This window comes from Lepisosteus platostomus, chromosome 5, assembly GCF_059453375.1.
Source record: "Lepisosteus platostomus isolate fLepPlt1 chromosome 5, fLepPlt1.hap1, whole genome shotgun sequence".
Lineage (NCBI taxonomy): Eukaryota > Metazoa > Chordata > Actinopteri > Semionotiformes > Lepisosteidae > Lepisosteus > Lepisosteus platostomus.
In genome coordinates, this window is record NC_142615.1 from 60,512,584 (window position 1) to 60,574,008 (window position 61,425).

Here is a 61,425-nt window from a genome sequence, read left to right on the forward strand (position 1 = left end):
TGAACTTTACATTTGCTTGTGCTAGTTTTCCACATGAAAAAAAAAGAGATTTCCCTAATTACATGATTTCACTTTTTTTCTTATCAACGAGTAGAAATAAATAAATAAATTACATATAATTCAATATAAAAGCCACAGGCGAGTTGGCTGGGGGTCTAAGGCGTTGCGTTCAGGTCACAGTTTCCCCTCGGGTTTTTTGTTCGAATCCCACTTCTGAAAAAAAGGTTTTCTCGTTTTTCTCTGTGAAAAGACAATCAAGTTCTTAACAAATTTCATATATTAGACTTCCGCAATACGTTCTGGCTTTAACAGGAAACTGTGCGCTTCCACAGAAAGAGTAACAAGAGGAGACGTTTCCATGTTACTTGTAGACTTAGATAAAGGAACGTGGCGGTGAATGAAAGAGGCACAGACGGGATTCGGACCCGCGATCTTCGGTTTACGAGACCGACGCCTTACCACTTGGCCACCGTGCCGTCGCTGTGAGCGGGGTCAGCTTACTATATGTTGAATCAACCCTAGTAATTTTACTGTTGTAATAGAGGAACAAGAGGCGCAGTCGGTAGAGCTTGCGACCCTTAAGTTCAAAATCGTTGATTCATGGGTTGTTTGTGTCCTTTCTGATCCCTCTAATCTTTAAGTAGGACAGTGCAAGCAGGACGTGATAGGGTACAGTGACTCCCAATGTCATATGAGCTTTGTGTAATTTAGCTTTCTTAACGCTATGGGGCTCGATTCAAATATCGCTGTGAAAGGTTTTTTCTAGATTGAGGGTGATCTGCTCCCGAGTAATTATAAACACCTGAGCGTTTACTGTTTACTGTTGTGTTACTGTAATAAAGGAAGACCGCACTTTATCAAAATACTGCTGCTTCCTAATTTTACATAATGGTATTTAGACCGGGGAGAGTGACTGCATTCCAAGAGGCTAAAAGTTGATTTCACAAAGCCCCCATTTAATAAAATACATTAGAAACCGCAAGGAAAACAGTATGTTTTAATAAGTCTTCTCCTGGTTTTATATTATTATAGTCTTTCACATTTGAATGCATACCTTACCGAAAATCTTACCTAGATTACAGGCAACACAAACAGTTCTTAATGCACAAAGTCTATTTATAGTTGACTTTCTGCTAATCACATCTAATAGTTCATGAATCTTCCTGCCCATCATGTGTCTGCTAAGCAGTTTCTCCATTTTCCTCCTCCTGTCATTGTCAGCAAGCACATCAAGATGGGAAAATGTAACAGGGAAAAAGAGTAGCTGGTAGGAGTGGGATTTGAACCAAAACCTCGATCTAGAGACAAGAATACCCATGAGAGCTAGAAAAACAGAAGTCCTTAATCAGGGTGCGTTAGAACACTCAACCATCCTGACAAGCAACTGGTAGGAGTGGGATTTGAACCCACACCTCGATCTGGAGACAAGAATACCCGTGAGTGCTAGAAAAACACAAGTCTTTGATCATGGTGCTTTGGTGGTGGTGGAGGGGAGTCCCCATTACCTGTAAAGCGCTTTGAATGGTGCTTTAGAACACTCAACCATCCTGACAAGTGATGGATGAATGGAGGTGTATTGAATACACCAGTAGTTCACCAACCTGAGTTGCTTTGCTGGAGAAGTGCCATGTTACATGTTGTAAACGTCAAACGTACAAACGTGTTGTACTTTCCAACCTTTGAGTAATATTTTCCAGAGCTAGGGCGCAGTTGTCTTCACAATCTGGATTATCTCAAAAGCAATGATGTCTGTGTAAAACAGATTTTATTTTCGGGAACCGACGTTGTATTGCATATTTCTAATTGATTTGTTTTCATTATTGTAATGTATAGTGGAGCATAAAAAAACATCTGCAAAAATCTCTATTACGCGTCTTTGGCATTTCAAATAGTAGCGAGAGCGAGGATCAAACCCCCCTCTTGGCGATAGTTGCCTCACGCTCTGAACAACCAAGTCCTGCTTATTCCCGCTGTGGGTCGTGGATGGTGTGTTTTGGTATTTACTCGAAATTACGGAGGATACATGGGACTGCATTTACCTGATAACATACCATGATCTCTAGTACCTAATGAGCTTTGATAATTCAGCTTGCTTATCGCTTTGGGCTCAATTCAAAAGTTGCAGTGAAAGCAGGAGCTGAGCAGGATTCTGTTTAAATGGAGCCAGATCTGTTCACAAGCGGGGAAACACTTCAGCGTTTACTAATTGAAGACCACAATCCGCTAAAACACCCCTGTTTCTTAGACTAAAAGAAGCTAAAAGCATTTTTGAACATGGGTTATATTGTAAATACTGTTATTAAAAAGCTTATTCGCATACTGTCGGTTATTTAGACGGTGCAAAACAGGCTGCCCTTATAAAACTTTCTGTGCCCGTTTTGACCAAGGAGAAAGTATTTTCTGATGGAGCGCTATGCGAAAAGATTTAATTAGCTTTACCCCTGCCAATGATTCAGCATGAAGAAGTAAAAGTTTCAAAGGGAAAAGCAGCTCGCTAACACAGCCAATATTAAATGTACTTGCCGGCACACTATCACGTGCATTGGCTCAGAAGTGATCTCGGCAATGTTCCCAAAGTAAAGCTGAAAGTGCCAAAGAGCATTTCTGTTGAGAAAACTGCCTTGATGTTAAGCTTAGAAAGCCTGTCTTTTAGATGTTCTATCTCTAAACACCTTGTGCAGCCTCCCAACAGACTAACAAATATTTTTTTTGAGAAATGGGCACACACCCGGAAGACAATAACGTTTATCTACATTCGAGTATGTGAATAACAATTTAACAGAAAAAAGTTTGTAAATGAGATTTTGCAAAAATTCAATAAATCGTCTATAAACAGTAAGAAATTATTAAGAAAGTAAGATATTGTTTTATTTTATAAACTTTAAGACAATGAAGAGAGTTTACAGGTCATCCTTCGCTTTTGCTCTTTCAACTTAAGCGTTCAGGATCCAAGCCCATGTGCGGATGGTTGTATTTCTTAAAGTAACTTGTAATCATCAAAAGTTGTTGTGTAGTCCTTCAGTTCTTTCTCGAGTTGTACCATGGATATTTTATACGATCAATACTTTTCATGATCATTTGCATTTTCCGTTTCAAACGGAAAAAGTTCAAAGTGTCCTTATAACTGTGCTCCACATCTACACGAGAGCGCTTGTAAGAGTACAGGACATGCAATGAGGAGTTTGTGCAGCTTTCAGCTTAGTGCGGAGTCCAGAGGAAGGACTCACTCGCTGAATGATCTCTCAAGAAATTCAAAGGGTGTTTTCTGCAAAAGCCATGACAAGTGTGAAGAACAGAACGAAATGTTTTGGAGTTACATTTAAAACAGGAGAGAACACTGTAGCACTTCGAGTGTGTCTAAATTTAATTGTGTAAACCTAGCTGTCTATAAACACAGACAAGGAGTTCTCACACAACAGAAGATTGCGATGTGAGCACAGTAATATGAAACACTTGGAGATGCCAGGGATTGAACACAGGACCTCATACATGCAAAGCATGCACTCTACCATTGAGCTACATCCCCAACAGAACAGCTTGTGGAACTGACTTAGAGATGTGCAGATGCTCACTGACCACAATCCACCACTCACGAAGAATGTCTGCAGTTTCCCACTTTCGCGTTTCCTCTAATACAGAGTAAATTCATGGGAATGAAGAAATAAGGAAGGAAAAATAGTCACATCTAAGCTTCCAGAGACCAGTTAAAAATGAATCAGTTATTTTTATATCCAGTCACATGGACGACGGCCCAGTGGGCAAAAGACGTATAATATACGTCTATTAAACGCATACCTTAGACGTCTAAATGTGGTCCGCAATTCGTCTAGAATGAAATTCTAATATATGTCTATTGCTATACGTCTATGATAAGGTGTTCATTATACATAAATGGTTGGAGTTCTATTATACGGATAAATTTAGAGCACTATTATACATATATGATTGGAGTTCAGGATAACTTTAGAGGACTATTATACGTATATGGTTAGAGGTCTATTATACGGATAACTTTAGAGGTCTATTATACGTATATGGTTAGAAGTCTATTATACGGATAATTTTAGAGGACTATTATACGTATATGGGTAGAGGCCTATTATACATTACAATACAGATTTTAAAATGTACAACTTCTATATTTCCAAGAAAAAAAATATTACAATGAAAGTTAAGACGATTTTTGTCCACCATTTGCAAACCCTGTCTAATTGTCCTAACAGTTAGAACCAGACACCTATTATTTTCAGTGTCCAGATCTCCTGGCCCCCTGCCTTGCATATGCATTCTTCAAGTAACACATTGTGTGTTCCTTTATTTCTTTAAAGGTAGGGTGGGACTTCAGCACCGCAGCTAGGAGAAAATTATATAATATTACTACCCAAATAAATGATGATTAATATCTTCTTTAGTATAATCTCAAAAATGAACCATTAAGGTTAACTAAGCTCAAAGCTATAATAAACGTATAAAATTTGGCTTGCATCATAGCAGTTGAGCAATAAAGTCTGTCCTAATTAAAGAGTACCCAAAGTTTGAAAGTACAACATAGAATAAGAATAATTAGAGAAACGGCAAAACGATTTTGTGTCATCTTCCCCTTCACACTATTTTTATGTGCCATTTTTTGCTTATTAACGTACTATTTTAATCAAAATAATATTAAGTAAGATCTGTATGTATTCAGATAGTATTATTATTATTATTTATACTTACTCGTCAAAAGAGGATTGCTGAGATATTTGCGGATTTCTTCTACGATTGAAAAACGTGTCCAAAATGGTGACCAACGAATACTAGCAATGCATTGTGGTATATAACCGGAAAATATACCACAACGTATGCGTTTATTAATGTTGTCGATATTATGGTTGAAATTTAACATTGATAATACATCGCAGCTATGTGCCCCCTACTATGAGCTGATGTGCAATTTTAACGCATGCAGTTAGTAAGGAAACGGTCACTGTTGTAAGGTATTATATATAATGACATTATGGAATAGGATGGGGACAGGCCTGGTGTCACGGGGGGAGGGAGGAGTGTCGCCCCTTCAGTTTTGGGCAAAAGGATTTACTTAACTTGTAATAAAAAAATAGTTGTACTTTGTCAATGGCCAAACATTAATTTATTTACACGTGTAAAATAAATATAGTACATATAGTAATAAATATAGAAAATACAGTAATAAATATAGTAAATTAATTAATTACTACGTAAATAATTTACTTCGTACACTGTGCAGATGGCTGTATACTCCTAGTTGCAGCACCCACGATATATACAGTAAAAAGCCTCAGGCACTGTGTTAGATGTGTTTTCGACGTTATATATGCGTTTATTAATGTTGTCGATTTTACGGTTGCAATTAGATGTTGATAATACGTCGCAGCGACGTATACACAGATGCAGCCATTCAAAATGGGTGGGGTATTTCGTGGTATACCCCGGTGGGCGTGTCACATTAAAACGCAGTATCATGCAGTATCACGCAGTGTATCGCGTCATTTGAGGTCATGCTGGAACCTCTCATGTACAGCATTTGAGCTTGGACAAAAGTTGGACAAAAGTACACAACCTACCTTTATCAGAAATATTTATGCATCAAAGCCTTTACCGAAGATATTACTAATAGTATTAATAATGAATGACTTTGGACAAGCTGTAAACTCAAAGTATTATGCTGGTCCACATTCTTTCTAACCGTCATTTTAAACGAAAATACTTTTAGTTTTTTCTTTGACAAACACCACAGCATTTCGTGGATAATTTCTTAAGCACATTTGTACAAGCACTTGGAATCTGTCCAAGCCCTACTTTGTCAGGCATTTTCTTTTACTGCAACGGACATAAAAACTCCCTTGCTTTTAACAGAGCGTTTCATAATTTCTAACTACGAAAATTATTTAAACTGCAACACTTATCATTCAACCAGGGCTCAAAATATCACAAGGATCCTCAAGAGCACATCAAAGACTGTATTAAAAGATACTTGTATCAGATACATGAGAATCCAGGCTTTTTTTCTCAACACTTTCTTTTCCGTATACCAGATATTATGGAACTACTTCAGAAGGCTGTCAGCCAGTCAGATTCCAGGAATCAATACTTTAAAGAAAATTCGATTTCTCCCTAAACATTTTAAGCATCGAAGTCTTTAACTAACATGTGAAATAGTGGCAGTTTTAAGCTTTTCTGCTAATATAATATGGAATTGCGTATCTAAAGAAATTAATAACGATATGATTATATTTGTGTACTGCGACAGGGCTGTGTAGGGCTGTTTCGCCTCACAATCAGACAAATGCAACATAAATTGGGCTGTGTAGTCTTCTAAGTATCTTAATAAACTTTCAGCATAGCTTTCTCCCCGTTTAGATTTATTTTTCTTGGGATCTTGGGATCAAACGTGGAAAGATTAGATTGTTTTTATTTTTTAAATACATTTTAGAAAAGTGTAATCTATACTAAAAAGCTGTACACCACCTGCTATAAAGATACATATTGTAATACTTTCGGTCTCAGATAGGACGGACACAAGAACTCAGACTTGCAGAGTTAAAGCAAGTTAAAGCCTTGATTTTATATATCACCTTTAAAAGTGGCATCACCAAGCAATACAGATTACAAAGTAAATACCCAACACTGATTGCACCCATCTGTCATGTTAATAAAGACCTTTAAATTGAATTTAGTTTTATTACTTGTTTTTCAGGAAGTAAAAAAAAAACACTTGAATTACTTATCCAGTCTCTCGAACTAAAATTATTTTTCAATCAATGCAACTAACATCGGCCAACGTGTTTTTTTTAATCCAACATTGACAGCCACATCTTAAATCTTGTCAGTCAGCTCTTTTTTCTCTATCTGAATTGTGGCGATTCAAACAACCTGGGATAACAAGTGGTCTCAAAGTCACCGAGCTCACAGAGCTTCAACAACAGATGACAATTTCCTTAGTCCTTCCTTAGTCTTCCTGAAATTGTCAGATTATGAGTGAACAAAAGCATTTTATTAAAAACACGTTTGTGTTTGTTTGGGAGCTATATTATGTATTTTTCATATGTAAGAAATAATGATGTGTTCCTGCTTACACATTGCACGACTTTAAAAGCTAGAAAAACAGGTTTCGATTCACATTATCTGGCGAGCCTTGTTTTGTCAAAGGAAAATTCTATTCTACTCTGAGAATGTAGGGGGAGGAAGAATGTCCCTTGTCTTTTTACTTACTCCAATACACCAATGCATTAGCATGTTAAAGCGATTTCATTGAGGAGCCTAGCTTTCTTAACTAGTAAGTACTGTACTTACTGGGTTTTGAAGGGGGGGAGGTGTCTTTTGCTGGAAATCTCGCCCCCTTCTACTTTGAAAATACCTGTGAAACAGGTTTAATTCGTCACAGCCAGCACTCCCGCAGAGAGGGGGGTTGTACTTGCAGTGCATCGGTATAGATGGGAAAGCCAGAGCCGAGTCAAGTCTAGCCATGTGTGAGTCTAGTCTCACAGAGCTTCAACAGCAGATGACAACTTGTGAGTTTGATTAAGAATGAATAAAAACATTTCATTAATAACGCGTTTGCGTTTGTCTGGGTGCTGAAAAAGTAAAAAACAATTACTTTTTGACAATGAAGAACTGTGTGTGTGTCTCTCTCTCTGCTGGCGTTTGTAATCGTTTTTATTTTTAAATACATTTTAGCAAAGTAATGTACCATAAAAGTATTGTGAGACATATTTGGGTTAACATGTTCAGTGTTCAGTGTGTGGTAATTTGTTTGGTGCAAGTGAAGTTTTATTTAAAATCTGACCCAGGGAAAAGTGTGGTGTGGACGGCTGAGGAGAGAATGCAGGCTCGCGCTGTGTCCGTTATTCTTTTTGTCTTTTTGAGCCAGTGAAAGCTCTGTTGTCCTTCACATGAATGCCTGAATCATTGAACCGAACCCAGGATTTTACAGTATTTTTTTCTTTAAAATACCAATAACAGCAACATACAGTTTACATAATATGTTGATGTTCCAAAATTAATATAGTTTATGACCTTTATGACCTTTGTTATGCTCTTCGTTAATGTCTAAGCCGGAACACATCATTATATCTCATTTTGTATTTCTTTAAAAAAAAAATCGTTTGCCCAGCCTAACAGTAATGTTGTTATTGTTTTTATCCTGTAAAGCGCTTTGAGGAGCCACCTTTAAAGGCGCCATATACAATAAAGTTCATTATTATTACTATTGTTAATTTGCTGGACAGAGAGGTGAACATTATTACGCAGAAGACAAAGATAGCGATTTACGTTGCATTGTGCATTGTGCTGCTATAATACAGTTTTAAATAATTAAAAGTCTAAACACTATCAGCTTTATTTATGGGTTTTAAATAAAGGCGATTTAAACGCGATTTAAATCAATATAAATGTTTATATTGCAATGCATAGGTGACTATTCATTGTTATTAAAATGACTTAAATTCGATCATGTTGTGATATTTAGAAATATAAATTTGTTTGGTGCGAGTGAAGTTTTATTTAATCTCTCACCCAGGGAAATGTTTTATTTTTTCAAAGAAATGTGATATATAGTATATTCGACGAATCACTGCCCACTGGGTGTGCGGACCTTTTCTTATTTACCTTGTGCAATCGTGTTTCATAAAATGTAATTGTATTATAGCATGAACCCCTGGCGATTTTCTTGATACGTTATATGTGCTCTTGTTTGTATTGTATGTATTTTTGTTGTACAAATAAAAAGTAAAAAGCACAATTTTCCGGATGCAGCTACTGTAAAAAAAATGAGATCAAGGGTGCTGTACGCAGAGGTCTGAAGCCTGCTCCACAGAAAAACTTTATGTTAAAGAAGTCGAGATCTCGCCATGAGAGGGGAAGCATCTCAGAAAAAGCAGGTGCAGTCAGTTCCACAGTCATAACGCCACTAAGTTGGACGAAAAGAGCAAGAGCCACCCGGCTTCCTCCAGGCAAGTAATGAGACAAAGAGACAAGGCACAGCGGGTAGTGTGGCTGAGCAGTCTAAGGTGCTGGCTTAAGGCTCCAGGTTCTTTGGGGGCATGGGTTCAACATTTGTCTTTCATCTTTCGCAAGCTGTATAAATTTCTTTAAAAACAAGTTGTTGCAGAAAGGAAACGAACACTTGCATTCACGTAAATTAAAAGGCATGGGATTTGCCTATAACGATAAACTCTGTACAGTAAGACATGAAGAAAGGCACCGCTGGGAATCGGACCCAGGATCTCCTGTTTACTAGACAGGTGCTTTAGCCAGCTAAGCCAATTAAGCTAAATCTGTTCCACAGATGTGCAGTGTGCCTTTCCTCTTGTCGTATTCAAGAGTACTGACTGCGTGAGCTCCTCACTGTGTGTCCTGTACTCTACTGTGAATTCATTTAGATCATCTACGTGGAGTACAGTGACAAGATCGCCTTGAATATTTTCACTGAGTAAGTCATTGAAGAAAACAGAAGATGTCAGAGTGGCCTCATCAACAATCCACTCAGGCAGCGCTCCTCTGTAAAGTGCCGTTCGTTCACATCGATTGACTTTTTTTTTGCCTTCATTCGTGCAAGTAGTACAGGCAGACGCCCCTATTCTGCCGTGACCCAGATTCGAACCGAGGTTGTTGTGACCACAACGCAAAGTACTGACCACTATACGATCATGGCAAGTTACCAAAACACACGCTGGGGGTGGAAAAGGCTGTGCTCTCTCGTGTGACAGGAGTCACCTGCTCCTGCTTTCCAAAAGATCAGCACCATGTACGAAAGAGCCGCATTAAAACCACTCAAACGTGCAAAATGTGCGAGAAGAGGGGGCTCTTGTTTCCACCTGAAGACTTCTCGCATGTGAGACGAACTGATCATTGCTGCAGCTCAGAAACCTGCAGGAGGTGGGAGGGGTACTCTCGTAGAAAGTGCTGACCTTCGGCAAGAGGATTTATACTCTCCAAGATGATATTTGCACTTTCTGGAGAGGAGATTTTCTCCACTTCAGTAGCCCGATTTTGTCGATTGCGTGGAGAGGGCTGTAGAATGTGGCACCGCCTTTCCTGCTCTGTCCATGAAAAGCGTGCTGGTCTCTGGAGAATGAGCAAGGTCCATCAGCGCACTCCAATAAAGGCACTGGAAGCTGCTGAATCGCATTGGCGAAGCTCAACACTGGGCCACTGGGCACAGCTTCCCACCGTTTCCGTAGTGTTGTGGTTATCACGTTTGCCTCACATGCGACAGGTCCCTGGTTCAAAACCAAGCAGAAACAAACCGGCTCCTTTTGTCGCCATGCATACTGTTTGGGGATTCGCCTAGCGCTGTGATTGAACAGACCCACTCACCTCTTAGTGTGCACAGTGCATGTCGCAGCGCTTCCTGCTTTCACTTCAATGCACGTCCTGATGTACCCCGGTCTCTCGCGTGACAGGTGGGGATAATCACCACTATACTAACGAGGAAGACATCGCTCTCTTCGACCCCCGGCATCATTTCCCGACCCACCATGCTGGAAGCCGACGCGTGCTGTGATTCCTTTATGGAGCAGAAATGAAAACCGAGGAGCCGAGAGATCATTTCAGCATTTCGCATGTGAATGGAAAACACAAACGACCAACTTGGAATGACTTGCTTTTGACGCTTTTCAAAGCATTCTTTGTGCATCAAACAGACCCACTCACCTCTTAATGTGGAGGGATCTGCACAGTGCATGTTTCCTGCTTTCACTTCAATGCGCGTCCTGATATTGATTTTTTTTCGTGTGCCGTGCGGAGGCTCTGAAAGCGAGAGCAATGAAAAGGTGCACGGCGCTGTGAAAGAAACGGAGGTAAAGACGTCTCTATACATGGATGACGTCACCCTCCTCCTCTCTGACAATGCCTCAATTAGCAGAGCACTGCAGTGTTGTGATCAGTTCTCTTTGGCTTCCTCTGCAAAAATTAACAAATCTAAGAGTGAAATTTTTTATCAGAACTGGAGGGAGCCAAAAGAAGGACATGATCTCAGGCTGCAAGAGAAGAGAATTAAGGTCCTGGGGGTGTATTTTGGAGAAGAGATAGGAACAGTAAATTGGCAGAACAAATTGCCAATCTTAAACAAAAAACTGATGCAATGGAAGGACCGAGACCTCACCATGACAGGGAAGGTGCTGAACATCAAAGCCGAGCTCTTGCCTGTCTTGAATTTTCTGGCTTCTACCTTCCCAATCCAACACCGTGTTGCGGCGGCGCTGAGGAGATTGATGTTTCAATTTCTATGGGGTGGGAAGCAGGAAAGACTCAGAAGGGAAATAATGTACAGGCCGCTACCCTCAGGGGGGAAGTCTGTCCCAGATATTGCTTCGAAGCTACGAAGCAGAAAATCTGTGGGAAATAGAGAGCATAGGTCAATATCTCAAGAAACTGTGAAAAACATTATCATGTTTAAGTAAAGAATGTGATTTGAACCAGAAAAAAAGAAATTGTTGCTATTTAACTGGTACCGTGTCAAAATGTAATGAGATGTGATCATATATACTGTTTTAAGTATGTATATTAATGTAAAGCTTTCTAATTTGTGATGTCCTGTATTTTTTTTGTGAAAAGAAAATAAAGTTCATAAAAATCGAAATCGGTTCACCCAGGGCGAGGCTCGGCCATTGCACTCCGGCTGTGCTGACCCCTGCGAATTCCCCAAATGTGGGAATCTTGACTGCATAATCACTGGTAGTGGGGGACTGCGTTCGCGCTCTCCCCTGATGTGCTTGGTCCAATATCGGATACCGAAGAGTTACGACACCATGAGCTGCGATACGATCCCAGTTCGAAGGGAGTCGATTCCACTGCTGGTTCTCGGTTTCTTTTAGTTAGAGGTCCGGAGAAGCATTTCAAGCTCGTTGCACTACTCCTTCCGGACATTCATTCCCTTTTCAAAGTCAGTCGTTTTGCTGTAGTCTGCGTTCTTTAGGCTGATTATCGAGGTTAGCCTTAATTTGGTCATGGGGGCCTCGGTACTGTATGCTAATTCTCAAGACAGTTTCACCCGTTTTCTGATTGCTAGGTTCTGTACCAGTGCAGACATGTCAAACAGTGAATGGCTGTACCTCTATTGTATCCCTGCTCAATTAATGAAATCAGTAATAAATGAATATATGTATAGTTATACGAAAAACAAGTGGTTTATTGACTCATCTTCATTTGCAGATTTAGAGGCAGATTCGATATTCGTTTTACAAATGGGTTTTTTTTTATATGGGTCACACTCATGCCATAGCAACAAAACATCTCTAGAAATGAGGCTATAGATCACCTTTCCATCCTCCAGGTTTTCTTCCCAAAGCCTAAGGCACCAACGGTGACCCCTGCTGGCCGAGAGAGCAAAAGCTTGCAGTACCTGGTATTCCCAGGCAGTCTCCCATGCAAGCACTAACCAGGCCTGACCCTACTTAGCTTCAGAGATCAGACGCATTCAGGGTGGTGTGGCCGCAGGCGAAAGTAATAGTACCTGACTCGCTACTTGAAGCTGTGTGTGGCTGGGGTTCCGTGCCCCCCGAGCTTGACTGAAGTATCGTTCGTGTGCAACTCTTTGGAAAGGAGCTGCTTTCCAAATTGCATTGCGTACCTGGATGTTGGCGAATGTGATCCCTTGTGTTGGCTTGTCCCGCACTGGAGGAGAACAAACAAACTGCTCGGAGGAGCACAAGGCAAGTCTTCACAAGACAAAAACCTCCAGTGCACACATGTCAAACAGTGAATGGCTGTACCTCTATTGTATCCGTGCTCAATTTGGGTGGGCAAAATGAGAAAACGAGGGCGCCGTTTCCTACACATCTGCAGTCACCAATGCACATTCGCAGCATTTCCCAGGACGCAATTTGGCCTCATTTGCATAACACCAGACCGGCAGATCGCTACGCAAGCTCGCGTCGTGCGCCTGCCATACACCGAACAAACACCGGAGCCTTTTCAGCAATTTCCAAAAAACGGGCCTGCTCGCCTGCCCACAAGGCTCCATCTCTTACCCGCTCTCCAGAGCCTGCTGTCTTCTGTGCTGTTCTCTCGGCACCGCTGCAGCGCACACAACTCCTGTAGCGCGGGGAGAAAGTTTCCACGCTCCGCCACAGGGAAGGCTCGCTCTGTGCGCACACGTCCTTTCAATGCCAGTTCAACAAGTGCTCCGCATTAGCAGCGTCGGGGCTCCGGCGTGTCGCACCTCACCTCGCACAGCCCCCTCCTTGAATGTCTCGCGCTGGGCATGCCCCGCTCTTCTCCACCTCATCTTATCGCGTGTGACCACCGACAATGGCCACAATGCCGGGGAATGGCACCTGTAAAGTTTTAATTGGGGCACAGGAACAGCCCGTCTCGTCTCGGGGGCCGGCTTCAAAGACAATACAGCAAACACAGCGGGGCGGGGGAAGTAGACGACACGACACATGCAGGTACATTCAGCTCCGGTGGGAACGAGTCATTTGTCGGTCTTTTAGTGTTCCCCTTTACCAATCAGTCGGGGTCTCCTCCTAATCCCCGTCTCATATGTAACAATCAATGACGAGGCCCCCCTGTCCCGCGATATTGTATTTGTCTCCTGGCCGCTGGCTGGCGCCGTGAGATTTAGTACTCGCGCAAGAGACCGGGGGCAGAGCGCCCCCCACAAAGTGTGCGCTCCAGGTTCCCTCTCGGGGCTCTGCAACACAGCGGAAAGGCAGCGAGAAGGAGCCTCTTGCTCTGACGCCGCAAGCCACAAGAGGGCGGAGGCGCCGCGCGCCCGGCCGACGTGTTGGACTGGTGTGCTTTATGTGCTGAAATAAACACGCGACAGCCCAGAAATGTTTTCAGAGTGCTGTGCACTGGAGGTTTTTGTCTTGTGAAGACTTGCCTTGTGCTCCTCCGAGCAGTTTGTTTGTTCTCCTCCAGTGCGGGACAAGCCAACACAAGGGAGCACATTCGCCAACATCCAGGTATGCAATGCGATTTGGAAAGAGGCTCCTTTCCAAAGAGTTGCACACGAAGGATCCTTCAGTCCCGCTCGGGGGGCACGGAGCCCCAGCCACACACAGCTTCAAGTAGCGAGTCAGGCGGCATGGCTTTCGCTTGCGGCTACACCACCCTGAACGTGCCTGATCTTGTCTGATTTTGTAAGCTAAGCAGGGTTGGGCCTGGTTAGTACTTGGGTGGGAGACTTTCTGGGATTACCAGGTGCTGCAAGCTTTTGCTCTCTCGGCCAGCAGGGGTCGACGTTGGTACCGTAGGCTTTGGGAGGAAAACCTGGAGGATGGAAAGGTGATCTATACAGATGCAGCCATTCAAAATGGGTGAGGTATTTCGCGGCATACCGCGACACGCCCACTGGGGCATCACGCATAACTATCCGGCGTCGCCTTGTAAAACCGCCAGGGGGAGCTTAACCTCATGTACAGCATTTGAGCCTTTAATTTTGAACTGTGTATTACAGCATGTTAATCATCAGTCATTAAAATGTTGGTATATTTTATGAAAGCAAGATTGCTCAGTTGGACAAAAGTACACAACCTACCTTTATCAGAAATATTTATGCATCAAAGCCTTTACTGAAGATATTACTAATAGTATTAATAATGGATGACTTTGGACAAGCTGTATACTCAAAGTATAATTTCTTTAGCACATTTGTACAAGCACTTGGAATCTGTCCAAGCCATACTTTGTCAGGCATTTTGTTTTACTTCAACGGGCATAAAAACTTCCTTGCTTTTAACAGGGTGTTTCATAATTTCTAACTACGAAAATGATTTAAAATGCGACACCTATCATGAAAAGAAAAAAATACACACCAGTATTCCATTTCTCCCTAAACATTGTAAGCTTCGAAGTCTTTAACTAACGTGATACCGGAGTCAACAAGCATACTTTTAGAATTTGATTAAAAGGGAATATAATATGGAATCGCGTATCTCAAGAATTTAATAACGGTATGATTATATCCGTGTACTGCGGCAGGGCTGTGTAGGGCTGTTTCGCCTGCCTGTGTATGTGAGCTGTCTTGTAGCCTACTGGTCTAGGTGCGTGACTACCAACTGGTAGGTTGTGTGTTCAAATCCAGCTGGTGCTGGACCTTTCAGTTTTATTTATTTATTTTTTAATCGCGTAACATAAACATATTACCGTATGCAAACTGTACTGTATACAATATGTATATGTATATTTAATGTCTTAACTGTGCCCGTTTAAGTATTGAATATTCATATCTAATTTTACCACTGAAGGGAAATCTTAACATAAACATACAGTATATAGCTGGTCTCGGTACTTTAAAGAAAAAAATACACACCAGTATTCCATTTCTCCCTAAACATTGTAAGCTTCGAAGTCTTTAACTAACGTGATACCGGAGTCAACAAGCATACTTTTAGAATTTGATTAAAAGGGAATATAATATGGAATCGCGTATCTCAAGAATTTAATAACGGTATGATTATATCCGTGTACTGCGGCAGGGCTGTGTAGGGCTGTTTCGCCTGGCTGTGTATGTGAGCTGTCTTGTAGCCTACTGGTCTAGGTGCGTGACTACCAACTGGTAGGTTGTGTGTTCAAATCCAGCTGGTGCTGGACCTTTCAGTTTTATTTATTTATTTTTTAATCGCGTAACATAAACATATTACCGTATGCAAACTGTACTGTATACAATATGTATATGTATATTTAATGTCTTAACTGTGCCCGTTTAAGTATTGAATATTCATATCTAATTTTACCACTGAAGGGAAATCTTAACATAAACATACAGTATATAGCTGGTCTCGGTACTTTAAAGAAAAAAATACACACCAGTATTCCATTTCTCCCTAAACATTGTAAGCTTCGAATGAAACCACTAAATAAAGACATAAATATAGAAATCTTAAGATTTGTTTTATTTAATGTTGGTAGCAGGATGAACTGTCAGAGTGTATAGTTTGTCGCAAAGTTGCTACAAGATGTTAACAGTGAAAAAGGTATTTAGAAATGAGTTATTTCAAGATGAAAAAGAAAACATACATGAAACATGGTTTCATTACGACCAGAATCGGGCTTGAGATATTTTTAACTTGATTTACAGTATTTGAGAGGTATGTCTTAACACCGATACTACAGTGCTTAAGTACTGCTCACGTATATGTTTCTAGGTTTATATTATGCATTTCATACGGTCAAATTACTTTTGAGCAACTAATAAGAAGCGCGAAACGGTATGCGTTTTAGTTTCGTTTTGTGCTGGGACCCGTGGATTGATTAGAGATATCAAGTACATACAAGTCATTTTTTAAATGTTGTAGTTCGTCTTGAAAAAATGTTACGAGTACATCATCTATCAACAATTACACAGGTTCTGTTTCCATATTGCGGATTTTGGTTACGTAATATTATTTTCTAGATTTCACATTGTGAATATATGATTTGGGCAAACAGACCCGCAAAGAAGTACATTATGGGTTGTTGTTTTTTTTTTGCAGTTTTATCTAGAACAAGCGATGCTTAAACCTTTGTCTGATTCTTGTGAAACTATCCACACGACAGTTACAGTACCTAGGAGTTGACTTCAGTGATGTCACTGATGGGATGTTTCTAAAAATCCATCCTCTGTAAAACGTCTTCTCTAGTTGTCCTGCATATGTATTCGCTAATGAAGCTGTGTGTTCTGAGCCTGGATCTCTACATTTCTGTATGAACCAGCTTAAAGGGCTAAAGACAGCTTGTGTTTAAATTGAGTGTAAGGCAATTTATGCTTCTAAAGTCATGGTCAGCATTTATTATTGTACTGTGCTGTAAACTTGTTCTGTGCCAAGTCACATTATTTTATAGCGTTTTTATAGCATTATCAAATCCGGTGGCGCTGTGTGTTAGTTTCCTGACTCCCATGTCACATGGTCTGTGATTGAAACCTGTGAAACCGGTTTAATTCGTCACAGCCAGCACTCCGGCAGAGAGGGGGTTGTACTCGTAAAGTAGAAGCAGGCGAGATTTCCAGCGAAAGACACCTCCCCCCCCCACCCTCATACGATTCAATTTGTATTACAGCATTGTAATTACACATTGTAATTGTATTACACATTGTACACATGCTTAAAAGAGAAGAGAGAAAACGCAAGCCTTCTTCAGGTGTGAGGGTCTTCTGCTCAGAATGAAACGCTAAAATGTAATGTAGGCTCTGAATGGGTTCAGTTATGATTTGGGCTTGATTAAGGTCGCTGCCTTTCATCTAAAACCCTACTTGAATCCTTCTAAACTAAAAATCAGTGTTAGTGAGTTCTAAATAAAGAGGTATCCAGGTAACAGTGAAACGGGCGGACAGTCTGGGGAGATCGCCCGTTTTCCACGTAAATAGTTCCCTGGTTCCGCACCCCTTGGTGTTTCTCTCTCTCTCTCTCGGGTCACCTGATCATTAGCTCGAAAGATTTCAGTGCTTTGTGTATATTCTAATGGTAGTGGGGGCAGGGTGTGTGGGAACAGGTTTTTGTTGAAATTGCATTGGAGATCTATGTTCTTCACACCTGAAACATTTTCTCTGAAAGCATTTTCTTCGCAGTTTAACCGATCTTGTTACAGCATGTTACAGTTTACTATTATTAACCATATTCATTTAAAGTGCTTAATGCCATTTTTTGACCATGCACGAATATTCTTAAGTCCATATCTTCACAAGGGAATCAGTGCGAATTGCAATACTAATTAAATTAAAACTACTAACTACTAACTAATACTAGCTAATTAAAACAAACCAGAAACGTGTTGTTCTGTCTAATGACATTACATTAATTTTGTTACGTTATACATTTTAGAAACGTTTCATCCATACAAACACCACAAAACTATTTTCGATTGTATTTCTGAATAGTATGTTACACTTAGTTCACTGTTTTAAAAACATCTAATTAAGAAAGTTAGGTGTTAGCATAAACTATTAGCAATCAATAATATTAAATTTAGCACTGTAATAAGCTGTTGCACTTTCCCCCGCATCTTGTAAAAATATATTTTCATTGTTCAAATATACATTAAGTCTGACTATCATATAATAAGTTAAATACAAAACTAAAGAAAAAATAGGGTTAAATATAATTCAAAATATTTTGCTAACAATGTTAACTGTTTATGAATAATAAAATGTATTAACTAAGGAGTAGGATGGCACAGTTGTTAGTATGTTTTTTGTTTTGTTTCTTTTTCATAAATACAACAGTAGTACCTGATGTCTCAGTGGCTTTCAAAATTAAATTATGCATGCAAACCTGTGAACTAAAAAGATAACTAAGATATCCATCCATTTATAATGGTGGCAAAGTGGTTAGCATTGCTATCTTGCAGCACTGGGGTCCTAGGTTCAATTCCTGCCATCCTGTGTGTGTGGGGTTTACATGTTCTCTCTGGGTTACATGGTTTTTCTCCATATGTGTGATATGACTCCCTCTCGCACTCCAAAACAGACTGGTAAGTTAATTGGTTTATGGGAAAATTGGCCCTGGTGTGTGTGTGTTTGTGTCTGTCTGTCCTGTGATGGACTGGCGCTATGTCCAGGGTGTATTCTGCCTTGTGTCCGTTGCTTACTGGGATAGGCTCCAAATCCTCTGTACTGGATAAAGAGATTAGAAATGGATGGAAGTAAAGGCACTGTGTGGATGGAACTATACACAGTGTTAGAAACCCACTATGAAATGGCAGCATCTCACTGAGAATAAAATATCTCATAGTGCTGGCTTAAGGAAACAGCCTTTCCACTTCTCTTGCACATCAGTATCCATACCTAGTTCTTCTTCTTCTTCTTCTTCTTCTTTTTCACAGCCTTAGTCCCAGACTGTCCTGGGGTCAGCTGCTTTGGTTGCTCTTCTCCATTTGTCTCTGTCGAGCACATCTTCCTCACTCACTTCACATACCTCCATATCTTTTCTCACACAATCTATCCATCTCTTTCTAGGCCTGCCTCTTCCTCTGTTACCTTCCACCTCAAATTCCATTACCCTCTTTGTTACTTCCTCAACGTCCCTCCTCATGATATGTCCATACCACCGTAACCTCGCCTCTCGCATCTTCTCAACCACATCCACCACCCTACATCGTCTACGGATTTCTTCATTTCTGATCTTATCCGTCATTGAAATCTGCAGAATCCATCTCAACATCCTCATTTCAGTTCTTCTCATCAAGTTCTCTTCCCTCTTTCCAACTGCCAAGCATTCAGCTCCATATAGTAGTACAGGTCTAATCACAGTCTTGTACATTTTGCACTTTAATTTTCTGGGAATTTTCCTGTCACAGATTATTCCAGTTATTTCTCTCCACTTGTTCCATCCAGCTTTCACTCTTTGTTTTACTGCCTCCAGTGTTTCTCCTCCCTTTACCAGTTTTAATCCAAGGTATTTAAAGTCATCAACTTGTTTCAGTTTTCCTCCATGTGTCTCCTCAACATTGGTCATAGTATCTCCTCTTCTCTCCATTACCATTATTTCAGATTTTTCTGCATTCATTTTCAGTCCACCCTTTTCCAGACTCCTCTGCCATTTGAACACTTTCTCCTGTAGTTCTACTTCTGAGTCTGCCATCAGTGCCACATCATCAGCAAAGATGAGTTCCCAAGGCACTTCTGTTCTTACCTCCTCTGTCAGTGTGTCAATAATGTTTATGAAAAGGAAAGGACTTAGTGCTGATCCTTGGTGTACTCCAACTGTGATTTCAAACTCTTTTGTCTCTCCCTGTTGTGTTATCATCTTCGTAGTTGCATCTCTATAGGTTGCTTGAACTAACTTCACCATGCTTTCTGGTGCTCCTTTCTTCCTCAAGCACCAATACACTACCTCTCTGGGCACACGGTCATATGCCTTCTCCAAGTCCAGAAAGGCCACATACAGCTTTTTCCCTTTCTCTAGTGTCTTCTCCTGTAACTGTCTCATCACAAAAATGGCATCTGTTGTGCTTTTCCCCGCTGAGAATCCAAATTGTGAGTTGTGGATCCTGATTATCTTCCTGAGTCTCTTGTCCAGAATTTTTTCCAGGATTTTCAATCCATGTTCCAGAAGTTTTATTCCTCTATAGTTTTTACACTCCATTGGGTCTCCTTTCTCCTTGTTTTTTGTCCATTCTTCTGGAATTCTCTCTTCCTTTGCAATATTGTTTAGCAATCTCGTCAGTCACTGAATCCCCTCTTCATCGAGGTTCTTAAAGTGTTCTGCTGCTATTCCTGATGGTCCAGTTGCTTTGCCCACTTTCATCTCTTTGATAGCTTCTGTCACTTCCTTTACTGAAATTTCTTGGATTGGTCCACACACTACGTCTGCCTCCACTAGGTTCTCCCTCTCATTTTCTACATTTAACAGATTTTTGAAGTACTCCAGCCATCTTTGCTTGATCTGTTCTTCTTTAATCAAGACTCTGCCTTCTCCATCCTTGAGTACCGCCACCCGGATAATATCTTTTTTCTGTCTCGCTCTATGTTTAGCAATCTTGTAGATTTGGTCCTCTCCTTCCTTTGTTTCAAGTTTCTCATACCATTCTTTCCAGGCTCTTTCCTTTGCTCTTGCTACACTTCTTTTTGCTACCTTCTTTAGTCTCTTATATTCTTGTAATTCTCCAGTGCCATCTTTCAGTGCCTTGTATGCTTTTTTCTTTTCCTTCAGTGTTTCCTGAACTTCCATATCCCACCACCACTCTTCATTTTCCCTCGGTCTGCCTCCTCTTGTCTTTCCACAAACCCTGGTAGCAGCCTCTTCTAGGATGTGGCTCATCTCAGTCCACTCTTCTTCAACTGAAGGCTCCTCTGTTTCCTCTGTGTTGTTTTTCATTTCTTTCACCAGCCTGTTGAAATCTACTTTGTTTTCTCTCAGTTTCCACACTTTTGTTCGTGCTGGGTGTTTCCTCTGCCTTATTCTTCGCTCCTTCAATATTGTGATGTCCATCACCAGTAGCCTGTGTTGTCTGGTAACAGCCTCATAGGGCAGGACTTTAGCATCTTGGACTTTCGCTCTATCAATTCTTCTCACTAATATGTAATCTATTTGGGTATCATGGCCTCCACTCCTGTATGTCACCTTTTGCTCATAATTCTTCGTGAACCCTGTGTTCACTGCAAACAATTCAAGAGCTTGGAGTGTTTCTAGTAGCCTTCCTCCTTCTTCATTTCTCTCTCCTAGCCCTCTCTGACCATGTTCATCTGGATAATCTGGGCATTTCTCTCCTAAATGTGCATTGAAGTCTCCTCCAATTACCACCATTTCATTTCCTGGGATTCTGCTAACCACTTCTTCGAGATCTTCCAAAAAGCTATCCTTTTCCTCCTGTGGTCTTCCTACCTGTGGTGCATATACAGAGATGATATTCCATAACCCACTCTCAAAAGCCACCTGTACATTGATAATCCTGTCTGAGTGTCTAACCACCCTCACTATCTTGTCTGCTAGGTCTTTGCACACTATCACACCCACTCCATTCATTTTGGTACTCTTTCCAGCATATAGAATCTTGTATCCCTCTCCTAGGTGTCTTGAGCTGTTTCCTTTCCACTTGGTTTCTTGCACACACAAGATCTCCACTTTTCTCCTTGCCATGGTTTCAACCAATTCTCTCCCTCTCCCTGTCATGGTGCCAACATTCCAACTCCCCACTCTCATTGACTTAACATTCCTTCCAGGCCCCTTCACCTTGTTTCTTTTCTGTAGCCCCCACTCTACAGTTTTCTCCACAGTAGCATAATTTCCATTAGTACCCTGTTGGGACACAGCACTAATGGCGGACGTTGTTAACCCGGGCCCCGGCCGATCCGGTATGTGCTTTGTGTTCTTTGCAACCATGGTTTTGGCAAGATGGTTTTACGTCGGATGCCCTTCCTGACACAACCCTTTTAGTCGCCTCTTACGACAGGCAGGGATACCCAGGAGGTATTCTGATCCCCCTCCCGAGGGATAATTTTTGACACGTGTTGAACAGTTGCATTTCCTACAAATATTAAAATAGCTATGGTTTAGCTGAGAAATCCAATCGACCTATGCGAAAACAATGTTTACATCGTAGAAGAAACCCGTCCCTGGGTGGACTTGAACCACCGACTTTTCAGTTAACAGCCGAACGTGCTAACCAATTGCACCACAGAAACTTGCGGGTGGAGTCTTTCCTCGAATAAAAAAAAATATATATCTTACCGTTTATTTTGCCAGCTGGTAATATTTCTTTTGCACTGATAAACAAGAACTGAATTTCATGTTTCGCAAGCTGTGTGAATTTCATCAAAAACAAGTTTTCCAGAAAGGAAATGAACACATGCATTTAACGAAATCAAGCCCTTTGTGAGTGCCCAAAATGGTACGTTCTGTACTACAAGAGAGGAAGAAAGACACGGCTGGGATTTGAACCGCAGTTCTTTTGTGTAATGAAGAGGCACTTTAACCAACTAAGCTACGGTGACAGGGTTTCCACCACCTTTTACAGCCACTTGGACACACCACTCTGAGACATCTGCGTTCAGAAAGCGCTGAACCTGCTCTCAGAGCAATTTGCCTCTTTTACATACAGTAGCAGCCCCGACACTAAGAAACGAAGAGAACTGGCTTTTATCTGGCATTTTTCATGTCCAATGCGTTTGACATCTCCCAAGGGCGACAGAGTTCTTTTGCAACACTATTTCTTTTTCTTTTTTATTTCTGTATAAAAAAACGAGAAATCGTGCAAGGGAAAAATGTCTTTTTTTCATAAAGAAAACGTGCACCAGGAAATGTTGTGTTGAGAAGAGGTGATTTAACATGATACGTGACCTAATTTATCGGAGTAAATGCTCAGCCAGCAAGGTCTGGAGAAGTTGGAGAGTCTGGTGGATGTGATAATTATACGGTGTTGTGGAAAAAAACAGTCTTTCTTTGAATTCTCAATCAATCGGAATTTCAGTGCGAAACATAAACCTTTGTCAACTCATAAAAAATCAGAAGACATGTTTCTCAGTTTGAAATTTTAGACGGGGCGGTATATTACTAGTAGCGACGCTGAGCACACTATGGGGGATTTCCGGTTATGTGAAATACCAGCAGTTTAATAAATAACGCATCTGATTTTGGATCATAAGATTGTAGGTTCGACTTCTACCTGGCTCGTGTAAATTTTATTCAAGCTCCTCAGTAATAGATGTCTATTATGTAATGAACCGCACCTGAAAGCAAACATTGGGTCTGTTTCCTTTGTTTTTCAGCATGAAATAGCAAATCGTTACAAAAAGTACCTGCTAATGTCCAATAGCGTTTTTTTTTTTCAAATTACATTTTCAGGCTTCAGACACTTTTTAATAAAACAAAAGTGTCCGGAAACTCCTAACTTTCAGGTTTGCTTGAACCTGTATTCAAATAAGTTATTTGAAACTTCCGGGATTCCATTCTCTGATGTAGCTGTCTCTAAAGACGGATGTGATGTTTCGCAGATGTGAACTGTGCCTTCTCTCTTGTGTTTAAGGGTATTCGCTGTGTGAGATCCTAACTGTATGTCCAGTAGGGCTCTATTTTGTTTAGATTATCTATGTGGTGTACAGATAGAACTCAACTACATGGTGTGAATTCCGTGTTTAGAACGAGCAGAACCTGAAAAACGAAAAGCAGACCTCAATGTAATTTGAACATGCAGCCTTCTGATCTGGAGTCAGATATGCTACCTTTGCGCCACGGCTATCAGCACCTTTGAATTTCCCAAAGGAGACAAATCAACTTCACAAAAAAAAATCTCCTGTGAAGAGCGCCGCTCTTCCGAAGAGAGTCTCTTCATCCCAGACCACATTTTATTCTTCCTGCACAGCTCTTGTGCAGGTGTTGTTCTCAATTACAGATCCAGGAACACTGATTTTTTTTCCCTATTTTTTTAACTTAAGTACCCCATGGTGCAACGGTAGCACGTCTGACTCTAAATCCCCAAGTTCATTTTCAAAGTATATCGGAGTCAACTGATACTGATCAGGTTCTGCTGCTACTGAACCCACAGTCTTCACCTTAAAGTTCAATTCCCCAAGCCTTTTGACCTTATATGTCCATCCCTTCTCGTCAAAACTCGTATTTTCACAGAGTACCCTTCAGAAATCGCAGTATAGAATGAAAAAACTCCAGTAGATCTCGGCCGCTGTTGGTGATTTTCCTTTAAAAATAAATGAATCTCTGGAAATTTTACGGAGTATCACTTTCACTGAGACCGAGAAGTGTTAAGCTGTACATGAGTCTTTGTGGTTCGGTTGTTTATCAAAAGGGTTTTGGTTTGAGCCCTCCCAGGGACACTATGAGCCTTTTAATGTACACACCCGTCTCACTTTATCTCCACGGCCGGTCTTGTACCGCAATCAAATACAGAGCCCGCAGGGGGCAGTAAGCTCGCATATATAGCTCACTGTGTATATAATGAAGAAGTAGAGGTTAGTTTCTCATCTGCGCGTTACAGAGCCTTACGGAACTCGTACTGTACCAACAGCTAGGGTTTGATCCCTGCACGGGCTATTAGTTGAAAAGCCATTGTAAATGACGTGTAAGAGATTTATAGATACTGTAGATCAGTGGTTCTCAAACTGTGGTACGCGTACCGGCAGTGGTACGTGGAGTGCCACCAGGTGGTACGCCAAATGACCCTGGAACTGTGTAGTGTGCACTGAAAAATCGGGAAGGGTTTTCATATTCTGTATTTTAATACGTGTCAAATACGCAGCCTACGTACTACGATACAGTACGCGCTAATACTTCAGTGGACACAAGAGATACTCTGTAATTCTATACCACTCTATAGGAATGCGTGCTACGGATGCAAGTGACTAATTGTATTTAAAAAAAGCTACTGCATCTCCAGCAAATAGGGAGAACAAAGAATGTGAGTTATTTTGGAACTATGCCAATGTTCTAAACACAGCATAGAAATACGTGCTACGAACACCGGTAATCTTGTGAGCACACGAAAGCGTGATAACAGAAAAATATTTAAGAACTGTTCGAATTTGAGAAAAATACACCGAGCGTCTCTGTGTTTCGCTCCCATGCGCATGAAATAAAAACTTTAAATAAATACAGAAATAAAAACAGAAACGCGGAAAAATGCAAGCTTGCGGATTGCTAAAGCAGGTAAGCTACACTATTTTTGAAGAACCTTATTTACTGTTGGCAAAAGAGCTGACAAGTATTATGTGTGGAGAAAAAGCTGCTAAACAGCTCGACCTGCTGCCCCCCTCCCCCTGAAAGACACAGTCATTCATAGAATTATTGAAATGAAGGATTATATCAAAAGTACACTGATAGAGCGCGTTAAGATGAGCAGATGTTTTTCACTGCAATTAGATGAGTCTGTAGTCGATTTGGCCAATTTGCTCGTTTGCGTTAGATACGAGTTTGAGGGTATGTCCCATGAAGACTTTCTGTTCTGTAAACCGCTACCAACAGGAACTAAAGGAGAGCACATATTTCAGCTTCTGAATGAATTTATCGAAGAGAATGGCCTCGACTTGATAAAATGCGTCTGAGTTTGTACAGACAGTGCTAGAGCAATGACAAGCCGACATAACGGTGCAGTTGCACGAATTAGAGAGGTTGCTCCAGAAATTAATGTACGCATTACAACATCCACCGCGAGACCTTTGCCGTCAAGAAAATGCCTGACGATTTAATATCTGTTAGACTCTGTTGTGAATTGTATCAAGGCTCGAAAAATTAATTCACATCTCCTTTGCTCAACTAAATAGGCTCACCCCTCTCACTGAAATGGTGCTTTTTTATTAGTTGTTGTTAATGTTTTTTTTCTGTAAAATACTTTGAGAAGCCACCTTTAAAGGCGCTATATCAAATAAAGTTCATTATTATAATTTTTATTATATGTATGTGTGAGTATGTGCACGTACACTCATGTTGGTCATTGAGAATTTCTGGGGTTCCTATGAGATGATGACTTGTAGGTGGTACTTGGATGCTTTGGTTGGATTAGGGGTGGTACTTGGTCCAAAAAGTTTGAGAACCACTGCTGTAGATACTTTATTGATCCCATGAGGGAAATTAATAAAGCTTATCCAGCTGGCTTTTATGTTTCACACTAAATTGCGATCTTGAAACCAAAATAATTAGAAATATGGAACACAACCGTTGTTCTCCAAGAAGGAAAGCTGTTTAACGCTGACGTCACTCCTTTTTATTTAACCCAGATTGTGAAGACAACTCCACCCTATCAAAGGTAAATGTTGCACAAAAGTTGGAAAGCACACTCTGAATCCATCTGTACTGTATATTTGATTTCCGCGATCCGTTCAAGGCTGCTTGGTGCTTTCGCAAGCAAGTCATTTCAGGGAAGAAACTCAGTTTAGAGAACTACTGGTGCATTTTCACTCATTGAATTTGATCTTTGTACTCTCTTTTCATTCTCAGCTATAATATTTCAAAATTACAGTTCGGATTTGTTGGAAAACTTCACAGGCATTATTAAGTTAGGACTGTACAATTGTATTTTAATATCTTGGTATATTAACCTTCATTTTAATATGGATTTAACCATAAATGTTGTACTTTTGTTGTACATTTTAACTGAGGACGCACGACGACTATTATATCTTGTGATACAGATGCAGCCATTCAAAATGAGCGGTAAAAACTCGCGGTACAGTAACCAACCCGCAGGGCACCGTAGGGCACCACAGGGCAAGTGATTGGCTGGCCAAAATGACCGACAGGGGCACTCGTGGTGCATTGGTTGGTAGTGAAAAGATTTAATCATTTAATGTCTTTACTGTGCACATTTCAATCTGCTTAGTTTTGAATATTTATATGGAATTTTACCACTAAAGGGAAATTTTAGTAGCTGAGCATAAACAGAAGAGGAGCATAACGCATCTGAAGGTCATAAACAATATTAATTTAGGAACATAAACATTACTGTATGTACATAAACTGTACTGTGTATGGCTGCTCTTGATAGTTTAAAGAAAAAATACACACCAGTCTTCCATTTCTCCCTAAACATCTTAAGCATGAAAGTTTTATGAAACGGTACCCAAATATGTGATTGCTATATAGAATGAATTTTAATTTTTAAAAATTATTTAACACGAAAATTAAGCTGTTTACATCTTCCGCCTGAGAACAGTCACCCGTTGCTACCCAACGCAGAAACACAGCCACTAACTAGCAAAGAGAGGACATTAGCTAGCCAATATAATAAAGAAATAAATGATTATTTTGTTTATTTCTTTTGCACATTTATTTGAACATTTCCATCGATTGTACAAGCACTTGGAAACTGTCCAATCCCTAGTTCATCAAGCATTTACCGGTCTGGCGCCTGTCTGTGTCTTCTAGGATATAATGCCAGCGAACTCTTGTTTTTATGTCCACTATAACTACGCTGGGCAAATGTTCTGAGGTCAAATTCTTCCAGCACGGGGGTACCTTTAAAGCGGAGACGACGGCACCGACATTTTTTGGCATTTTAGTTATGGAGGTGAGAAGACACCCCCCCCCCCCCCCCTCTCTGGGTGTCTGATTTGCCGCCATCTTTAACTGTTCGGTGTCCAAATCGGAGTAGCTACGCGTACGAAATAAAGTTAATCCCAACTACAAAACATATATTTTTGTGGTAAGAGGGTGCAAAACATCAGTATTTACTGCTATTAATTACTGTACGATTTATAGTTGAAATCTGAGCCTAGATATAAAGTTAGATATAAAGTTAAAATCTCGACAAAGCAATGTAGGAAATACAGAGAAAATAAATCCTTTCTGACATCTAAAATCAGTTTGGATCAAGGTCTCTAAAACGATCAAGAAAAAGAGGATTTTCGGAGGACAATTACACTGTGTTTATATAGAATAAGTGATTTATGAGCAATCTAATTTCTTGTTCGTTTAAAACAGTGAAATGTCAGCTGCAAAAGATCGCACCAGAAACAGCACTCTCTCTGCCTGTCATAGACGTTCAGGAAAGGCTGAATGAAGTCATGTCAAGTACAATAATTCGGTGATCAATAATAACAGTTGTAGAACAGTATATAAGGAGGATAAGGATTTTGAAGTTGACTCGAAATATGATAGGTAACCAGTGCAAGGACTTGAAAACAGGTGTAATGCATCCCTGATAGGATTCTTGCTGTCATATTCTGAACATATTGAAGATTGCTCAGTGTGGATTTAATTTCCCCAGTGAACAGGATGTGCATTTATTAATTCTAGAAAAAAAGCCTTTCTTGATTTCTCTAGTTCTTAGTTTCTCTAGTTCCCTTTAAAATAAACTATTATTCCACAATGCAGAGTATTACATGGCCAGTATTTACACATGATATTTGTGATTTAAAGAAATTAACACAAGCAGCTTTTGGAGATTTAAGTGTTGGCTGAGTTATTGCCGGATAAAAGACTAGAGATGTTGGCAAGAAGAAGATAATTTGGGGAAAGCTGAGGAATACACTTATAACAAGAACACTTCCTAATGGGGTTAGGCATACTTTTAATGAAGATGATGAAGTTAACAGACTATATGTTTACATAGATACTGAAATAAGGATTGTATTTTAGATAATGTGTAGTTGCTGGCATTGAACTGTGTGTTGGATGTACATGAATTGAAGGAATGGGCAAACATAGCTGATGCGGATCCACAGAGCCAGCATTTTAAGATGTTTATAATTAGAGGCAATTTGTTTAAATAACTAGGTATGGATACTGATGTGCAAGAGAGGTGGAAAGGCTGTTTCCTTAAACCAGCACTATAAAATATTTTATTCTCAGTGAGATGCTGCCATTTCATAGTGGGTTTCTAACACTGTGTATAGTTCCATCCACACAGTGCCTTTACTTCCATTTCTAATCTCTTTATCCAGTACAGAGGATTTGGAGCCTATCCCAGTAAGCAACGGACACAAGGCAGAATACACCCTGGACATAGCGCCAGTCCATCACAGGACAGACAGACACAAACACACACACTCCAGGGCCAGTTATCCCATAAACCAATTAACTTACCAGTATGTTTTGGAGTGCGAGAGGGAGTCATATCACACATATGGAGAAAAACCATGTAACCCAGAGAGAACATGCAAACCCCACACACACAGGATGGCAGGAACTGAACCTAGGACCCCAGTGCTGCAAGATAGCAATGCTAACCACTTTGCCACCATTATAAATGGATGGATATCTTAGTTATCTTTCTAATTCACAGGTTTGCATGCATAATTTAATTTTGAAAGCCACTGAGACATCAGGTACTACTGTTGTATTTATGAAAAAGAAACAAAACAAAAAACATACTAACAACTGTGCCATCCTACTCCTTAGTTAATACATTTTATTATTCATAAACAGTTAACATTGTTAGCAAAATATTTTGAATTATATTTAACCCTATTTTTTCTTTAGTTTTGTATTTAACTTATTATATGATAGTCAGACTTAATGTATATTTGAACAATGAAAATATATTTTTACAAGATTTTACATTAAGCACTTAAAATTTATATGGTTAACAATAGTAAACTGTAACATGCTGTAACAAGATCGGTTAAACTGCGAAGAAAATGTTTTCAGAGAAAATGTTTCAGGTGTGAAGAACATAGATCTCCAATGCAATTTCAACCAAACCTGTTCCCACACACCCTGCCCCCACTACCATTAGAATATACACAAGGCACTGAAATCTTTCGAGCTAATGATCAGGTGACCCAAGAGAGAGCGAGAGAAACACCAAGGGGTGCGGAACCAGGGAACTATTTACATGGAAAACGGGCGATCTCCCCAGACTGTCCGCCCGTTTCACTGTTACCTGGATACCTCTTTATTTAGAACTCACTAACACTGATTTTTAGTTTAGAAGGATTCAAGTAGGGTTTTAGATGAAAGGCAGCGACCTTAATCAAGCCCAAATCATAATTGAACCCATTCAGAGCATACATTACATTTTAGCGTTTCATTCTGAGCAGAAGACCCTCACACCTGAAGAAGGGGGAGGTGTCTTTCGCTGGAAATCTCGCCTGCTTCTACTTTACGAGTACAACTCCCTCTCTGCCGGAGTGCTGGCTGTGACGAATTAAACCGGTTTCACAGGTTTCAATCACAGACCATGTGACATGGGAGTCAGGAAACTAACACACAGCGCCACCGGATTTGATAATGCTATAAAAACGCTATAAAATAATGCGACTAGGCACAGAACAAGTTTACAGCACAGTACAATAATAAATGCTGACCATGACTTTAGAAGCATAAATTGCCTTACACTCAATTTAAACACGAGCTGTCTTTAGCCCTCTAAGCTGGTTCATACAGAAATGTAGAGATCCAGGCTCAGAACACACAGCTTCATTAGCGAATACATATGCAGGACAACTAGAGAAGACGTTTTACAGAGGATGGATTTTTAGAAACATCCCATCAGTGGCATCACTGAAGTCAACTCCTAGGTTCTGTAACTGTCGTGTGGATAGTTTCACAAGAATCAGACAAAAGTTTAAGCATCGCTTGTTCTAGAGAAAACTGCAAAAAAAAAACAACAACCCATAATGTACTTCTTTGCGGGTCTGTTTGCCCAAATCATATATTCACAATGTGAAATCTAGAAAATAATATTACGTAACCAAAATCCGCAATATGGAAACAGAACCTGTGTAATTGTTGATAGATGATGTACTCGTAACATTTTTTCAAGACGAACTACAACATTTAAAAAATGACTTGTATGTACTTGATATCTCTAATCAATCCACGGGTCCCAGCACAAAACGAAACTAAAACGCATACCGTTTCGCGCTTCTTATTAGTTGCTCAAAAGTAATTTGACCGTATGAAATGCATAATATAAACCTAGAAACATATACGTGAGCAGTACTTAAGCACTGTAGTATCAGTGTTAAGACATACCTCTCAAATACTGTAAATCAAGTTAAAAATATCTCAAGACCGATTCTGGTCATAATGAAACCATGTTTCGTGTATGTTTTCTTTAAAGTACTGAGACCAACCATATACTGTATGTTTATGTTCCAAAATTAATATCGTTTATGGCCTTCACACGCGTTGCAGTATGCTCCTATTCTTTTTATGCTCAGCTACTAAGATTTCCCTTCAGTGGTAAAATTAGATATGAATATTCAATACTTAAACGGGCACAGTTAAGACATTAAATATACATATACATACTGTATACAGTACAGTTTGCATACGGTAATATGTTTATGTTCCTAAATCAATCTCTTTTATGAGCATGTGAAAGGCATGGTGAATCACTGTACTTTGCATGATTGGAAACAAATGCGTGATTGCGAAATGCTGTGGTGTTACTTTTACAAAGACGGTCAATGAAAAAAAGAATGTTGACCAGGGCAATACTTTGAGTTTACACTTACAGCTTGTCCAAGGTCATTCATTATTAGTACTATTAGTAATATCTTCGTTAAAGACTTTGATGGCCACAGCTCAAACATGAGAGGTTGAGCTTTATTAGCTCCACCTTGCGGAAATTCCGGATACTATTATTTTGCTTGTCGTATTATAGGAGAATTTACGGTAACTCGCGGTATTTACCGGTAGCTTGCGGTAGATACCGCAAAATAATGCGGTATCGCCCACGCATTTTGAATGGCTGCATCTGTACATGCAAGACATCTGTAAACGAAGATGTAATTACAGTCAAATTGGCAATTAACAGAAAACCACAATTGTATAATATTATTTCTCTATGTAGATGATCAGTTGAAGGATTTGAAGAAACAGCAGCGATAGCAGGTGATTTTGGTTTTGAACCCATCTTTACACCTCAATAATCCATTTGTCCTCGAAAAAAGAAAAGACAGGCATGTTTTGAGTCTCATAATGATCATCTTCTCGATCCAAAGAAACGTATAAATTTGATTCCTTCCGTAGTATTTTGGATTTTCTTACGAAGATCTCACGAAGTATTGCCAGGATCTATATTTAGCGTTCGGTAGCGATAACACTGCTGATATTGATTGAGTAGAAATCTATGATGTATTGACAACTTTATCTGAAGCGAGAAGTCCTAGAACGCTGCCTATGAAGTGTTGGGATTCATACCAAGATATACTTTTTGTTTTCAACCCAAAATGCTGCTATTGCATTACACATTATATGAACATTACCAGTTTTGTTAGCTTCTCTGCATGATTTTTCAAAACTGAAACTAATTACAAAATTATTTAAGATCAACCATGACAAAAAATTATAAATCAGGACTAATATTAATATCAACTGATGTTACTACAGAAAAAAATATTTAACTGAAATATTAATAAGACTATGCAAGCCTAAAAAGTAGAACAATTAAATTTATATAACTTTTTTTTTTGAGAAATGGGCTCACACACCGGAAGACACTAACGTTTCTCTTCGTTAGAGTATGTGAATAACAGTTTAACCCAAAATGTTTGGAGTCCAGAGGGAGGACTTGCTCGCTGAATGATCTCTCAAGAAATCCCTGGTGAGATTCAACAGGTGTTTTCTTCAACAGCCACTAAAAGTCTGATGACCTTCTCTGGATTTCCTGAATATGACGTTCAATTAGTTCAAATCATTTGGTAGTTAACAGAACGAAATGCTTTGGAGGTACATTTAAAACAGCAGAGCAAGACTGTAGCACTTCATGTGTGACTGAATTTAATTGTGTAAACCTGGCTCTCTATGAACAGGAGCAAAGAGTTTTCACTCAACAGAAGATTGCGATGAGAGCACAATAACATAAGACATCTGGAGATGCCAGGGAGTGAACTCAGGACTTCATACATGAAAAGCATGCACTTTACCACTAAGCTACATCCCCTACGGCACAGATGTGTGATCGGGTAACACATCTCCTGAAACTTTCATTCGAGGTAGGAAGCGTGCTCTTAAACACCAAAACACTCAAAAAGGAAGAAGCAGATCTCTGTACACAAGACGGTAGTGCGATATTAGAATTTCTGAGTTCTTCACGGATTCAAGCTCCTTCTCAGAGGTCTTTGCTCCCCAAATAACTTTGCATCTGAGGAAGAGCACCACGGAAAAAACCGTGAACAAAAACTCAACAAGAGAGCGCGTTGGTTGCTCTTGCTCTTAATGCAAGGAGCTGTTTTTTTTTTCCTCGCAATAAGCATTATTAACCAAAAACAGCAGCACAGGTAGGTCGCATTTGTGATTATGTCACTTCTCTGCTTCAGCAAGGTCAATAAAAGACTCTGAAAGTAGTAAAGCAAAACTGAACTCAAAATCATATTAGGAATTCTGAGTGATATCTCCATACAGGTAATCCAATAAGAACGTTGAAATATTTGAATATCATCTCTCTGTATATTACGCTGCTTTTTACCCAGAGTAAAACTATTGGATTGAAAGAATGCTAACCGCTGGGTTAAAATGTATAGTTGTTATTTGGAGAAATCTGTAAACTCGCGATCTTATATGTTTTAAAAGACAGCACAGGAAAAAACACACACACACAGGTACTAATACACGAGGATACATTTATTAATACATAGAATATGCATATAAACCTAACAGATCTTATCGAGAGGGTTATCAGAATACAAAAGGTATATATTCAGTCAGTTACAAAGAGTTACATATATCAAGAGGACATACGTTCAGTATATCATTAATTTAGACCGTTTCGTAAATGCACTTGGTTATAACTTCTACATTGGATACTCAAAACAAGTACATAACTCTTAGGAATTAAATTGATATTAACTGGTTGGAATAACAATTGAATTCTCGAGTTGTAATGCATTGAAGTTGAATACTCATCCAATCTCTGGGGATTCAGATCTCCTGCGGGCACAAAGAAAATGTTGCAGGCTGTTGCTGTCCAATCCGCGCTCTCTGGCTAGGTGCCAGACTGTGCTGTGCAGCTTGCGACGGTGCGCTGCTGATGCTCACTGACCGGCTAGTTAGTGTTGGCTTTAACTAGCAAAGTTTGTGCACAGGAGAAAAGATGACTGTGGATCCCAGCAAGTCAGGAAAAGGACCGGTTTGTTCCTGATGAAGAGCTAGTTCTGAATAGTGATTCAGCTGTCCACAGTTCTGACCTGTTCACGAGGCCTGCTGCTGGTGCTAACCTCGGGTGGATCCTCTGGTTACTCTCTGCCAACCTCCGCTCTAGACTCTTAGAACAAAGGAAAGTTCTGGCACTCGGACACACTAGCCGTTCGGTTGGTGTCCAGGCTGAGTCTCAGGATGGTCAGGAGGCGCGCTGCGAGAATGTCCTGCCCTTGGGAGCCTTCTGCTCCTGGGCCGTCCTGCCCTGGAATTCTCCTTTGAATTCCCTTTAGAAAAGTCCACAGAACCCTCTCCAGAATCTTCCTGAATCTCTCAGGCTCTCTGTGTTGCCTGTTTTTACCTGGAGGAACTTCAGCTCATTGATTGGCTGAAAGTTCCATGGGCATCAGAGTCCCACGTGGGTTACTCGGCCCTACCAGTCCCTGATTGGTTGATCAAGGTGAGATATGAGTCACATACTCCTGACACTTAGGAATGCAGTCCAGATGTCCATCTGGCACTCCCTAGACAGATAGGCGCCAATGGATGACCATTGATCATGATAGCCAGGCTTAGCTAAGTGTATCCCCATTTGGGAGCTGTCCTAGGAAACCTTATCAAAGGAAACCTTAAATCAGCCTGCATGAATAGTTTCTCTGTGGCTGCACCACAGAGATGAACAGAGCGATGAGGCCTAATTTGGGAAAGCTCAGAAACACTTAATTCTGCCTTATTAATAAGCCTCGCCGCTACACCGAGCTAATTGATAAAGCCCACCCAGTGGATACTCTAGCAGAGCGTCAAAGAACATTCACCTCTGTATCCAAAGAAACCACAGGAACAACATCAGGAAGCACAATCAATTGCCCTTATAAATCTTTCCTGTAAGGTATGCTATGTGAATTCATGAAGTTAATCCTCTGATCTCTTTTGAGCACAAACAAAGTATTTCTGATGGAGCGCTATGTTCAAAGATTTAATAAGCTTTACCCCTGTCAACGATTCGGCGTGAAGAATTAAAAGTTTCACAGACAAAAGCAGCTCAACACCACAGCCAATATTACAGTAAATGTACTTGCCGGTATACTATCATGTGCACTGCCGGAAAAGTGATCTCGGCGTTGTTCCCTACATAAAGCTGAACGTGCCAAAGAGAATTTCTGTAGAGAAAACAAAATATTTTTTCTGCCTTGATGTTAAGCTGACAGCCTGTCTTTTAGAAAGTCTATCTCTAAACACCTACGCAGCCTAACAAAAAGCACTTTAACTGATCGTATTGCAGGTCTTAAAACACTAACATTTGGCAGCGGTGGGATTCAAACCCACACCCCCAGAGAGACTGGAGCCTAAATCCAGCGCCTTAGACCGCTCGGCCACGCTACCTTCCCATGCTTAGCTTCCTCAAATTGCTGGCTTGGGAAATGCCGGGGGCTTCAGCTCTTGTCGTCGGATCTAATGATATCATGTGGAAGTGACTGCACCTTTATCTTCCAAGATGCTTTCAATAGCACAAACGCTACTTTCACCTGCACAACCAGCAATAACGAAGGAGGTGGGTTTCATCCTTTGTGCTGTTTATAGGGGTGTAACTCTACAGTGATCTACTGACTTGAAGAGCAAAAATCAAAATCCTCTGCTACTACAGTTGCTTTTTTCATAGTTTCTTCAAATCCTTCATTTGAACGTAGATTTTGAAGGATATTGATGATAATACCACATAAATTGTGGTTTTCTTATGATCGCCAATTTTTTTTCAAATACCAGCCTTTTTTACAGTTCCTTGCGTGTTTCACAAGGTATAATAGCCCTCCTCGCATCCTCAGCTAACATATTTTAAAATTACAATAGATTATACAGCATGCATGTTTACATTTATATTAAAATTAAAGTAAATATACAAGAATACATACAGTGCTAACCCAATAATTCTTGTCAGGTTCTCCAACAAATCTGCGTTGTTATTTTAACATGTTTCAGCTGAGGGTGCAACAGGAGTATAAATTAATTTTCCCGCCAGCCATTCAAAGACCAAATTCCATGAGTAAACATTATTTTCTCAGAAGTTGCCGGCATTGGACTTTGCCGGTGGTGTTGAATTATGTCCACAACTGTTGTAGTAGTTCCTTCTTGAAGTTCGACACGTGCAAAGCACTCGTAATATCATAGGTGTTAAAGTTCGCTGAGTCTATTCGAGTCATGGTGTGTATCCCTGCCTATCACTGGGAGACGGGTAGCTTTTTTACACTCAGATTCCAATCTTCAATGCTTTGTGTGAGAGCTTACATAACTTTCAGTTTCTCACATTTTCTGACGACTGTTCCAAAGGGGCACCCTGTCAATTCCGAATACTTTTCAAAAATCTGCCTACATGTTTGATTATTGTCATTTCATTTCGAAAAAGTTCAATATTGATCATAATTAAAGAAAATAATGATCACGAACAAAAAAGGGATAAAGATGCAAGTCAATCTTGAATCACAGCTGGGTGACAAGGGCTTCTGTTCTGATATGGTTGTACGAGAAACAGGAGGAATCGCTAATCTCCTATAGAACATGAGTTGAATCCGGAGTGAGACATTTCGTATACTCGTGCATATGTCAACGCCTGACCTACATCGTAAAACTAACATTAAGTTGTCAGAGATGTTCATTTATATACAAACAAGAGACCAAGTAATAATTCTACATTAGTTCAGGTGGGTAAACCTGAACTAACTAATAAACCTATTAATAATTCTACATTAACGTGTCCTACACTGATCAGACTAATTGACATGGTCTAATTCTGAGCCTGTGCAGTTCATGCTAATTACAACAACGACAGTTCTGAACCCTCATCACCGAACTGAGCACAAGTTCAGCTGTTCTCCAGTTTTGTTACGCATGGTTTTTCATTGCAATTGAGTTCAGAGCTGGAGCTGATCTCCAGACAGTACAGTGTTTTGGGTAAGTTGTCGAAATTCGCATGAGGCTGCAGACAACTTACCCAAAGTGTTTTCTATAGCTTTTAGGTGGAGTTCATTTATATAAAAGAATGTAAGTGGTATAAACGCAACAAGCCAGACGGCAGGCCAACCTATAATCTTCTGACGCGAGGCCCGACGCGTTATTCATTACGCCACTGACCCTGCTATTGAAGTGCTAAAAAAACCACGTTTTCTAAATTTTTGTCTGTTTAAAAATCACTCTCTAAAAAAGACAAAGGGTTTGTGTGTCGCGCTAAAATTCCACTTCATTTCGAATGCAAATAAAAAACGTTTTGTTCCAAGAAATCACAAATTTGTCACATCCTTCATACTATACTTCTCTCTTGTATTAGTAAAGCATTTTGATTAAAACTGAATAATATATGAAAGGTTTCATCTATACACTTACACATAATAAGTATACGAATAAATTCTCAGAAGAAGCCGCATCTCAGGTATTAGATTTAAAATCGGATCGGAGGATTTAGAGCCCAGACTGCAAACCAACAGCTGACACAGGTCTTTTATAGAACCGTTTTGATTTCCTCTACTTTGTCCCCGTGACGTCTTTGTCCTGATGCAGCCGAGCCCGACACACGTCTAGTTTCTGTCGCTGGGCGCACACCCTGCGGTCCATGCAGATTCTGATACCGCAGTACAATGACGGGGACATTACACTGTAAATAGGTGCCGTCCTTCGGCTGAGATGTAAAACCGAGGTCCTGACTCTCTGTGATCATTCAGGAGAATGGTGGTGGTGGAGGGGAGTCCCCGTTACCTGTGAAGCGCATTGAGTGGAGTATCCAGAACAGCGCTATATAAGTGTATGCAATAATCATGATGATGATGATTATTATTATAATGTAAAATGCAATAAAAAAATCAAACTTTGATTCAAAATAGATTAATGTAAAAACTGATAAAGCTAATGCTTTTTTCAGGGCTATATCTACTTTTTTTTTAAAAAGCGAAGTCTGTCGCGATTGTGAGAGTTAGAGAATGTGTTCCTGCGGGTGCCTTCATATCATGAGCGTCAGTCTCGCCCGTAGCTGCGAGAAGGTTAAAAGCGCACAAGTGATCTGTAGACGATGTTCGGGGAAGAAATAATTCTGTTTTCAGCACAGGGAGTGAGAATGAGCTCAGCCCGGCTCCCAGCAGAATCCATTCTGGTTTGGTTATTGTTAGACTGTGCGTCTGAGGCTCTTTGGATCGCAACGTAAAAAAAACAATTGCTCACATCGTGTGACTTCCACGACAGGAAGGAAAGATATCACTTTAAAAAATCAGAACTGAAAATTTGGATCCTGGGCCTCAACTTAAAAATAAACAGAGTTTAACGACAGGAAATTGATTCCAGTTGTCAGATCACGTATACGCATACCTTAGCTTTGTGCAACAATCTGAAACTTTCAGGTACCATAAATAATATTATTGCTAAACAGATGCCATTCTAATCTGCAAGCGACCAGAATATAGAATACAAATTTTTGTATAAAAATGCATTAAGTCCTGTTCTACACCTGCATGCTTTGGAAGCACTGGCCTACCTATATCAAAATATCAGATTGTGTTTCTGCAACATTTCGTGCATAGTAAGCCATTTTATCTAAAACAGTCACAACGAGGGCTTTACATGCAGACTGGGGTATTTTCCCCTTTTATATTTTTGCCACTTTATATCGAACCTGTTATACTCCCAGAAGTGCACAGTAGCTTGTACTTAATAAAAATGTACAATTCACCGCTGGTATAAACAGATGTGTGCCGTGTTTGCCTTTGTAAGCATTTGTTTAAAAAATAAGTTCACAATACGATAAAAACACAGAAGACACAAACTTTATAATACAACGATACAAAATCAATACCAAATCATTATGCCAATTAGGTAACTATCCTTTGAAAACAGAGAACTGCTTTATATCTACAAAAAACTTGACATTTGTATGTATTTTTGGATTACAAAGCAGACAGTGTAGTCCCTTAATTCAAAGATCAGATCTTGGCCAAAACAAGACAATCAGACGTGGGCTGAATTCGGAACAGGAGCCTTTGCTTCGTCGACTATTGAGCTTTTGATCAATGTCTGAATAAAACAGATTCGCTTTTTTAACTCTTTGATTAAAGTACACGAAAAGCACCTTCCTTCGAGCTGGAATCAAACCAGTGACCTAAGGATTCCCCGCTGACTCCACTACAGTCCCCCACTCTACCAACTGAGCTATCAAAGGGATGCTGCAGCATCGCTCTCTGGCACATACTGCCCAATGAAGTAAAATGTGAAATGGGTGATTTAAATCCCACTTCGAAATCAAGTTTCCAACTCGTTTCCTTAGTCTCATTTACCTTGAATTTAAGCCACGAACCAGGATTCTACTGTATAAACTTCCAGGGATATTACAAAATGTTTGATGGGGCATCAATCATTCCAGGCGGAAATTGATTCCTTTTTTTTCTCGAGGGATCATATTAAACATTTTATTAGTATCGAGAGGAGGATCACCAGTAGACACAAAACAACCAGTTTCTTTCTGTCTTTATTAGAAAGTAGCGTTTGTGCTACAGTAATAATATTTTCGTGGAAATAAAGAAGTTGTAAATTTTAAATATTTATATTTGAATCGAAATGTGGTTTTGAGTTAAATATTAGCGTGTTCATGTAATTAGTTTGTGTTTGTCATTACTATATATATTGCCATGTTACTAGAATTTGTAACTGAAGTTTACTAGTTGTGTTTTTTATGATGATTAGACATTTGAATACAATATTGTATATAATGTATAATTTGAACTACATATTGTTCAGGTGTGAATAATTGTATATTTTAAGAATACATTTCTAAAACAAATCATTGGCTTTATTTACTAGTTTCTACACCTATAAAATTCTTTCTTTGATGTATAATAGACATCAAAGAAAGATGTCTATTATACATCAAAGATGAGCAGTGTGTGTCGTGTTCACAGCTGATAACTAGAAGATGTCTGGAAGAGGCAAAGGCGGAAAGGGACTCGGGAAAGGAGGTACTAAGCGTCACCGTAAGGTTCTCCGCGACAACATCCAGGGAATCACCAAGCCCGCCATCCGCCGCCTGGCTCGCTGTGGGGGAGTAAAGCGGATCTCCAGGCTGAACTACGAGGAGACCCGCGGGGTGCTGAAGGTGTTCCTGGAGAACTTCACCTGCACCGAGCACGCCAAGCATGCCAAGAGGAAGACCGTTACCGCCATGGACGTGGTGTATGCGCTGAAGCGCCAGGGCCTCACCCTGTACGGCTTCGGAGGCTAAACAGGAGCGGAGCTTCACTACCGGACCCCGACGTATAAACCCAAGTGACCCAGTGACATTTGTCACTGCTGAGGTTGCTTTATGGGTCTATTTTCTATACTGTGCTGATCAATTGGAAATCAAATGGCAAGAAAGACCCGTTCCCACACCTAAGGTCAAATATTAGGAATCAAAACTGCTCGAGTGTATGGAAGCACACAGCTTTATCAAGATTTCCAAGTGCAAGATCTTTTTATTCATAAAAGACCCTATTTATGTTGTATGAGAAATATTAATATTAATAAAGAATCTTTTTTCACCAAATAAATGGGCTTCCTGACCTCAGAAAGCCTTCTAGACAAATACTAAAAGAGCAAAAATTCAATTTGGTAAATGAAATGAAAGCACATACCCGACCAAACCTTGAGTACAGGCCATTCAGGATGATAATACAAAACCATTTATAATTCAACAAATAAAACCTGTCAACTGGTAATCACCACTTATCATAAAAAAATAAGTAGCAATACACAGTAGGGGACTCTTGGGTGCAAGTTAAATCCATGCTAGAAGGGGTTTAGTGTTATATTTCCAAATCAGATATGCAAATGAGAGATCTGGCCCAGCCAATCTCAAAGCTCCCATGGTCTGGAATGGAGCTGCTCCCCTCTTCTAGTTATTCACACTGGAGTTAGGTTACATATCAGCACATTTCATCTAACAGTTGCTCCAGAAACAAAAAACGTAAACAAATGACCTGGAATGTGACCACACCTATGAGAATGTAGTTCAACAGATAACTTGTAAACCTTGTCATAAGATTTTTTTTGTTCTACAAAATATACTTTATTCCGCAAAAAAAACATCTCAAAAGGAACATCTCACACATATTAACACTCCATGTAATAAAAAACAACGGCGGAACGGAGATTGATTGTCCGTTATCAATCTTTGCAAGTGGGGGCGAATTTGCACAATTAACAGAGTCCCTCCAAAGCTAGCACTTGCTATTGTCCTTTAATCCCTGTATAGGGCCCAAAGTCCTTTCCAGCGCTCCCTCGCCGTGGGGAAACCCCATTTGGCGACTAGTCGCTTCGTCCTCCTCCTGAGGTCCGATGGGCTCCCGCAGCACCCGACAGAGGTTGCAGTAGAAGATGCAGTTGAGTTTCATGGGGAAATGTGGGACATCTCGACCCCCTTCCTCGACCGGCTGACACATTCGTGATGTACTCATACTTGCCGCCCCAGACGAAGCCAAAGATCATCCCTTGCAGCGCTCGTCTGAGTCTGGCCGGCAGCGGGTACACCACCGCCAGGTAAACCAAAGCTGTCAGGATGTCTGCTTCAACACCATCACTTTCCCTGTGTAGGACAGCGACCGCGTTTTCCACAGACCCAGCTTCGCGTTCACCTTGGCGATCCTCTTGGTCTAGTTGTTGGTCTCGTTGTCCTGGCTCTGGAAGGAAAACCCCAGTATTTTGAGGGGCTCCGTGCAGAGCACAAGACCCTCCGGCGCCGTCGTCCTGTACTTCCAGGGCCCGAATAACTTCAGTTTGCTCTTTCGGCGGTTGAGTTTCGACCCCGAGGCTCTGGAGTATTGCTCCATGACCTGCAGGGCCCTCCTCAACCCCCTGTCCGACCTCAGGAACAGCGTCGTGTCGTCGGCGTACTGGGAGATCTTCTGGGTTTCCCCCGCGCCTCCCGGTATCTCCAGGGTCCCGTCACACCGTCTCTGCTAAGGGCTCTTGAAGAGCAGGGAGATGATGCCCTCCCTCATGGTGTCTCCGAGTTTCACCCGGCGGAAGATCTCCTGCGCCACTTCCACCAGATCTGCCGCCAGGGTGTCCCAGAAACAGGTGTAGAATTCCTTGGGGATTCCGTCCGGCCCTGGCACCTTGCCATTTTCCATTGACAAGAGCGCCGCCTTCAGCTCCTCGCCCGCGATCGGACCCTCCAAGTCCTCCCTCACCTCCTCCGGTACTCGTGCCTTCAGCCCCTCCAGAAAAGCATCGCCTGCCTCCACCTCCGTCTGCTTTTCTGAAAAGAGCTCCGTGTAGAAAGCGGTGGCCGCTTCTACTTTGTCGCTCTCGTCCAGCACTTCCTCTCCATCTCCCCGTCTCAGGCTGTGGATCACCCTCTTTTTCTGGGCTCCCCGGACCTGGTTGAAGAAATAGGAGGAACAGGTTTCATTATTTTCATAATGCTCCCTTTGTGCCTTGACCAGGAAAGCTTTGGCTTTCTCGGTGTGCAGTTTGCGGAGCCTCTCCTTCAGGTCCCGTGCCCGGGCTGAATTGAAGGCTCCTCCCCCGTTAGCCGAGCTGTACTCCTCCTCGAGTTGCCTCTGGAGACGTGCAGCTTCCTTCCTCTCCCTGGCCGCCTTCCGTCTGCAGTACGTCTGCGCCAGTGTTCGGGTCCTGTCCTTCACCGACTCCCACCATTCCACCACGGAGCTGTAGCCGTCTCTCAGATCAACCCAGCTCGCGTAGTCTTTCTGGAACAGTGCCCTGAAGTCGTCTTCCTCCAGTATCTCCCAGTTCAGCTTCCAGTACCCACGACCGAATGCCGGCAGGCAGGTGTTAGCCACCACCGTCAAGCGACCGTGGTCGGAATACCACGCCGGGGACACCGTCGCCGACTCCAGGGAGCAGGTCGTGTGCAGGAAGATGTAGTCCAGGCGGCTGCACACTCCCCGGGAGTTTTTCCAGGTCGTTCCGGCGTCGTTAGGACGGCACCGTCTGAAGCCGTCTACCAGGGAGAACTGCTTGAGTAGCAACTCCAGCTCTGCCGAGCTAGCGTCGCTCCCCTTCTCCCGGTCGACGTTGAAGTCCCCGCCGAGCACCACCTGTCTGTTGGTGGTGCAGCAGCAGACCAGGTCAGCAAACACTTCCTTCCGGATAGAGGGTTCCGTCGGAGCATAGACGTTAATCGCTCTCAACTTCTGCCCCCTAAAGTCAATGTCTGCGACCAGGATCCGGCCCTGCACCACCGAGAAGGAGGAAACCAGCGTCATCTCTGGGTTTCCGAGGAGGATTCCCACTCCGGAAGAGTGGACCCCTCCTACGCTCCAGCATGATTCTCCCTTCGTCCATTCCCTGGTGAATGTCAGCTTGTCGCTTTCATCCTTCAGGTGGACCTCCTGTAAGAAACAAACTGAGAAAGACTTTGAGGCCAGATCATGAAAGACTCCCCGTCTTTTCAACGGGTCTATTAGCCCTCTCACGTTAGTTGTTAGAAAGGTAAGTTTCACAATCATGATTAAACAAGTGAAAGTTGAACCTCCTCTCTTTGTGCTTACAGTGGAAAACTTGGGAGTCTACATCTGGGCACTGTTTAGCCTAGATGTAACTCCTCTCGTTCGGGTCCTGGGGGGAATATGCTGGGCTCCCTCCAGGTCTCGCTGGGGACTGAAAGGTAAACATGCTGGACAGGTCCAGCCCTACCATCAGTCCCGGCTCCAGGGCGGCTTCAAAGTAATCCTCGTCTTCCTTGAGGATACTCTCCACCACCGCTTCGGGAAGGCTTTTTTCTTCCCTTTCTCCAGGAGTTTCGGGGACCTCCAGTTGCTCCTGGGCCTTGGGGGAGAGGGGGCTCCACTTCCTGGGCTGCCTCTTTGTGTTGTTCATGGGCCTCGGGGGAGGGGGTTCTGACTTCCTGGGCTGCCTCTTCCTGTTGTCCCTGGGCCTCGGGGGAGGGGGTTACCTCTTCCTGGGCTGCCTCCTCCTGTTGTCCGTGGGAATCGGGGGAAGGGGGTTCTGTTTCCTGGGCTGTCACTTCCTGTCATCTTTGGGCCTCGGGGGGGAGGGTTTCCATTTCCTGGGCTGCCTCCTCCGGTTGTTCCTGGGCCTCGGGGGAAGAAAGTTCCGTTTCCTCTAGGACGAGGAAACGGTTCTCCCTTACCACTCTTTTCTTTTGTCCTTCTGAAGGTGGATCTGCCCTGCATCTCTTCTCCCGCTTTCTCTTTCCCTTCTTGCTGGGAGTTATTAGGGCCCTTTCTCCGGTCGGCCATTTTGTCCGTCGTCCTGGCAGCCATCTTGTGGCACTGGTGCGGCTGGGGGTGTGGCCTCGGCAGTTTCGGTTCTCTGCGGGGGAGGTGCAGGTTCTTTGTTCTCACCTCTCTCCCTTTGTCTTGAGACCGGTTTCTGCCGGCCGGCTTTCACCACCTGCGCAAACGAAGGTTTGCTTACCTTGCATTGGTGAAGGAGGTGTCCCTCGGCGCCGCATCCGTTGCACTTTTTGGCTGCCTGGCAGGTTTTTGCCAGGTACCCCTCTTTGTTACAGTTGTGACATGTGACGATGTCACACGTGTTCTCCTTGTGGCATCCTGGGGTAGTAAAGGTACCCCCTGTCGGCTCCGATGTTGAAGCCGGCCGGGGGGTGCTGGAAACCGTCGACGCCCTCTGGGTCCTATTTCAGGAGGACTCGGTACTGGCGTTTGCCGTACCAGACGCCGCAACTGTCCCTGATCTCCGTCAGTTTGCCCACCACAGTTACATACCTCCCTAGGTACGCTGTTACCAGTTCCATTGGTTCGTAGGGGTTGTATGTGAGGACTGTGATGGTCCCCTGGTTTGTCTTCCTCATAGGCTCCGGCCTGAAATCAGAGAAACCGGGGTGCTTACCTTTTTCTCTGATCATTTTCGTTGCCTTTTCATATGAGGCGTCCGTGGCCATGTAGGCCTCCATGTATCTCTCTGCCTTGTTGTCTTGCAGGCAGTAGAGATCTCCGGCCACCAACTGCTGGATCCCTCTTAGGAAGGTAATGAAAAAGGATTTCGCAGTTGCCATCGTCTCTGTTTTCTTGGTCCAGTGGAACCGGATCAGTGTCTCTTGTCTGCCATCTGGAAAGGAGAAAAAAGAAAAAAGGAGAGAAAGAGAGAGAGCAAGGTCCTGTGGAGAGGAGGGTTTAGCTGCTAAAGGAGCAGCGAGGGAGCTCTGGCCTTTGTCCTTGTGGGCAAAGCCCAGCTAGATGCAGGCGCAGGAGGAGAGAGAGAGAGGGAGCGGATAGTGCTTCCGAGTCTCGAGGAAGAAAGTAAGAACTGCAGGCAGGCCACGAGTACCTACTCCCCGCCAAGAGGCCAAGGAGGCAGAGAGAGAGAGAGGGAGCGGATAGCGCTTCTGAGTCTCGAGGAAGAAAGCAAGCACTGCGGGCAGGCCACAAGTACCTACTCCCAGCCAAGAGGCCAAGGAGGCGGAGAAAGGGGGAGGGGAGAGAAGAGAGCAGAGAGAGAGAACGTTGCTGCCGGATCCCACCCAGCTCAGCTGCTGCTTGGCCTTAACCCCCTAGGCTCAACCTAGGGCGATACCAGCTCAAGCACTCTTCATTATCTTCGATCGCCTTCTAGAACTTTGGAAAGACAGGAACTGCGGGCATGCCACTTGAACTTGATCTTAGCCAAAAGGCGGATAAAATTGGATTCCAGCTCACTGGCCCTGCAAAACTTAGTTCAAGACCTTAAACTCTCAGACACATATAGATGTATATATCCCACAACAGCAGGATATACATGGTCAGGGAGGAATAGCAGCTCCAGAATTGACTATTGCTTTGTCTCAGAGAGAGTGAAAGTTGTTGGGGTCACTCTTCAGCCTGACTTCTTCTCAGATCACCAAGCTTTAGGGTGTAGAGTGGAACTCCAGGGCGGGACTGTCTTTGGCCCAGGCCTCTGGAAACTCAACACAAAGCTGCTAGAGAACGAGGGGGTAGTGTCCCGCTACAAGGAGAAACTATCACAGTGGCTGTCCTTGCATTGTCTGTACGGGTCAGTAGGAGAGTGGTGGGAGGAGGTGAAGGTGAGGACAAAGGCCTTTTTCATGGCTGAGGGAAGGAAGGCTGCTGCCAGACGGAGAGGAGTGCTAGCCAGGAAACAGAGGCAGCTGCAGCGTCTGTACACGATGCTGCACAGTGGCTTCGATGTGCTCGAGGATATCACCCTTTTAAAAAAGGACATCCGGAGCATAGCGGAAGAAAGTAGTTGAGGAGTGCTGTTAAGAGTGCAGTTCTTGGAAGAAAATGAGAAGTGTACTCGCTTCTTTTTCAGGAAAGTGGTAGGCTCCAAGTCTGTCATGGAAATTGTAGTTGATGAGGAGGGAAGAGAGAGAACAGAGCCGAGTGCTATCCTCTCCTGCATCGAGGCCTTCTACTTAAGACTGTACAGAGGTAAAGGATGAAGAAATTCATTTTTTTACCTCAAAGCTAGAAAACGTTTTGAGTGAAGAAGATAGGGAAGTACTTGAGAGGGATTTCACAGTAGAAGAGCTGAGACAGGCTATGGAGAGCTTACAGAAGGGGAAAACTCCGGGTGCTGACGGGCTCCCTAAGGAATTTTATTGCACCTTTTGGGATCTGCTTCAGGATCCACTAATGCTCCTTTTCGAGGAAAGCTATAAGACAGAATTGCTGCCTGACTCCTTAAGAGAAGGCACTATCTCTCTCTTGTTTAAGAAAGGAGCAAAGAATGACAAAAAGAACTGGAGACCCCTCAGCCTGTCAGGCGTGGACACTAAGATCCTGTCCAAAGCCCTTTTCCTGTGCCTACAAAATGTAGTGACCTCACTGGTAGGGAAAGAACAGACTTGTGGGATAGCAGGACGCCTGATGAGTGACAACCTGGCCTTGTTGAGGGATGTCTGTCTGTACTCAGAGGACCGCTCCCTCCCTCTGTGCATTTTAGGTGTAGACCTAGAAAAGGCCTTTGACCGCCTAAACCGGCAGTACTTAACATCGGTACTTGAGCACATGAAGTTTGGCCCCATCATGAGAAAGTGGATTAACCTGCTGTACACAGGTAGCAACAGCAGAGTAATGGTTAATGGCAATAGATCACGCCCCTTTGAAGTCTGTTCAGGGGTGAGGCAGGGCTGCCCATTATCCCCCTTTTTATTTGTTTTGGCTATGGAGCCCTTAGCCTGTGCCTTGCGCCAGGATCAGGCCATTAATGGGATACCAGTGCCTGGAAGTGGGGGGGGAGAGGTAAAGACATCTCTATAAATGGATGACGTCACCCTGCTCCTCTCTGACAATGTCTCAATTAGCAGAGCTCTGCAGTGCTGTGATCGTTTCTCTTTGGCTTCCTCTGCAAAAATTGTAGATTTTTTATCAGAACTGGAGGGAGCCAAAAGAAGGGCATGATCTCAGGCTGCAAGAGAAGAGAATTAAGGTCCTGGGGGTGTATTTTGGAGAAGAGATGGCAACAGTTAATTGGCAGAACAAATTGCCAATCTTAAACAAAAAACTGATGCAATGGAAGGACCGAGACCTCACCATGACAGGGAAGGTGCTGGTCATCAAAGCCCAGCTCTTGCCTATCTTGAATTTTCTGGCTTCTACAGTACCTTCCCAATCCCACACCGTGTTGCGGCGGTGCTGAGGAGATGTATGTTTCATTTTCTATGGGGTGGGAAGCAGGAAAGACTCAGAAGGGAAATAATGTACAGGCCACTACTCTCAGGGGGGAAGTCTGTCCCAGATATTGCTACGAAGCTGCTGTGCATTTTCCTGGCCTTTGTGCTGAGAGGCTTTGCAACAGCACCTGAAGCGCATGCCTGGACTTATTTTGCCAGGCTCTGGGTAGGTAGGGAGGTGTTCAGAGTGTGGGGTGTCAGACCCAAGCTGGATGTCCCACTCTCTGACACATGCCCTGCAATTTATGGGACAGTTAAAAGTTTTCTAAGATCTCACCCAGTTGGCCATATTCCCCTCTGAGATGTCAGCGTCCAAAAACTGGAAGATTTCGTTGCACCGCAGAAGAATAGGCAGACCCCTCTGGGCATTTTAACATCAGCCCAAAACTTTCTTGTACCGTAGGGGCCTCACCCCCAGCCCTCGCTGCGTTAGGGTGGGCTGCGGCGAGGAGGAGACTGTGACCCATCTCCTGTGGTCCTGCTTTTTTGCTAAGTCCTTCTGGGCACAGTTTGAAGATTGGTTGCAAGCTCTCTCGCTACAATTTACCCTGACCGCTGCTTTCGTCATATACGGCATCTCTCCTGTCAAACTTCCTCCTGACGTGTTTGACAGGATCTGGGCCGTGGTGAACAGTGGGAAAGACGCCCTGTGGAGAGTGAGGAACATGGGGCTGTTCAAAGGCATCGAGGTCCCAGTCAAGGCAGCAGGTAGCCTGGCCCTGTTCATCACCCGAGAGAACTATTACCTCAGAGATCTGTGGAGAGAAGGGAGGGAGGAAGCAGAATATCTGTGGGAAATAGAGAGCATAGGTCAATATCTCAAGAAACTGTGAACTGTGTTCCTGTGCCCCAATTAACACTTTACAGGTGCCATTCCCCGGCATTGTGGCCATTGTCGGTGGTCACACGCGATAAGATAAGGTGGAGGAGAGCGGGGCATGCCCAGCGCCAGACATTCAAGGAGGGGGCTGTGTGAGGTGAGGTGAGGTACGACACGCCGGAGCCCCGACGCTGCTAATGCGGAGCACTTGTTGAACTGGCATTGAAAGTACGTGTGCGCACGGAACGAGCCTTCCCTGCAGTGGAGCGTGGAAACTTTCTCCCCACGCTGCAGGAGTTGTGTGCTCTGCAGCGGTGCCGAGAGAACAGCACAGAAGGCAGCAGGCTCTGGAGAGCGGGTAAGAGACGGAGCCTTGTGGGCAGGTGAGCAGGCCCGTTTTTTGGAAATTGCTGAAAAGGCTCCGGTGTTTGTTCGGTGTGTGGCAGGCGCACGACGCGAGCTTGCGTGGCAATCTGCCGGTCTGGTGTTATGCAAATGAGGCCGAATTGCGTCCCGGGACATGCTGCGAATGCACATTGGCGACTGCAGATGTGTAGGAAACGGCGCGCTCGTTTTCTCGTTGTGCCCACCCTTTTGAGTGTTAGTGTGGCGTGTGAGTGTGCGAAAGAGTGGGCCCAGCAGGAGGCGGTGGTGTGCGGGGCGAGGAGCTGGCCTAGGCTGCGCGCTTTGTGCTGTGGGTGCTGGCCGCTTGTAGGGGCTTGTACAGCTCATACTTACCTGGCAGGGGAGATACCTTGATCAAGAAGGAGGTTCACCGAGGCTCGGCCATTGCACTCCAGCTGTGCTGACCCCTGCGAATTCCCCAAATGTGGGAATCTCGACAATAATTTCTGGTAGTGGGGGACTGCGTTCGCGCTCTCCCCTGATGTGCTTGGTCCAATATCAGATACGGAAGAGTTACGACACCACGAGCTGCGATAGGATCCCAGTTCGAAAGGAGGCGATGCCACTGCTGGTTCCCGGTTTCTTTTAGTTAGAGGTCCGGAGAAGCATTTCAAGCTGGTTACACTACTCCTTCCGGACATTCATTCCCTTTTCAAAGTCAGTCGTTTTGCTGTAGTCTGCATTATTTAGGATGATTATCGAGGTTAGCCTTTATTTGGTCATGGGGGCCTCGGTACTGTATGCTAATTCTCAAGACAGTTTCACCCGTTTTCTGATTGCTAGGTTCTGTACCAGTGCAGACATGTCAAACAGTGAATGGCTGTACCTCTATTGTATCCGTGCTCAATGAATGAAATCAGTAATAAATGAATATATGTATAGTTATACGAAAAACAAGTGGTTTATCGACTCATCTTCATTTGCAGATTTAGAGGCAGCTTCGATATTCGTTTTACAAACTGTTTTTCTTTTTATATGGGTCACACACATGCCATAGCAACAAAACATCTCTAGAGATGAGGCTATAGCTCACCTTTCCATCCTCCAGGTTTTCCTCCCAAAGCCTACGGTACCAACGGCGACCCCTGCTGGCCGAGAGAGCAAAAGCTTGCAGCACCTGGTATTCCCAGGCGGTCTCCCATCCAAGTACTAACCAGGCCCAACCCTGCTTAGCTCTCAAGATCAGACGAGATTGGGCACATTCAGGGTGGTGTGGCCACAAGCAAAAGCCATGCCTGACTCGTTACTTGAAGCTGTGTGTGGCTGGGGCTCCGTGCCCCCCGAGCGGGACTGAAGGATCCTTCGTGTGCAACTCTTTGGAAAGGAGCCTCTTTCCAAATCGCATTGCGTACCTGGATGTTGGCGAATGTGCTCCCTTGTGTTGGCTTGTCCCGCACTGGAGGAGAACAAACAAACTGCTCGGAGGAGCGCAAGGCAAGTCTTCACAAGACAAAAACCTCCAGTGCACCGCACTCAAAACATTTCTGGGCTGTCGCGTGTTTATTTCAGCACATAAAGTGCACCAGTCCAACACGTCGGCCGGGCGCGCGGCGTCAGAGCAAGAGGCTTCTTCTCGCTGCCTTTCCGCTGTATTGCAGAACCCCGAGAGGGAACCTGGAGCGCACACTTTGTGGGGGGCAGGGGACCGCGCGAGTACTAAATCTCACGGCGCCAGCTGCCAGGAGACAAGTACAATATCGCGGGACAGGGGGACCTCGTCATTGATTGTTACATATGAGACGGGTATTAGGAGGCGACCCCGACTGATTGGTAAAGGGGAACACTAACACCAGAGTGACACCCCCGGCGTCTCTTTTTGAGAGACGCCCTGGGATTTCTTAATGGCCAAGGATGGTCGGGACCTCGGTTTTACGCCTCCCCCGAAGGACGGCGCCTGTTTGTGCAGCAGAGTGTCGCCATCGGGATGCTGGGGCATAAGAAAGCCACACAGACTGCAGGGTGAGCGCTCCCTACTGGTCCCAGTCACACCTCTTGCAGGAGCAGCAGCAACAGACTGAGGTTGGGAAGGAGGCGTGGCCCTTCAACGCTTGACAACTGAAGGACATTTTCTCCGCATAGGAAGAGCACCTGTCAGAAGTCACAGACGCTGAAGGAGAACACCTGGCTTTCAGAGCTCCAATCTCAGACCTGGAGGATGCGGGCATCGATCCCACTACCTTTCGCATGCTAAGTGAGCACTCTACCCCTCGCTTCATGCTTCTCTGCTTCATGTCTTACCACGTTTGCCCCTCTTACAGGGCACCGCCCACTGCCCTTGGTCTGCAAGGCAGTCCTTTCAAGTGCGATGACGACACTGGGACCTTCGTTGCCTATTGTATGAGCTGAACTTTTGTGCTCATCAATTCAACGCTCTTTCCATCAACTCATCTTGTCTTTTGACGCTTCGTGTTTTACACTCCTTTGACTATCAGCATATCGGGTGACTGCAAACACTGAAGTTCTTGCTTACGGAGTGTGGAACAGTGTTTTCAAGTGATCGCTGTTCTGTCATGTTGACGCCGAGTAAATCTTTATTTGGCAACATGGGCAGGTTGGCAGCAGCGCGAGCGAAAGTAATGGCAAATTTCTTGACTTATTTCTGAGTGTGAATGTTCTTTAGGAAAGGGATGCGGCTTTGCCTCTCCCCTGTGTAAAGGTCACGCATTCCAGACGTGGTCATGAACGAACAGTTGCCGCAAGTGTCTGAAAAGAGCAGGAGAGGAAGTGGCCCTGCCCCGAAACTCGCGACTTTCTGATGATGAGGATGCGAGAGGTCCCTCATTTGTAACAGCTGCCACCCTGTAGTCGTTGGTGCAGTAGGTGACTAAGCAGAACACCAGATGATATTAGAACATTCCTGAATATAGTGGAAATAATATCCTCAGTCAGAAATGAACTTGCATCAGTCGCTTGAATTTTATTGTAATATTTCCCTAAAATTGCTTTAAAGACACACCAGAAATATACACAATGAAGTTTAATTAATTCATGTTTATTAATCAGTGCAATTTAACAGTGTATTTTAATGTCTATAAGATTCGATCTTTAAGCTAACAGATGTAGAGCCTTACTATGCAATAGTGAGTTTTCAGAATTCCTGGGGAGCAACGAGAACAAAAATTAAATACATATTTAAATTCAGTGTATGTCTTAAATGTGATCTGGCCCCTCTGACTGTTAATTTAATAGATTTGTTGAAATTTTAATTGGGATGGTACACTTTTGAGAGTGAAAAGGGATAGGATTTGGGGATTCCGAGCATAACGTTTGTAGGCCAGTGTAAGGACATGTCCTCTTTTTAAAAGTTATTATTTAAGACAGTTCTGAACAGTCTCACTTCTCTCACTCACTCACAAAGTCAGAGGAGCAGACTGTTTCAGGTCATTTTAGTTCACTGTAGTTACAGAGGTCTCTCCTGTCTAGCATTTTTGACTTATAAGTAAAACAGAAATTATATTTGCAAATTAATTGTATTTGCAGCTCTAAAAAGATAAACTTCAGAGACTTCTGTAACAGATCTTTTCAGGTAATTTCAGCTCAGTGCTGCTCCTCTGACCTTGGGAATGAGTCTTAGGAAATTCAAAACAGCATGTTGCTCGCCTCTCACTTGCTCTGCGGACCAGTCCAGTAGGAGCTGCACAGTCACTATGACTTGTGCAGTCCTACACCGCCTTGATATCAACAGGATGAGCCTCCTCTTCTGTCTGCAAGACTATCAGCACTCTGGCTGTATATTACTGGACCACAGCCACAGGACAGAGAAGGGGCAGTGTTCCTAAGAACTATCATGAATAATCACTTTTAAAAAGACGTAGAAGATTATTTTCTTGAACGTACCCTTACATTTCCCACCACAACTTAATTCTCTGTACCCCCAAATCCCCAATCTCCCTGCTTTCCCCAGAGAAACACAAGTGTAGAGTCCTGGCACCCTTTCAAACTGCTAGGCGGTGCAGTCGGTTACAAAATAAAAGAAATTCCTTTATTTAGGCATCGTCATTCCCTGACATTTCCATGGCCCAGTGTAAAACATTGGACACACACCTTTGGAAATGTCTGAGAGGACACATTTTGTGGATATCAGAGATGAACGGCTGTTAATAAAGACCCCACCCTTCACAAGCACTTAAATATTCATTCAACCGCTGGATGAAGCCATTTCCAATTGGGGCTCCTTCTGGCCAGTACCTATTCCCACAAGTAACTCCAGTCATTGGGATGCTGGAATGACAGGTGACCCAACTGGTGATGTGCTTGCGTGAGCCTCAGTTAACTGGTGTCATGGGATACCAGATTATAGCGAACAACAGTCTGCAGCTTTATTTCTTCTGCCACCTGGAGATAATCAGGGACTTTACCAAGCTCCCTCGGTAACAACAGCATAGTGAGAGATATTACAGCAATCTACAGCTAGTCCATATTAGGAGAGCAGGACGGATGACCGGAGACAGTTCATCACATCCTTTTACAGAATACATTTGGTTACAAAACAGATCATGACCCTTCTGCCCTTTCTATTTCCACATAGGATCCAAGAACAGTGTAAGATTGCAAGGCTTAAGGGGTTGTTTCAGACCTTGCACAGGGAAATGTAAATATAATTGATATTAATATATTTAGAGGTCTCAGGTTTTGCAGTCTTCTTTTCCAATAATAGAAAAACACAGAGACAGCAGTTAATTAGTACAAGTACACATCTCATTTCATTTCAAGTACACCTGTACTTCACCGGGTGCCAACAGCGTCTGAAAGCAATGGTCGAACGGGGATTGATTTCTGTTGTTTAAGTTGTGGTATGTGTTGCCAACTAAAGTTCAAACGCTTTCTACAATCTTTCGCTGAACGTGGATCTTGTAGGTCAAACTAATGTGTCGTGACTGAGGATGCCTCTTCTTCATGTCTTCGAACAGCTTCCAGTCCATTTCGTCCAGCAGCCAGCCCTGCAGAAGGACATGCTGGATTCTAGGGAGCCACGCGATGGCCCTTACACAGGTGACGACCAGGCGGGAAGAAGGTTTCAGCAGATGAGACACGGGTCTGGAGATGTCCACCTTCACCAGGTTACTCAGGCACCCCAGACAGTGGAACAATTCCTGCCAACCTCTTTCTGTGGTGTTGATGCTGTGATCTATAATGAGTTTATGAAGTCCAAGGAAATGGCCATTTTAGGTTGCCTTTGCTAAAAAAATATTTATATTTATTTATTACATGGAATAAGATAAGATAAGATCACTTTATTAGCCATATACAATTTCTTGCATGAGGAATTTGTCTTTTCACATACCACAGCTTGCTCTGGACAGCTAATCAAGCATTTTAATTCATTTTAATGTCATTTCCAGGAACGTTTCAAAACAGTAGTATCAACCAAGATAATGTTTTCCTGATAGATAGGTTTAAACAATATTATTTTTTGAGAATACTAATACTACTAACTTTTTAGATATTTCTAATAGAAAAAACATAAATTGCATTGAAAAATAAAATGCACTATTGTTAGAAATAGAACTACTGTTTTATTACAACACAGTCCTAAATTAATAGGATAACAATTCTGCCATGCAGCTTATCAAAAATTAGAAAAAGCTCTATTTTATGATTTCCTATGCCTGATTAAAATACTTAAAAGCACTCACTTTATTTAGATCTTTTGAATGTTTTATAAACAGACATAGAATGTATCCTAAGCAATGTATTTGAAAAATTACATAGAAAACAAAAAATATGATAAAGTAGAGAGTACTGTTTCACATGGGGTCGCAGGCGAGCTGGAGCCTATCCCAGCAAGAAACAGGCATAGGGCAGGATACACCCTGGATGGCACACCAGTCCATTACAGGGCAGATGGACACACACTCACAAACAGCAGGGCTAATTAACCTATCAGCATGTGGGTGGAAGCCCACATCAACAGAGAGAGAACATACAAACGCCACACAGATAGCATCTTAGGAACTGAACCGAGGGCCCCAGCACTGACAGGTTTGATTTAGTTCTTATTTTTACACCATTTGAAAATCATACAGTAGACTTGTCATAACAAGCACTTATTCTGTTGTAGATCTATTCTAAACATAAAGGATCTCTGTACAACTTACCAAATGTGACAAGACTGTCATCATTCAAACAGGAGTACATTAGAATGGACCTCAAGCATGGCAGAGTTTGACAAGCTTTAATAATCATCTCAGCTGCCTTTTCCAAATGGCAGATGCAAGACTCCAAGGTTTTTAAGTTTCTGCAGTGCACAAGCTGAGAACACAAATAATTAGCAGCACTTATTTACTCAGCTCTTTTCAGGACGGCCTATCCCTTCAGGACATTCAGTCTCTTTACTATACATACTGTACAAATATGTGCAAGAGCGGTGCGAGCGCAAACAAACGGTAAGAGAGCCGGGCTGCAAATAAGACTAAAAGAACAGCGGAACAGACCACCTATACCCAGCCTGTTCCTCGCTAACGTACGGTCCCTAGACAACAAACTGGACGAAATAAAACTCAGGCTCACTACTCACCAGGAAATAAAAAGCTGTTGCACTCTTGTGTTTACGGAAACGTGGCTTCACAACAACATACCGGACTCCGCCATTTAGCTGGATGATTTTTTAACTCTCCGATCGGACAGAACAGCCGCCTCTGGTAAAAATAAAGGAGGAGGTCTGTGTATTTATGTCAACCAAGCATTGTGCAGAGATACTACAGAAATCGCTATCCACTGCTCACCCGTATTAGAATATTTAATGGTAAAATGCCGACCCTTCTACCTACCTAGGGAATTCACGTCGGTCATTATATTGCTGTATACATACCTCCTAACGCTAATGCTAAGGAAGCAGTCAAAATGCTGTCCAAAGCTATTAGTAAACAAGAATCAACACACCCTGACGGTGTTTTTATTATTGCAGGTGATTTTAATTAGGGAAATCTGAAATCAGTCCTGCCTAGCTATAACCAACACGTTGACTGCCCCACCAGGGGAAACAACACACTTGACCTTGTTTATACTAATGTACCCGGTGCTTACAAAGTAGTACCTCACCCCCTCTTGGACAATCTGACCACATCTGCCTGTTCCTACTCCCAGCCTACAGACGACTTCTCAAACGCACCAACGCTCCAGTTATAACTGTAAAAACATGGACTAAAGAGGCAGAATCAATGCTTCAGGACTGTTTTGAGTGCACAGACTGGAGTGTGTTCAAAGATGCAGCCTCCCATGGATCCCACACTGATATTGATATGTATGCATCAGCAGTCACTAGCTACATCAGCAAATGTGCTGATGATGTGGTGAGCGTTAAAAAGATACGCAAACTCCCGAATCAAAAACCTTGGATGAACACTGAGATCAGCTCCCTGCTCAAAGCCCGTGATGCAGCCTTCAAATCTGGTAATGAGGAAGAACTGAGAGGGGCTAGGAAAGAATTAAGAGCTGGCATAAAATCTGCCAAGAAACAGTACAAATCCCAGATAGAACACCACTACAACACCAACACTAACCCACGACGCATGTGGCAAGACATAAATACAATCACAAGCTACAAGAGCAAAACAAGCCCTGTAAGCGCTACTGACCCCTCTCTTCCAAACAAGCTTAACACCTTCTACACACGCTTCGAAGCTCAAAACCCTGAACCAACCACCTGGACCACTGACTCCCCTACCACCCCACCCCCCAAACTATCGAACCTAGATGTGTGGAAATCACTAAGTAGAGTGAACACACATAAAGCTGCTGGACCTGATGGTATCCCTGGCCTGGTACTCAGAACATGTGCCTGGCAGATAGCTGATGTCTGTACCGACATCTTCAACATGTCCTTGGCCCAGGCCACTGTACCTAGCTGCTTCAAGGCGACCACCATCGTGCCAGTACCGAAAAAAGCAGCCCCCACATGCCTAAACGACTACCGCCCTATTGCACTCACCCCCATCATAATGAAGTGCTTTGAAAAACTACTTATTCCGCACATTAAAGCCAGCATTCCAAAAACACTGGATCCTCTCCAGTTTGCCTATCACACAAACCGCTCCACAGAGGATGCAATCTCTATAGCTTTACACACCACACTAACCCACCTGGATAAAAGGAACACCTATACAAGAATGCTGTTCATTGACTTTAGCTCAGCATTTAACACCATCGTACCCATAAAACTTTCTAACAAACTCAGGGCTCTTGGTTTAGATACAACCCTCTGCAGCTGGATCCTAGACTTCCTCACCAGCAGACCCCAGACTGTCAGGATTGGCAACCTCACCTCCAACATACTCACCCTTAACACCGGTGCCCCTCAAGGCTGTGTGCTCAGCCCACTGCTTTACTCCCTGTTCACCCACGACTGTACTGCTAAGTTCAGCACAAACACCATCATCAAGTATGCTGACGATACCACAGTCGTGGGCCTGATCACTGACAATGATGAGACTGCCTACAGGGAGGAGATAAAACAACTCACAGACTGGTGCCGAACCAACAACCTATGTCTCAACATCAGCAAAACCAAAGAGGTGATTGTTGACTTCAGAAGACAAGGAAAAGTTCACTCCCCCATCTACATAGATGGGTCTGCGGTGGAGATGGTGAATAACTTCAAATTCCTAGGCGTTCACATCTCTAAGGACCTTACATGGACACTGAACACCTCCAGTCTCATCAAGAAGGCACAACAGCGGCTGTACTTCCTGAGAAGGCTGAAGAGAATACACCTACATCCAGTGATCCTCACCAACTTCTACAGATGTACGGTGGAGAGCATACTGACCACCTGCATCACAGACTGGCACGCAACTGCACCACATCCGACAGTAAGGCACTACAGCGGGTGGTCAAAACTGCCCAACACATCATCGGCAGTGCCTTACCATCCATCCAGGAAATATACAACACCAGGAGTCTGAAAAAAGCCACCAAAATTATGTCTGACCCCACTCACCCCAGTCATAACTTGTTTATTCCATCTGGCAGAAGGTTCCGGTCACTCCAGTCACACACAACTAGACTCCAAAATAGCTTCTTCCCCAGAGCTGTCAAGTTGGTGACACCCCCACTCCCTTCCACCTTATTATGATCTCTCCTAACGCCTTCCTGTACCCACAACCACTGTACTCCTACACCACTACACACACATGTAAGTCAAAATTGTACTGTTCCCTCGATACCCCAGTAAAACTGTAACAGGCATAATAATATTTAATATTTATTAATTAACCATACTACTTTTAACCATAATATTTTTTGCACTGTTCCAAGAATTACCTTGCACTGTTTTTGTCCTGTTATATTTTCTCTGTTTGCGGAATTGTGCACAGTTTTGATTACTTGATTACATGTTATTTATGTTATGTTATTACATGTTACTGTTATTGCTATTGTGTAACTGTCTATTGTCTTATCTTCTGTCCTATTTATATACTGCACCTGAGTGACTAATGAGAAACACTTTTCATTATACTATGCACCTGTGTAAGTTTAATGACAATAAAGTTGAATTGAATTGAAGAGGGAAGTGAGTCAAGACAAGCTTGAGGTTCTTGTCTGGAGCACATTTCCCAGAATGCTGTGGGGTGTGAGCTGCTGCCCGCTGTCACTTGACCTGCTGGTGGAAGATTATTGGTCAGGTGTCAGATCACAAAGAAGAAAGCTCAAGCTTCCAAAAGTCAGTTGCTTTGCTTTCTGCCATTTGAAGACAGACAGCAGATCCTCCGTTAGGCTTTGTGCAACTGAGGGACCAAGAGAAAGACACAGAGGACAGAGCTGCAAGGTTCTGGAAGTGTTTAGCATGAAGAGACTCAGGGAAACACATGTTTTATTTGTGAACAGTCACAGAGAGAGAGAGAGAGAGAGAGAGAGAGAGAGAGAGAGAGAGAGAGAGAGAGAGAGAGAGACTGGAGTTAAGAGTTGTTCAGTTCTTTGAGGATGGCAATTAGCTTAGCTGCCCACTCCTGATAGTGAGGGACTGAAAAAGAGCTAGGCTTTTACTTTGGAGTTTGTTTTTTATTTCCCTGCACTAACAGTGCTGTTTCTGAGCCTTATGCCTGTATTTGCGCATGTCTGTTTCTCTGCATTAGCCTGTGTTCAAAGACTGTTACAGCAAGTCAAATGGACAGTCAAATGTTTCATCATTTGGTTTTCCATCACGGGGCACATATAGATGCCAGCTGTAGATACTTAAATGTTTTATAGGCACACATACAATACAATATCTATGCGATGTATTTAAAAAAACTGATAATTCTGTCAACTAAATTCATCCATCCATTTTCTATCCATGTTATCCAGTACATAGCTGCATGGCAGCTGGAATCTATCCCAGCAAGAAACACGTGCCTGGCAGATACACCCTGGGTGTATCTAGATGTGCACATACCTATATAACCTACCACTGTGGGAGGACTGTGGGAGGAGACCAGAGCATCTGAAAGAAACCCACACTAAACCGGAGAGAACATGCAAACTCCCCACAGACAGAACCCAGGTCCAGAATTAAACCCAGGGCTCCAGAACTGCTAATGCAATGACAGGCAATGCCAATGTCCCAGCAATACACCCCAGGGAGCCACCGTCCCACCCATGGACAGAGCAAGCTAATTGGTTTTTGGTTAACACAATCAAGCCCAACATCCCAAAGAAATTGGAGCTGAATTGCAGAGCAAACAATCCTTTCGCCTATATTAAAAAAGTCAAAGAACTTAAGATCAAATCATAAATATGTTACAGTCTCAACGTCAATAAGACGAGTTGTTCACATGAAAGCTTCAATAACTCAGTGAGAAGTGCCTGGCTTTTTAGAAGTTACTTTCCACCTACCGAAAGCTGGCATTACTGTCAAACACTTCATCACACAGCTTCAGCACTTTCAGATTTGTGAATCTTCCAAGCTGTGCAACTGAGAAAAAAAACAAAACATTACAATTAGCAGAGATCACAACAACAACTGTTAGACTGATTGTTTACTTGATAAAAGACCTCTTACCTTTTCTCTTCTATTATGTCAAGAAATAGAATACCTTCTGTACAGTTTGATCTGTGAAAAGGTTGTGCAAGGGAAATAAACCTAAAATCACAATTTATTTTACCTTTATTCACACACTGTAAAATCCGTCCTCCAAGTGAAAAACAAGTGGTGAGACACTCTGAACAGTAATTGCAAATGAAAATGAAATAATAGAAACACTGGCTGGACATTGTCAGAATGAACAGTGAAATGTGAACCAAAGAGCACAGAAGGAGACTATGAGAGAGCAGAACAAGATACCCAGGCATGTTGTTGAGGATAATGCCCTGGGTTCAAGTGTTTCATAGCAAAAGCAGTTAACTACTCATGCAAGTAACAGTCTTATATTTCTAATTGATTTCGGATGAGTTGTAGACTTGTTTTTTTTATATGATTTTGTCAGTAATATGTGAAAAAGTCTAGGCCAGGGTGACTAGTTTTGATAACCTCTATAAAACCCACTGGTGTGGATCAGAACTGCTAGAACAACAATCTGGAATATGCAGGACAGGAGTCAGTTTCCAATACAAAGCTGGACAAGAGTGGGAAATGCGCGAAAAGCTGAAACAGAAACAAAAAAACAAAAACCACCCATTAGCAGCTTCACACTGTTACTGGTGCAGACGATGACTGGCCACTCCTCCTGAAAACCACAGCCTATGGTTCTTTCACCAAGAAGGGCAGTGCAATCACGTTGCAATAATACAGCAGGATTTTTCCCAATGATAATTACTGTATATTGATTTGACCTCAGCATTGGCCTTACCTTGATTCGTTTTGGTCTTTGTATTCTTAATTTATCTGCTTGTGCCTTTTCAAACAATGCTGTGACAACTCCCAAAGTGCACTCTATTCCTTCGTCCTTTCACTTTCCATCAGCACTTTTGTAAGACTTACATTTTGTTTATTTGTAAGCATTAATGTAGCTTCTACTTGTCAAACACTATCGCATTTATAAAGGGAAGTTTGTAGTTGATTACATAAATGAGTTTAGAAATTTAAGATGGAATGCAGTTAAGGCAGATATTTAGATTAATGCAGCAATATTTTTTGCATTCGTATTGCTCCAAGGTACACATCTGTTTGGTCATGTTAAGTTTTTAAAGACAAAATGGCTTGATGTTTTAGAAGAAAATGCAGTCCAAACACCCATATTTGTTTGCTCTGGCACAATATTTTTGGAATCATGTTTTGATCACCTAAAAACTGGTTCCCAGTCTTGGTCAGGAGTAGCCATTCATTCCAACAGATCTTTGTTAGTCTGACTCATCCATCCACCCTTTTTCTAACCACTTATTCCAGTTCAGGGTTAGGGTTAGCCTTGTAGCGCAGTGGCCCTGGGTTCAATTTCAGTGCTGTCTGCATGGAGTTTGCATGTTTTCCTTGTGCTCATGTGGGTTTCCTCCAGGTGATGCAGTTTCCTCCCACAGTCCACTGGCAGTGCTGGTAGGTGAACAGACCCCGATCTGAGTGTGCATGTATGTTTGTATCTGTCTGCTCTGCAGTGGGCTGGCATCCCATCCAGGGTGTATCCTGACTTACCCCTGTTGGATGGATCAACCCTGATGGATGGATCAACCTGATATTAACTTATATAGTGTCTTCCTCTTGTATGGTAATATTCAAGTACAGTTTCCTTAGAGTAACCACCTTACTG

General features: G+C 42.6%; 1 protein-coding gene, 8 non-coding genes and 1 pseudogene across 9 annotated transcripts; 4 read left to right on the plus strand and 6 right to left on the minus strand.

The window, feature by feature from the left end:
- Positions 1–404: 404 nt before the first annotated feature.
- trnat-cgu (transfer RNA threonine (anticodon CGU)) lies at positions 405–476 on the minus strand. The gene has a single exon. It is a non-coding gene; the product is annotated as a tRNA-Thr (tRNA).
- A 2,978-nt stretch (positions 477–3,454) lies between these two features.
- On the minus strand, positions 3,455–3,526 carry trnaa-ugc (transfer RNA alanine (anticodon UGC)). The gene has a single exon. It is a non-coding gene; the product is annotated as a tRNA-Ala (tRNA).
- An 8,029-nt stretch (positions 3,527–11,555) lies between these two features.
- On the plus strand, positions 11,556–11,726 carry LOC148670503 (U1 spliceosomal RNA). Its single transcript, XR_015938663.1, has one exon. It is a non-coding gene; the product is annotated as a U1 spliceosomal RNA (small nuclear RNA).
- A 2,333-nt stretch (positions 11,727–14,059) lies between these two features.
- Positions 14,060–14,178, plus strand: LOC148670504 (5S ribosomal RNA; annotated as a pseudogene).
- Positions 14,179–21,992: 7,814 nt separating this feature from the next.
- trnan-guu (transfer RNA asparagine (anticodon GUU)) lies at positions 21,993–22,066 on the minus strand. Its single transcript has one exon. It is a non-coding gene; the product is annotated as a tRNA-Asn (tRNA).
- A 13,149-nt stretch (positions 22,067–35,215) lies between these two features.
- On the minus strand, positions 35,216–35,297 carry trnal-uag (transfer RNA leucine (anticodon UAG)). The gene has a single exon. It is a non-coding gene; the product is annotated as a tRNA-Leu (tRNA).
- Positions 35,298–39,858: 4,561 nt separating this feature from the next.
- On the plus strand, positions 39,859–40,164 carry LOC148670507 (histone H4-like). The gene has a single exon (XM_088632665.1). The coding sequence runs from the start codon at positions 39,859–39,861 to the stop codon at positions 40,162–40,164; it is 306 nt and encodes a 101-aa protein (XP_088488791.1).
- Positions 40,165–40,470: 306 nt separating this feature from the next.
- Positions 40,471–40,526, minus strand: LOC148670508 (U7 small nuclear RNA). The gene has a single exon (XR_015938983.1). It is a non-coding gene; the product is annotated as a U7 small nuclear RNA (small nuclear RNA).
- Positions 40,527–49,094: 8,568 nt separating this feature from the next.
- LOC148670509 (U1 spliceosomal RNA) lies at positions 49,095–49,250 on the plus strand. The gene has a single exon (XR_015938808.1). It is a non-coding gene; the product is annotated as a U1 spliceosomal RNA (small nuclear RNA).
- Positions 49,251–49,874: 624 nt separating this feature from the next.
- On the minus strand, positions 49,875–49,993 carry LOC148670510 (5S ribosomal RNA). The gene has a single exon (XR_015939150.1). It is a non-coding gene; the product is annotated as a 5S ribosomal RNA (ribosomal RNA).
- Between the last annotated feature and the right edge of the window lie 11,432 nt (positions 49,994–61,425).

What these genes read in the sequence shown, in the direction of transcription:
- LOC148670507 (XM_088632665.1), top strand. Translation starts at nt 39,859, where the DNA reads ATGTCTGGAAGAGGCAAAGGCGGAAAGGGACTCGGGAAAGGAGGTACT.